Genomic DNA, 72089 nt, shown 5'->3' on the forward strand with positions numbered 1-72089 from the left:
TGAAGATTAATGCACAAGTTTATTATATATTATTGATATTATTAGTAGTATTACCGTCGTTTTTACAATTATCACGTGCATAACAAATATATGATATTTTTTTGTAATATACGATAATTTTAAAGACGAGAAATCGGTAATTTTGTTCTTCGAGGTTGCCAACTCTGGTTCACTTTGATTAATGATTCGCCTCCTTTAGCCTACAGAACATAATCGTGGGACGTAAAACTAAAACATTTCTTATTGGATCAAAAGATCCAATAGTATATATTTCAAAGATTTTTTTTGTACGTCTTATATCTGGAGGACTACATATAGTGTAGCCAAAACAAACTACTGTATCACTTAACTCAATAGGATGTTTATTCCATAAAAAAAAAGAAACTCGATTTACGGGCCGTTCAAAAATGTCGTGGCCCCTGATCCAAAAACTAATTATTGGCCAATAGCGCCATCTTTTGATCCATTTTTTCATCATTCCTAAAATTCTTTGTTTTTCTCATGAATTAATCTTGGTGCATTGATATATATCTATCACAACTGGATACAATCGGAAAATCTCGGGACGTTTCTATTACATACATGTGTAGCTATCCATCCCCGACTTCCTAGTTTGTTCTGACCTTAAGGAATTATTTTTGAGTGTGTAATTTATTGCCCCAAAATTACTTTAATCATAGAATTTATCGAACCCAGGTTCACATAGCTCTATTTCGGAGTTTAAGTAATGCAACAATTAGCTTAAGATAAAAACAGAAAAAAATCCCAACCGAAAACTGAACCCCAGACCACTGACACGAAAGACACACGCGATAATATTTTCTTTAAATGTAAAGGGTGTCCCGAAAATATGGGTTGTTTTGAAATTGAAAACAAAAGAGGAGATAAATAGAACAGAGTATGCAATTAATTGTAAACATGTTAATCACTCAGAAGATGGCCCTTCACTTTTGAAGATGACACCAAAAAGATGGCTACCATTTTACACACCATAAATCACTTTGTTGCTCTGTAAGGACACTTCGTACAGAATAAGTCATGCGTGAATGTCAAATAACGTCTACCTTCATCTCAATGGCTTCATCAAAAAGCAATAAACACAATTGTTGATATTGGGCCCTTAAAAACTCACGTTTTATGCAGGAAGTGGCCTTTCAGAGCAAAAAATTGAATGTATGGTATGCAAAATGGTAGCCATTTTCATGACGTCATCTTGAAAACATGAAGGTCATCTTGTGAATGATTAAATCGTTCACAATTAATTCCATACTTTGTACTATTTATCTCCATGAATACACTTGCTTCGGGGTTCATTACCCTTTATTTTTAATTTCGAAATAGTCTATATTTTGGGGACACCCTTTATTTCCTTACATTATGAATATATTGAAAGTAGCTGTGTTTTTTCTTCGAATAATACTGGGCACTAAAATGTGAAAGTAAGTTCCAGGACTCGAACTCGTGACGACACCGTTCAGCCTAACGTCTTAGACGATATGACTATGTCAACCTACCAGCTAACATTCGCATACACGAAAGAACAGTTTTGTGTTTTAAGTCATATTGTACAAAGTACTCTGATAAAAATAAGATTATTCTCTTATAACCTTTTATTTAGTGTGTTTCAATATCTAATTACAGAAAGAGAAATCTGATTCAAGAAATTCCATTGTAAACGCCTGTCAGATTAAGTAATGGAGATTAATTAAAGTAATGCATTAATACTGCTTATCTTCTTAGGTACTCCAATCGTCTCGTTTAAAATACCACGTCTCTAATTAGCGACGAAGGAAACAGCTATATTCTGTAAAGAGAGGCTTGTTGGAGTATTGGATTTTTATCAGCCTTGCTGATCTCTTTGCAGAGTTACCGGGGCAACAAGGAAATCGTGATTACCATTTTCTGCAGACGAAATGGAATAAAATACAACTGTCTGCTTAGCGTCTCACATCCGAGATAAACCAATAAACCTATTGTAAGAGTTTCAGCTTCAAGGCAGTACACATATATAAATAAACGAAAAGGAAATATAATTCATGCAAAACATTTTAAAATATAAAATAAAATGTCAGTTTGGAAACAAATTTCTCTAATTTGCCCCCATGCCTAAAACTTGGTTGCAAATTTGTGGAAGCATGGGATCTATCACATCGTACGTTTCATTTTTGTATGCTACGTTTCATTTTCTTTTCCGTAAAAAGAATGCGTTCAGTTCATCTTTCCACCATTTAAAAACAAGGTTTGATCTGTTCCAGTTTCTTTTCCGTAGAAAGAATGTGTTCAGTTCCTCTTTTCCATAATTTAAAACCAAGTTTCGTTTTCTTCACGCTTCTTTTCCGTAAAAGGAACACATTTTGTTCCCGTTTCCACCACTTAAAAACAAGTTTTGCTTTGTTATCATTCATTTTTCCATAAAAAAGAACACGTTCAGCTTTTCTTTCCACAATTTGAAAACAAGTTTCGTTTTGTTAACATTTTTTTCCACAAAAATAATGCGTTCACTTCCTCTTTTCCATAATTTAAAAACAAGTTTCGTTTCGGATTGTAAAATTACGGTAGGCTTTCAAACTATAGTGGCACAACGTAATTTAATAATAATAGATTTATCAGTTTCGGTTTTGATAGAAAAATAAGCCCAAAGAATAAAGTTGCTCTTGGGATGTTAAATTCATATGGAAAGCCGTTTCTTGCTCTCTCTCTTACAGTCTCTGCTTTGGAGGAATCAAGATTAAAACCGCAATTCGTAGCGAGTTTCTGCTATTTCTAGTTTTCGCAGAGACATAAGGATGGACACGAAACCTATCCTTGGGATTCTGAATCTACTTCTCCAAATGCTATCTATCTCTGCTTTGCTCTGATATTGGAACCGGAAGAGGTAGTAGATCCCTACCAATACCATTAGAGGTGTAAGGATAGGGATGGAGTCTATTTTTGGAACAATAAATTCATATCAGAAACCGTTAACTTCTACTACTTTTTGCTCAATAATAATGAACATTGGTGGGGACACCGTACCGAGTGGTAAGAGCGCTGGACTCACGTTCGCGTAGTTCCGGGTTCTATTCCCAGCCAATGCTTCCAAATTTTCGGCTTCCACCTAGCGTCATGAGGAAAACTGGGGAGTCGAGTGAATAAAAGTGCTCCTAGAAAGCTTCTTATATGTCTGTTAGAGATAAGGCGGGGCAGCGTGAAGACGATGCATTCTTCGCTACACTAGATGTAGTTCAGCCGGTCGCTAACAGACGGCACTGGAGCAGCTCAGGCCCATAGATAGGGCTGTTACGTAAAATGATTAGTGGAATAAGTAAACCAGAAGTGGCATATTTCTATAGCAGTTGCAACAGAGAAATAAAGGAGATAAAAAGCATATTCTCTGGAGACTTATTCCCTATCAGCTATCCATACCTCGCTTTCTCTTACAATTTTTGCTCTGATACATACGGACGAAAACTGCCGTTCTAAAAATTTTGTCTACTTACCCGAAACGTAGTTTAGTAGTATAAAAAGATATAAGAAAATGTTTAAGACAATGTCTAAAAAATAATGGTATTCTAGGAAACGTGATAGAAGGCTTGGAGAAAGATAAACTAACACAACAAGAGTACGACTTTGTTTGCTAACTCCTAAGTCAGAAAGAGCTACCTCTTGGCTATACGGTAAGCGTACTCACCTTTGGTGCAGGAAATCTGAGTTCGATTTCAGGTGGAGGCTCATGTGAAATGGATCCCACGTTAATATATATGTCTATGTCTCGTGTACCTCGGTGCTAAGAGGAACACGAAAACTCCAATCTAACCATTCACAAATCCTATGACAGAGCAAAATGTTTGACCATTGTACACGAAAATTTTCCATTTTTGTGCAAGTGGGTTGCTAATTAATACAAAATACGTAGTTACGGTAATAAAAGCTAGCTTGGAAACCTCGTTAGAAATAATTTCAATTTAAAACTTTAAATACATGTAAAATAACAAGTAATCTGCTGAAGTCCCTAGCTTTATAGAGCACGGCTTTTAGCTGGGTAATATATTGTTAGCATCTCTGTCCAATACGGTCTATTTGTGGCTTTCAAGCATGAAATTCGTCTTCTTTTAATTCAATTAGTTCGTCAATTTCCTCACGAAGCTGAAACAGCACAAATTTCTTACGCAACTCCCTCGGGAATCGAAATAAGGACGATACACATGAAACAGACACATGTTACCCTTTTGAGTAGCAGCCAATGATAACCATTTAGCAATCGGAGATGACTCGGGCTCACGTTCACTGTCCTCACAGGAGCTCGCGTTCATTAACCTCAATGTGACTTACACTATTGCAGAATTGTAATCGCTTGTGCTCGGGGTCATCATTTTAAAAATAAGGCTTTCTCTAGCTCAATATAGTAGTCAGTTACCTAGTCAGGGTTGCGCCCATTAAGGGCTCGGGCTTGCTATTATCAATGAAGCTCACACTTGTTCCTGCTCGAGCTCGCTTCGACCCAGGCTCTAACTTGTTATCAATTTGAAAGCTTCGTCCTCGCATGTGTTCGTGATCGACTACTGAGCTCGCGGGCAGACTCGCGTGCTCAGACATCTCCACTAGAAGAAATACAAAAAAAAAAAAAAAAAAAAAAAAAACTTTTAAAAAAATTAAAAAAAACTAGTTTATGACCAACACGTACGTTATCATTTAGATCACTTTCGTAGTGTGTATATATATTCACGTACTGTCACAATATTTTTCGATCGTAAACCGTTCAGCGAAGAACAATTTAATGAGACCACAATTGGTCCACTATGATACAAATACCATATTGACATCACACAGTACGGAAAATTGATAACGCTGACTGGATTGATTAGGATGGAATAAAAAGCTATAAATCGAAAACGTTCACCAGATAAACACGTATTACGTGTGAGTACAACAAGTGATTATACAGGCCGGAACCACATATCATTGTTGCATATTGACCCATGACCGTAAGTCATATTGGATTAACCATTCGCGTAAATGAACTTCTGAAAAATAAATATATCGGTTGTGAACTATGGAAACCTAACAAATTACTCATAAAATAGTAGTTTCAGTGTTCTAAGTGTATTACATTACGCAGTAACGGCGCTAGAACAAGAGGGGCAGAAGCCCCCGCTGGTTATATCGCCATCTCTGTGACAATATTTCTCTAAACACATACAATTTTGAAATTAGGCACAAACAAAATATGAACTTAGTGGCACTATATAGTTAATGAAAATGGCGCACTTTCAACTCTAAGTAAGCGAATCTGATTCTGACTCTGTAGCTCTACTGTGAATTAATTGTTGTTTACTACCAATTAATTCAAACTGTCCTTAAACTGACTCACCTGCTGGGTTAACGCCGAAAATTTCCTGTTCTCAACGAAACACGAACCTCGAGCCATGGCACACAAAAGATAAGAGCAGTAAACTCTCAGCTTGAAGGAAGTACAAAACAGCATACGTTGTCTACAACTATGTACTCATAGCATATGCTGTCTACAACTATTGTGCAACACAAGGGTAAAACCTGAATCAATGGATTACATTTTACCATATATTTCAGTCTTCAATAAGAGAGCAAAAAGTCTTCCTTGTGCTCATCCAATTAAGAAACGCCGTTGGAAGCAACCACATAAGAAAATTTGCAGGTGTCCACTCAGCCGTGGACCCAGCACCTCGCGTTATCTTTCGATCAGAGTTTCTCTTCAATGATCACTAAAGATTCTCCAAGAAAGCGATTCTCTGCCACACATTAAAAACAACAGGAAATCACTAACTAGTTCATTTTTAAAATACTGATTCCATTTCATAGGTGGCGACCAAGTTTGTGACTCTAAATCTCCTGAACCGCCCGACCGATCTCAATCAATTTTGTAACATGGATGAAGTTCAAGGCTGGACTGGTTTTAGGCTATTCAATTTGATGGTAGAACTGAGAGGTGGGGAAGGGGAGAGGGTATATAAATATAAATAAAACTTAATAAATCCTGAATCACTTGACCGATTTTGATGAAATTTTCAACATAGATGAAGTTCAGGCCTGGAATCGTTTCTATGATTTAAATTTGACGGAGCAACGTAGGAGAGGCAAAGGAGGGGGAGATGTATTAAAATCAATTTATATAAGACTGAAAGTGACTATTTTTGTAACTTAAGAACTCTTGAATTTTCCGACCGATCTCAATTAAATTTTCAAGATACATGAGGTTCGGATCTGGAAACACTTTTTGTAATTCCACTTTAACGGAAGAACCTATGGGAGGGTACATATAAAAAACAATTAATAAAACCTAATAACTTTTGAGCCACCCAACTAATCTAGATCAAATTTTCAACATATATGAGAGTCGGAATTTGGGTGTTTTTTTTATCGTTTCACTTTGACAAGCTAACGTAGGAGAGGGGGAGGAGGGAGGTATATGTTAAAAAATAAAAATAAAAATGACTGCCTTTATGACCTCATCACTCTTGAACCACCCGACCGATCTCAATCAAATTTTTAACATACATGAATTTGGAGGCAGGGATTACTTTAGGCTATTCACTTTGATAATACAACGTAGGGAAGGTGTAGGGGAGATAAATTTAAAAATGATCAATAATGACCGATATTAGTGTTGAATACATAGTTTTCGGGATCGATGAGAGAAACAGTGACACTTCTGATGCTGTTTCATTCCAAGTTCATCCCTGGTAGTTGGAGAGGGAGAGGGTACAACGTAGGAGAGGGGATAGACATTTAAAATGATCAAAAATGACTAATATTAGTGTCGAATCCATAGTTTTAGGCGTAGCTGAGGTTAACAGTGACAATTCTGATGCCGTGTGTCGCAGCATGGAGGAGGGGGAGGGATATATATATATATATATATATATATATATATATATATATATATATATATATATATATATATATATATATAAAATGATCGAAAATGACCAATATTAGTGCCTAATCCATATTTTTTGGGATCATTCAGATGAACAGTGACATTTCCGATCAGGTTTAAATCCAAAATCAGCCCCTCCATTTGGAGGAGAGGAGAAAGATATATACATATATAAACATGATCAAAAATGGCCACTATCAGTGTCGAATTTACAGTTTTTTGGGTCGCTTAGAAGAACAGTGATACTTTCGATCCCATTTAAATTCAAATTCAAATTCGCAACTTGGGGGAGGGGGAGGAAGAGGTATTCAAAATGATCGAAAACGACCGATATAAGTGCTGAATCCACATTTTTTGGGGTCGCTGAGATGAACGGTGACACTTCCGATGCCATAGCCCGCAACATAAGGACGCAGAAATATATATAAATAGTCGAAAATGACAGATATTAGTGATGAGTCTATAGTTTCTGAGGTCACCGAGATGAACTATGACATTTCTGGTGTTGTTTAAATTCAATATCAGTCCCGCATCTTGGGGGAGAGGGAAAGGAAAATACATAAAACTGATAAAAAAAATAATCCATATTAGTGTCGAATCCATAGTTTCCGGGGTCGCTGAGATGACCGGTGACACTTACGATCCCGTTTAAAACGAAATTCAGCCCGCAGCTTTGGAGAGGAGAAGATAACAAAATGATCGAAAATGACCAATGTTAGTGTCGAAACCATGGTTTTCGGGGTCGCCGAGATGATCAATGATCTTTCCGATGCCATTTAAATCGATGCCATTAAAATCGAAAACAACATATTTCACTGATACTAAACACATGCATTTAAATTTTCATTTCAACCCAGCGAAGCGGGTAATATATGCTAGTTATATATAAATCTAAAAAAATCTGGAATCCATCGAATCAGAGAGAGAAGAGAGAAAGAGTATGGGCTTATTTGCCTTTGCTGGTTAATAGCCCATTGGCTAGGGAATAAAATTGCTGTATTTGTTGGTCTGGATTAGCCAGGAATACGCTCATCTCGTCTTGTTTGTGGTACTTCATTTCTCGATAGTGTATACTTAACATAGTATATGTTCAATACAAATATATTCATCACAAAAATTTGGAATATCAATTGAACAAAAGAATTAAAGCTAGTTGTTCTAATTACTAAAACTAAAGTGAGAAGTATTGAAAGTCAGAAATCAGAATCATTTGAGTAAGTTTACACGAAATATTGTACATTTTATTCTTATTGTTGCTATCTTGTGATGTTGAGTCCTGAACAATGGACAGTCATTGTGGAAGAATTAGTTGAGTGATAGAGATACTTGTACAAGGAAATAGCAAAGCCTAAAGAAAACCCAGGAACCAATGAACTCTCATTTTCTGAGAGCGAATCAACGATCCTTCGTTACAGAAGTAGCTGTACTGCTACTTACATATTTTCATAAAGAAGTAGCAGTGTCAGGCAGGGGTAAAAGTGAGGGGGAACGCGGGGGGACGTCGTTCTCCCACTTCCAGAAAATATATGTGGCGTCCCCCCATTTTCTAAAAGCATTACAATGGTCAAAGATAGGCAGGGGGGACGACCTGACTCCATGCGTTCCCCTACCTTTTCAGGTCCACTTATGCCCCTGGGTCAGGTGTATACCGTATGAAGAAGTTTCATTTGAGTGCTAGGCAACCAAATTGACGTGCGAGTACAGTAATGTTGCATACTAGAAAGGACACATATGAAATCTATTTGATGGTCCATATCTTGGAATTTAGTGGCTGGAACACCCCAAGCACTTCTTGAGATCATTTGCCTCCCGGACACACGGTTTTTGATTTTATTTGATTTTAAGTTTTGCGTCTCGTTCAGCAGCAAGGCTATATGAGACTTGGATTTACAGTTTAAAGTAGAATACGAACAACATGAGCTCCCGCCTGGGAATCGAAATCTTGTTTCCCACGCCAAAAGCGCGTATCGACGAATATATAATGACGTTTAGATAACTTAATGAACTTCATAAAAATTAATAAATTTCATTCATATTACAAAGAAAAACCGAATGAAATACCGATACTTTAATTAGTTACATTAATAACACTTTAAATGTAAAACTGATGTATTAAATTAAGTTCTTAGCAAATTTATGTTTAAAAAACGCAATTTACATGATCTAAAAATAAAATAGTTAATCTTAATTTGTTTTGAAAATGTAACACTTTTGTCTGATGTAAAAAAAAAATACATGGACTTTCCTGCGTTGCACATGTATTGACTTTTCCATAAATTTATTAACACATGCTAAAGCAGAAATTAAAATTTCATTGTCTATGAATATACATATATATAATGTGGGTGACTACATGGACAATATAGAGTGTTGAACACCTTTATAGATTATACAGATTTAATCGCCACCTCATTTATTATGCTCGTCAATTGTTTGCGCAACAATTTTCTATATTAAACACAACCTGTAGACAACAATGAAAGCACAATCAATAATAACATAAAGGGTTTATAGTCGTACGTACACACTTTAATAGAAACTTGTGTATATGTGTGTGTGTGTATGTATATATATTAACTAGCGAGTGTATTGGACTCCTGGCCGTAATGATTTTCCTTTCCAATTACGGTATTCTTTTCATCTTGGTTTAATTATGCAACCCCAAGAGGTTTTTTTTTTCCCTAGCAGAACATACAAATAAAATAAAACTTTGCTTCAGCTTACTTTATTTAAGAAATTACTTTAAAAACACACACACATACATACATACACATATACATACACATATACATATTGCGTAAGCTTACATTTTTTTAACGATTATGATAACAATGAATGATCTGAAAAGGATCACCATACAAATAGATCAAGAGACATTTAAACTAATAGATTTTTTCAATTGAAATCTATAGAAAAAATGCCCCTTATTCAGATATCAGGGGCATAGCGTTCATGAAAGCTGTAGAAGCATCGGTTCCCCCGAGTCAACAGAATAATTCATTAAAACTAACGAATTAATGTAACAATGATTTAAGTACACTGAGAAAAATCCGTTATCCCGACAGCGGTTTATTGTACAAATATACGGAATCGTCATGTTTACCACGGAAATCTGTACGGAGCATACGTTATCCATATGCTACATAGTAACTGCTCTTTATCCGCTTAGATGTTACAAAATGTCTAATACCGTGTATTACATACATCAGTTATATGTTGTATACGCCCATGTGTATGTGAGATCCTTACCGCCTATATCCCTTTTAAGATATGGGTTTCTTAGGTGCTTTTCTTGACTTTCAGTCAAGAAGGTACAGCATCATCCCTAATTATCGTAGGATTATGGTTCATAAGTCGTTTTATTCAGAATAATGTTTTCAGACAGTACCACTCACATGTCCCTATCATGTTCCTGAGGGTATTTTGAAGGAAAATCGGGATTTTTCGACAAAAAAAAACTTCTTCTAAGTTTGGGGCCCCTGGGCCTCCGGGTCTGCGCACAAACCTGAAAAAATTTTGAAAAATACTACGTAGTGTACTAATTACAAATTATAATTTCCTGTCTTCAATAGTAAGGGCGGGAAAAATTTCTACCCATGTTGGGAGACCATCAAAAACGCCCAAAATTTTCCTAAAATGCACCCTACAAAATTTAAAGATCTCCTGACACGTCCTTAATTATCGTAAGATCACGATTCATACGCCGTTCTCTTCAGTATGCAGTACGCTTTTAGACAATATCACTCACATGTCCCTCGAATGTCCCTAAAAAGGGAATAGTTGAGGAAAATAGGGATTTTTGTGAAAACTCCTTTTTCCCCCAATTTGAGGCCCTCTGGCACGGCCCTGGGTAAACATATAGATCTGGAAATCACTTGCAAAAATAGTACTTGTGGTACTAATAACTTGTGAGAAACACAAACCTCCTATCTTCAATACTAAGGGCGGGAAGAATATATTCCCATGCGGGAAAAGCGCGCAAAACGCTCCAAATTACAGTAGTAGCAAAAAGGATATCATGTTAAAAATCCCTGACACTTTCCTAATTATTGTAAAATGATGATTCGTACGTCGTTTTGTTCAGAATCGTGTAGGCTTTCAGAAAGTATCACTCAAAGGTCCCTATCACGTACCCGAGCGGAGTAATAATCGCGAAAGTGGGATTTTTGGTCAAGAAATATAACTTTTACTTTTTAGCCCCTCTGAACCCCCCTTCTGTGTTCACGAAGAGATACGAAAAATTCAGATAAAAACTAATGGGTCCACTAATTGTTTGTGTAAAACTTCAGAAATCTAGGTTTAAATAGAAGCTCACCAAAAAATGTTGAAGTTAGACCTCACTAAAAAAAAGTGAATTTTTAAAGTGATGACATCATACCCCCCTTTGTTCCGACGCTCGGAAGAGTATAGACCATTCCAAGGCTTTATTCAATGCCTTCTCTCTTGTTCAAAAAAAGAACTAAATAGCTCTCTTAGTTCTCTTTTAATCGAATTTTGAAGACACTATCATTTCGTAGTAAAAACTACGATATATCTTGAAAGGGATACACACTTCTTTCTTTCTCACGGAAAGTACGTATAGATTTAACACTTATTCAGAAAATATCATAAAACACACATTTTCAGTTATACGTTTCCTGTAAGATGTTACATACTCAAAAAGTACAGAATTTACGCATGGAACATACATTTTTTACGTACGACACATATTTCTTTGTCTGTGCATAATGAAAAATGAAATCTTTAAATTTTACGCCGCACGGTTCTGCCGGTTAGGTTAAAAGAAACGGTGATGATGTGTGAAATGAAGAAAGTGAGAGGAAACGGGAGAACCCCGAGAAAACCCACAAGCACGGTGTTAGTCCACCACGAAGTCAACACGGCGCGAGCTGGGATCGAACCAGGGACCCCAAGCACCGGAGATGAACGCTCTACCACTCAGCCACCGCGCCCCCACTCTGTCTATAATGCATTTAAAATAATTTCCTCTAAGCAGAAAAGTACACAACACCGCTGTCATATGGTGTTGGTTCAGAAAGTGACAGCACGATCTGAAACCAATAGCATTTATATATCAAGACTGTACCAACGAGAAATTCTTATCCACTTTTGTTGACGACACGGTAAATAAACATAAAGATACTTTATTCTTAAGGAGTCTTGTAATTTCCACAACACATACAAAGAAAATGGTATGGAAAATGAAAGAGATTTATAAGAGAATTTGTTGGTTAGGATTAGGCGCAGAAAAAAACGACATACAGGCATCTTTTCCTTGACTGAGATTTTGCTTTTAATTGTACTGTTTGACAAATAGCGACCACACACAAAGTTATCTATTAAGCTTTATATTATTCCGCAGCACAATTCAACATTTATGGTAAGGAAAAGTGGCTTTCCACACAACAAAGACAGACCGCTATACGAATGAAACTGCTCTATTCACAAAGCCCAACAGCAGCAGATAATCCAAGAGAAGGCCGACTTACAGAATTCCACGGGAAACACAAGTCAACTTCTAGTGGGTATTCAAAACAGTTATTCAAACCAAAGTAGTCGTAAATATCCATCAGCTGATACGGTACGTGAAAGGAGGTACATTGATTTACCTTAAACAACAAAGGAGAAGTCAGTAATGCAGAAAATGCACGAAAGTACAAAAGAGATTCAACATCAAACAATACAAAATTATTTAAAAGTCAAGAAAATTCAAACCGCATATCCTTAAAAGAGAATATAACAAACGTCAGGCACTATTAACATAAAGTACACCTTAAAAATTTAAACTGGAAACTTAGCAAATACGGAAAATGAGCAAAACAGAAAATTATATATAAGGCAGAGTTAAAAACACAGTTTCTCTATGGAGGGAAAACATTTTTCCTAATTGATATTTTTAACAAGTCTTAAATTTACAAGGGAATTTCCAAAAGTTTCTGGGCTGATACTGAAATATGGCGCCACTGGTAATGAGCCCGTCCTAACATATATAGTGCCACCTATGGAAGAAATAATGCAGCAATTTCAACCATCTAGTTGCGACAATTTGCTGGAGAGAATCATTTGAAACAGTCGCTGTGAATTGAGCTCGTATGCTGCATAGAAACGCTCCAGTTTACACGGTTTTTGTTGCCAAGTCTGCAGTGCTAAATATGGACTGTAAGGTGGATGTTAAATCTCCTCGAAGCCACAACATTTCACTGCATCCTTGGCAAGAACAGGCGTGTGGACTGGAGCATTGTAATGCAGCATACGAGCTTAACGCACGACGACTGATTCAGATTATTGTCTCCATCGCAGCGTACAATATATACTATCCTTGTTTCTTGTTCTCTTCTGGGTTATCAAATGAAGAACGAAGACATTTCAAAATTCTATATACTTGGAAACAATGATAATTGTCCAACATGTATTTTCTACAACATATAAATGAGGGCGTTAAACTTAAAAACAAAAAAAAAAAATAAAAATAAATAAATAAAAAATAATAAGAAAAGCACAACATTAAACTTGATAATAACCGGTTTCGATTGCATAGCGCCCGCACAAGTTTCCGTTGTGTGTGTGTGTGTGTGTGTTTTTTTTTTTTTTAATACAAATTTAAACAGACATGCAAACCATATGCTTCATTTCATAGATTTTTGTATAAGAAAGCTTATTTACCTTACCTACAGCAAATGCACAATATTAATCAACTCTTACAATTACAATTTACAGGTTTCGAAGTGACGCAACTCTTATATAAATAAGTGACAGTTTCGAAGTGCCATAACTCATGAAAACTAGTTAGGTGACACGAAGGCACGGTGACACAGGGGATAGACCGCTCATCTCTGGTGCGAGAGGTCTGTGATACATTCCCAGACATGTGAGTTTGTGACTGATAAGATTATGTAAAGTGTTCTAACGTTTTTTCCACATTCTCATTCCGTCCACTTTTATAATCACTCACAGTCTTATATGACATGATCGTGTGATGTAGAAGTGAAGAGTATAATTTGATGTACAGTTATTTCATGGTTTTGACAGCTTTAGTATCTTAATCAAACACAAAACATTTCGAAACCATCACATAACTGTAGTTTTTATAAAAGTTGTGCCACTTCAAAACTGTCACATAACTGTAGTAAGAATTTTGTCAATTTGAAACCGTCACATAACTGTAGGTTTTATAAGAGTTGTGTCACTTTGAGATCAACATACAATTAATGTAGTTTTTATAAGAGTTGTGTCACTTCGAAACAGTCACATAACTGCAGTACGAGTTCTGCAGTCACATAACTACCGTCACACAACTGTAGTTTTCATGAATTGTGTCACTTCAAAACCGTCCCTTAGCTGTAGTACGAGTTTTCTCAATTTCAAACCGTCACATTCCCCCGCCAAGTGAACTTTGTGGTGGACAAACACCGTGTGCGTGGGCTTCCTCGGGGTTATCCCATTTCCTCCCACTTTCTTCATTCTACCATTTCATTCATTACTCATCATCACCGTCTCCTTTAGCTTAACCGGCATAATCGTGGGACGTAAAACTCTAATATTTCATTTCATTTTTTTCAAACCGTCACATAACCGTAGGTTTTATAAGAGTTGTGTCACTTCGAAAAAGTCACACAAAAGTAGTAAGAGTTTTGTGAATTTGAAACCTTCACATAACTATAGATTTTATAAGAAACGAAATAAAATATTTAACTTTTACGTCCCACGGTTGTGCCGGCTATGCTCAAGAAGACGGTGAATCTACCACAAAGCTAACTTGGCGCGAGCTGGAATCGAACCAAAGACCCATGCACCAGAAGTGAACCCTCTGCCACTGAACTACCGCAGCCCCAGTTTTCATTTGAAACCGTCACAAAACTGTAGTTTTTATAAGAGTTGTGTCAATTCGAAACAGTCACATAACTGTAGTAAGAGTGTTCTCAAGTTGAAACTGTCATGCCGCGATGGCTCAGCAGCAAGGCTTTCACCTCTGGTGTGTGGGGTCTCTGGTCCGATCCCACCTCACGCCAAGTGAACTCTGTGGACAAACGGACAAACGCCGTGTGTGTGGGTTCTCCCGTTTCCTCCCATTTTCTTCATTCCACCATTTCATTCATTTCTTATCATCACCGCCTTCTTTAGTCTATTCGGCATTACTGTGGGATGTAAAAATGAAAGATTTCATTTCATTTTGAAACTGTCACATAACTGTAGTTTTATACGAGTTGTGTCACTTCGAAACTGTCACATACTGTAGTTTCTTTTTTTTTTTTTTTTTTTTTTTTGAGTTGTGTATTGCCTTGTTACCATACTTTCATTTATATTTATATAACATTAATGATTATTTGCTACACTGTCGTGTCTCACGGTGTACGAATTGAAAGCCCGTATCACAAGTCACATATTTCCGTATTCTTTATTTACTAACTATAGCTGGGTTGTCACTTTACAAGAATCTTGCAGCTGTCATAAAAAAATCTTGCAACCCTACAATATTTATCCATGTAAACATAGTCTTGAAAGGGACATACAATATTTTTTTCATCTTGCAAGGAGTCAAACCATGTGCAACTTTCTGGGTCTTCTTGCTTGCTACCTGCTATCGCCCTCCCGCTGACATAAATAAAAAAAAAATCACCGCTTCCGAAACAACAGATTCTTTTGGACACGGAGGAAAAGAACGCCAAAATACATCTTTTTAATGAGGAGTTCACTATTTTTGTCCACTAGAGTGGAGTGCTGCATGGGTGGAGATATCTTTATTGCTTTCAGAAAGTTGTAATGTGTAAACAGTAAATAGAAAGATCGGGTTTCAAAATTTTTAAATGACAGCTACAAGATTATTTTAAAGTGACAACCCAGCTTTAGTTTCAGCTAAAGAGTTATTATAAAATAAAAGACGCTTTCAAAGGATAAAAGACAAACGAAGGAAGGGAGACAGAGACAGAGAGAGAGAGAGAGAGGAAAAAGCTGTGAATTCAATCGATCAAACGAACCGTTAAATAAGCGTCGTTGATACAGGTACTGAGTTTCCTCCCCTTTTCACAGACCGCTGAGACAAAACTTGCAGTAAAGCAACCCAAAAAGTTACGGGGGAAATGAAGGAAGGAAGGGCGTTTATAGAACAGGTGCCATTCGTTCTAAGGGTTAAGTGCATCCTGTGTGCAGTAACAGTGCTCGAGAACCAGAACACGCCAGGAAGTCATCCGAAACCCTTTTACAGAAGAGAAACTAAATGACGGTAACTGAAGATATATTACAAACTCACTGAATTGTCCCAAACCGACAAAACAAAAGCATATTTTACAGCAGACAAGCAAACTCCTAAAGTTCACCATACAAGCTAATCAAAAAAGAACGCTTTATGTAGTTTTCATGAAACTACGTAGCCCCTAACTGTTAAGAAGAAAACAAAAAAAAAAATCGCTTGCTCTCTTCACCGTCCTTGTTAACTGGAGTGGCGTACTGAGTTACCTGAACCCCAAATTCTTGAAAGTGTGATTTTGGTATGTAAATAATCTATGGACCGACGTCGATATGCAACTAGAAGAGGTACGTACTCATTCCTACTATACTCTGATCAAAATTTGAAACGAATTGATAACTCAAAAGCACGTGGAAATTTGTGTTGAGAGGAGAAGTTACGGGGTTAGGGGCCAATCATAAATGTAGTGATTGTAGTTACAAGTGGAAGGTTTATGTAGAAAAGGACAACAACATTACAATGTTACCATGGCCCCGCGTAACGTAGTCGCTAGCGCTCTCGTCTTTTGGTGGAGATACTCGGTCGAAAAAGTGTAAAAGACTAGTCATCCTGAGTGAGGTTTTCCTCACTTACACCAGGAAAATGCCGAGATGGTACCTAACATATAGATCCCAGGCCGCTTCCTTCCTTCCTCAATCGTTTCTTCCTTCCCTTTCCTCGGATAGTCTGATCACCGAGGAACGTCATCTCGCCTAACGTAACGGGCTAACATAGTTATAGATGCCGGAAGCCCAAAAATGTAATTTCTAATCCCAATCTTAAATACAATGTTCTTGCCTCACATCATATGTTCAGAAGTGCTTGTTAACCGCTGTCGAGGCAACAAAGCGAACACCTTAAGGTTAGTGTCAAGGGACAAGTTTTGCCGATAGATGTCACTACAGTCTTCGTATATCTCCCATGTATTTTTTACCTTTCACGAAAATTTACAATTTCTTTTACAAATTTCAACCTAGAGACTTCAAATTTTTAGAGAAGGAACTTCATAACCTTTTAAAGGGAATAATCCGTGCCGATTTTTATTTAGAATTTTCTTCATTGTTGAAACAGTTCGATTGTTGAAGGTTTGGATATCCATTTCAACAATCAAGTCATTTCAACAATGAAGAAAATTCTAAATAAAATATCGGCCTTCGATAGATTATGAAGTTTCTTTTCTAAATATTTGAAGTCTGTAGGTTGAAATTTGTAAGATAAATTGTGAATTTTTGTGAAAGATAAAAAAAAAAAAATACATGGGAGAGATACGAAGATTGTAGTGCCATCTATCGGCAAACTTGTCCCTTTAAACCAACCTTAAAGGAATATACATGCCATGAAATGAAATCTTTCAGTTTAACGTTCCACGATTATGTCTTTTAGGCTAAGGGAGACGGATGATTATGACAAGTGAATGATGATGGAAATATCGGTAGAATGATAATGTGGGAGGAAACAAAAACGCCTTTGCTGCTGCTAAGGAAAGATGGTTCATTGTAATTCTACTAAATACATAACCGTCTAACTCAAATTTTAACTACACTGTCCGGGATGGAACTAGCAATTCTCAACTTTATAACTGAAAGAAACTTGAGGTTTCTAAATAAACATATTAGAAAATTATAATGAACCAGTTGAGAATGCTCGAAGAGCATTGCCAGAACGAACTTAAAAAGATTTTTTTTTTTTTTTGAAATTTATATGAAATTGTATATTAAATTTATTTGATTCAATTCAATAGATAATACAATATAGATAATTATATTAATATAAATTATATAATTATTGAATCAATAACTCGTGTTAGTATTGAATCAATATTGGTATTGAAAAACACCAATATGATCTCTGTGTGACTTACGATTCCCGATATATGGCTCCTTAAATCTTCCGAAATCGGAACTTCTTTGGCCAATATCTCGGGAACGGTAAGAGTGACGCGAAAAATTCCATCACTTCTTTGAGATAGTTTTTGATGCTCCGTCGAGTGGAGGGCTCAAAATTGAAAAATTCGCAAATAACAGACACAGACAAAGATAATTCAGTAACGAAATTTTTAAGTTCATTGAAAATCTCTGTCTTGTATAAGTAAAATGTGTACATCATAATAAATCTCTTCGCGTTTAAACTAAACAATATGTAATATAATAAACCGCGTCGTTTATTTGGTGGAAGCGAGAAACTCCAAAGAGCTCAGCCAAAAGAACCACCTTCAGCTTAAAAGGGTAAGTTGAATAACATTTTGTTCTGTGAACTCTTATCAGACTAGGCTTAGATGCGCTAATTTATTCTATAAAACAGGGAACCGGGAAAAGGCATTTACATAGTAACACCAAACACCCACAAAGAAGTTTCTCGAATCGACCTCTAAGTTTTTATGCTTCGTTACAGGAGTCCAACGAAACAAGTTTATTTCCTCTTATTTTTATTAACTTTTTTTTGTTTCATATTCTGACGATTGTGTTTGTCCAAAAAGGAGAAGATGCTAAGCAAATGCAAAATGCACATGACGCATACAACAACAACAACAACAAAAGTAAAAAGGAGTGGAGCATCTATATTCTAAGCAGCAAGCTTGGACCCAACTGCGGAAGTTTCTGTCCGTAATGAATATATGTGCAAAATTAATGACTACCTCGCCTACAGCAATGGTCGTGTCTCCCCATGAGACTCCAGAATGTAGGGGCTCTTGCCAAATAAATGTTTCATGGGGGAATTCAAAATGAAGACTTTTCAGACTTTCTTTCTTCCTGTGTCTTGCGTATGCTAGCTCTATCCTGGTATGGAAGTGCACATGGGATGCTGGATGGTGGAATGTTCCCTTTTGTGTCGTAGACCCTTATGTCTATTTACCGTGCGTCTGAGACAATTACGCATTTAAGTTTTGCATTTCAAACAACGATAGACATACCTCAGACAAGTGGACAATTTTAGCAATTAACTATCCGACAATTAGTATCTTTTTCTTTGGTAGCAAAAGAATTGCTTTCCAGCAGTACATGAATGACCAGTGTCTTACTAAACAATTAAGCAAAGCTAGCGTCTGACAGATAGCTGCATATACTATTGTAAAGTACTCATTATGCAGGTGTTGGTAGAACATAGGTAGAGCGAATTATAGTTTGGATTTTTTTGTTTACTATTAGATTTAATTAAAAACATAATATACAGGGTGGACCAAGTAGATATATAGTACCGTACTGATCAGCTCATTGCATTTTATATATTTTCTTATTGTTATCCAACAAGTAGAATTAGTTTCTTTATTATTTGTTCTTAATGCCTTTTTACTTACACTTTAAGCTCGGAACAGCCGAAGCAAATAAACCCATATACTACAATGTTACACTTGATCAATGTAGGGGTGTATACCTACTTTTGGGCCACTCTGTGTTATAAAATAGATATATATTTTTTAATACTTGGGTAAAAGTACGTTTTTTTTTTTTTTTTTTTACCTGACGGTTTAGGGGAAAAATTCATTAAGCAAGCTACGTAAGGAGGAGTAGGACACTTAATGCTTTACTGCAAGTAGATACAGGTTAGACTATTGACAAATCTCCATTGCAAGCCAGGTTGGGTTGTGATAAGATTTTTTTTAATGTTTTAATGCAAGCAGAGAGAGAGAGAGAGAGAGAGGTAAGGTTTTTGCAAAGCTTTATTGCAAGCTAGGAAGGAAAGGAATCCAGAAGCTCTACTGCAAGCTAGAGGCTTGGAGTTTAAGTGAGGTACTTTTAAGACTTTACTGTAAGCTAAAGTCAGGTTGCCACTTTACAAGAATCTTGTAGCTGTCATTAAAAATCTTAACCCGATCTTTTTGTTTACTGATTACTTTCTGAAAGCAAGAAAGATATCTTCACCCACGCAGCACTGCACTCTAATGGACAAATAGTTAACCTCCTTATTAAAAACGTGTATTTTGGCGCGCTTCCCCTCCCCGTCCAAAAGAATCCGTCGTTTCGGAAGCGGCGAAACTTTTTTTTTTTTTTTTTACGTCAGCGGGAAGGCGATAGCAGGTAGCAAGTAAGACGACCCAGAAAGTTGCACATGGTTTGACTCGGAAAAAAAAATGTTGTATGTCCCTTTCAAGACTATGTTTACATGAAGAGATATTGTAGGGCTGCAAGATTTTTTTATGGCAGTTACAATATTCTTATAAAGTGACAACCCAGCTTAAGAAAGAGGATTTTATCAGTTGAAACTGATGTTTGTTGTGGAAATTTTCGTGGTTATGTAGGTGCTTCAGGTGAGATGGTAGCGCTGTTGTTCCTTTGTGGTAGTTGCTGCTGTCTCCGTGATCTGTAGTTATAGTAAGTACTGTGTTGTAAGACGCACATGGTTGTTTGTAAATAGAAGCACATGTTCGGTGTTTGTAAACAACCATGCGGAATATTACACTCTAAAACAAAGGAAGGTTGTTCGTCAATCACTACACTATTTTTTTTCACGCTGTACCTAGACATTCAAGGTAACTTACCATGGTGATGTTGGTATTTGGTTGTTGAACTATTTTTTCAAATATTCCAAGAATTTTTTTATGTTAAATAATTCTGGATATATGAAAAAAAAATGATAAAATTTGATATATTACTAAAAATGGTGTATTTGTGGGAACTTTTTAAACAATTGTTGATTTACTTTTCTTCTATAATACTACAATAATAGTTTTTGTGAGGTGTAATTACAATAAATTCTCGGAATTCATAATTTTAAGCAGTGTTGCAAACTTTATTTTTTTACCATATTTCCAGAACGTTTTGAGATATTAAATTGATGTAAACGGTACTGTGAGTTTCATATTCATTGAAAACCATCTGCGCAGTTGGATGAGGTACTTATAAAACTAGTTCTTCGAAATAAAAAGGTTTGAAAACAAAATCCAAATGTTCAGTCCCTTGTAAATGTGTTCCTGTCCATTGAAAACCCGTCTTATCGTGATCATAGTATGAGCTACCTCTTGGCTAAACGGTTAAGGTACGCACCTTTGACGTGAGAGACCCGGATTCGATTCTCTGCGAAAGCTTATGTGGTTCAGTATAGGCCCACGTCTCATATAGCATCGCTGCTGAAAGGGACGCTAAAATCAAATCAAATGATTATAGTATTGGGCACTACAGTGCTGTGGATGTGCATTCACTCGTCTGTCTCCTTTGCGTTATTACCGCTGGAAGGCCATCAATATTTAGATATTTGTGATGCTGTAACATCCTTAGTATGGAACACTGCATGACAAGTGTGGTATTGTGTGTTTTCCTTTTCATATAAATTTCAAATATCTTATAACCGGACGTAGTTCCATTTGAAAAACTGAAACTTTATGTTGAGTTGGCACCACTGTTAATCTTGTGGTATCACAGAGTGGGACAAACAATGATTACCTGCCGTTATTTGCATTGTACAAAATTTCGCCGTTTTTTAGCCATTAGTTTAAAACTTACAAGGGCGTATCAAAATAAATGGTCCACTGCATATATATTCGGTTGAAGAGGAACGGGAATGGGGAATGGTGGAAACTTCCTAACGAGGAACTTCTTAATTTATACTGTTTACCAAACATTGTTAGAGTCATCAAGTCTAGGAGGCTCAGGTAGGCAGGTCATGTAGCCAGAATGGAAGGTTTTTACTGGAACTCCAATCGGAAATGGATCTCGCAGAAAAAGGAGTACAAAGTAGAAACTGGATCCAGTTGACTAAGGACAGAAGTCAATGATTTTTTTTTTTTTTTTTTTTTTTTTGTGAACGCGGCGTTGAACCTCCGCGTTCCAGGGGCTAAAAAATAATATATATAGAATTGAAAATGCTACCAAGTTTAACTAAAAACAGCTCAAATTATGCAAATATTTTACAAACAAAATTAAGTACGCCTAGAGCAGCTTGTTCCTACTTCAATACTATTAGTTATAAAACCTACTGCAAGATGACTCTAGTAGTATCCACTAAATTGAAGTTACTTTTCATTCCCCCAGAAGAAAGATTTATTGGTACAAAATATAACTTAACTTTTCCAGACTCCAATTATATACAAATACTTGATCTAAAAAATCTAATATCTCAAAATTATAGTATAGTAGCCTATGATCATTTCCGTAGGTCTCTTCAGTTTTATGAAATCAGAAATAATCTGATTTTACTTCTATGTGCTTGGAATAATGATGGAAGTTGTAATATTTAATAATGATACAACGAAACCCTATACGAAATGTTACCCTAGCCTGTCGTACTTAGTTAGGCAGAATAGTATTTATTGTTTCCGCTGGCTAGTGTGTATCCCATAGTGGCTCCCTTATTCACATATCCTGTTTTTTCTCCTGCGTTCAAAAAGAGCAAACAATGAAACTGTGTTTGCTGCAGTGTTCCGTAGATAATTCATAGTGCAGCACGTGAATTATGACGATGGGAGTAATTGCATTGGATCCCTCGTGATTTTCTTATCGTCGACTAGAAAACGCAACCCCTTTAATGTAATTAGGCTAGAACATTGCTTTTAAATGTTATTCAAAAGTAACCATCCATATTTGAGGGTAGTTTGAACAGAATGTTTCAGATCTTTACAACAAACAATTTGACAATGATGTTTTGTAATAATTCCCATCAGGCACGCAACAGTTTTTTTTTTTTTTTTTTTTTTTTTTTTGAAAAGGTCCAATACTACGAGCCACTACGTATTGAACGGGTATTATTCTGCACCCGAAAGGACTATATGTAATTGTAAAATACATTCACCTATATTTTCAAAAAAAAGAAAAGAAAACAAAAAAAAGAAAGAAAAAAGAAAAATGAAAAAGAAAAAGAAATCATAGAACTACATTGCTTTTATAAGAGAAAGGTAGCCTAAAATGTAAGGCCTTCATGCTATATCAATCATTTCCCTGTTAAACAAGTATTGAGAAATTGTACAAATGCGTACTGAGTTACGAGGTTTTGGGAGCAGGAGTCCGAACGCGGTGAACCCGCGTGGGTGCGTTCCTCGATGTCCGTCTCGTCTCGATTTCGGAAGAATTCTTTCTCGTCTCGATTTCCAAGGAAATCTTTCTCCTCTCGATTTCCGAAGAGTTCTTTCTCCTCTCACCTCGATTCTCCGAAAACTATTCTCGTCTCATTGAATGAATTCATGTACAAATGTTACGCCCTAATTTTCTCTCAATTTTATCTGGAAGTTTCCAGAATCCTTCAGCGTTACAAGGCATACACGAAAGCGTGATATAACAATCTTTGAACCAAATTTATTATGGAAGTATAATGTGTAGTGACTAGCGTATCTTTAAATGTTGATAAATTTTTCTTCATTCTGTTCGTACAAACCACTTTATCTATTTATAGCTTTATACTAACATTCATGTAACCCTAAAATAGTCTTTGAAACTTAAGACTTAAGTAAATTAGTGTTGCGTACAAGAACAGAGATTTTTTGTCTAGTCTCAAATTGAAAAACGTAGGAGCTGCGGAGGCTTGTTGCAACACCTTGTAATACTTTCAAGTTTATTTTTTGTTTGTTTCTTTTCAGCATACGTCAACGAAACTTTTTGTAATTGCAAGGCGAGATACATTCCGCTTGTACAGAAAATTTGAAAACTTCGACATTCATGTACTTCTCCGGAAAATTTAAAATTTCCGTACGCTTTACTTTTGTTGCATCACATGAAAGCACATTGAGTGTAAGAATGTAAATTTTAATTTATTTAAAAAAAATGATATTTAAATAATATGAACATTATGTTAAACACTGTTCAACATATGTTGACACTGTACGTACTGCCCAAACCACATTTTTTTTTTAACAAAAGAAAAAATATGTATGTCCCTCTTATCGGACCGTATATCTTTGAAAATGCCACAAGAAGAGCGATGAGTTGAGTTTGAGTTTAACGTCCCTTTTCAGCAGCGAGGCTATGTGGTAGTGGAGCTACTGATTAACTTGGAATCCGAACTACATGAGCTCCCGCCGAGAATCGAACGCGGGTATCCCACGCTGAAAGCGCATATGCTAACCACTTAACCACGAAGGAGCTCCACAGGATAAGCGTGTACTATTACTGCTGAACACGACACTAACATGATTGCAACATGCATTACACTTACAACTACGTCACGTTGTTATCCATAACTGCAGCAAGATAGTAGTACAGAAATATTCCATACATTGCAGTCATCAGCATGCCATAAATTAGTTCCAGGTCGCATCATTCCACGCTTTGGAAACGTCCCACAGCCAGCGTGTTCTCCAGATCTTAATTTCCCTTATTTATTCCTTGGATATATGAACCAGGAATTTAAAACTATGCCAAGAACACAGACATTTGCAAAGCAAATAAGGACATACAACAGGAGCTATCCCAATACGTAATGACAAACTTCTACCAGCGCACACAACAATGTATTCGAAGTGATGGATGTGACCTTTAAGAAATGTACTGTATGTTTAAAGCCATGTCAAAGGTAGATGTACAATCTCCAAACTGGATACTTTACACTCCTATCAACACGGTATATGAATATTGTAGAGCTTAAAAATATATTCTATATTAAAGTATGTTTGCTATTTCTGCCGCACTCTGTATCTAATAATAAACCTACCAAACAATTTCAAAGTTGCTCACTTACGTACTGCAGAAACAATCGCCAGATATATCAGAGTCAACGGACATTACCTGAAAATAAGTAAAAGACGAAGTTAATATCTCACATTCACATCGAAATTCACATATTACATGAAATTACAGAAGTAAAAGAAATACAAAATATCAAATAAGAGAACGCATTCGAGTATGTTAGATTTTGTCATAAATGGGCAAATTTCAATATTGTCTTTCGGCTACCAGTATGTCAAAAGATATAAAACAGAGAGAATTTTGCGTTGAATATGTTTCCAACGCCAGTAGATAGTATGGTCGCACATTAAAATTTGTTTCAGACTACAAAGAGTCCTTGAAAAACTGTTCCTATAACATCGTTGCTATTCTTAGGGAAGCTGAATACAGCTGTACCATTTTCCATCTAGTACATTCACATTAGAGAGATATTTTGGTATTTTTTAAAAGTAATTCTTATATTTATGACGGGGCAAATATTCTCACTGTTGACGTCATCTGGTAATCAAGCTGTAATTGTTATTTTCGTGACGGCGACAAATAGCTTCACTGCTGACGTGTCCATTAAACATCTGGTAATCAAGCAGTGATTGTTATATTCGTGACGGCGACAAATAGTCTCATCGCTGACGTCTTCATTAAACATTCAGTACTCAAGCAGCAATTGTTATATTCACGATGGCAAATAGTCTCACTGTTGGCGTGTCCATTAAATACCCAGAAATAAAGCAGTAATCGTTATAATCGTGACGGCAACAATTATGTCGCTGCTGACGTGTCTATTAAATTCCCGAAAATCATGCAGTAATTTTTGTATTCGTAACAGCGACCAATAGCCTCACTGCTGACGTCCCCATTAAACACCTGGTAATCAAACAGTAATTGTTATATTCGTGACGGCGACAAATAGTTTTATTGCTGGCGTGTCTACTGAACCCCAGAAATCAATCAGTAATTGTTAACTCACTAAAACTATCAACAAGGCAAGAGTTGAAGCTGTCTTCTCCCAAAAAGGTGCCGTAAAAGTGACTGTCTCATCTCGAGAAGTATTTACATTAGGAAAGCTCTGTCTAGACTCATATCTTACCGTGAAAATTATGCCTTCTTTTGTGGATATCCATATAAATTACAATAAAACAAACAATGAGAATGTTGTTGATATTTTTCTTTAAAACAAAATTTTCTTATTATCAGTTGTTATTTATGTATATATTCAGTTGTTTATTTAATAACAACTGGTGTTCATATCAAGTGTGTTTATTAACCAATATACTCTGATAACTGCTATGCAGACGCCAGTAATTCTCAATAATAGACGTTTGAATGTATATTCATAAAACTAGAACTGTAAAACGTGAAGTATCCTACACTTTGGTCAAAAGATAGCAGTGTAACAGTTGAGAAACCTTTAACACACACAAAGTAAACAAAGGTGAAACTATGTCCCTGCAAACATCCTACAACAAGCCATCTGACTCTTGAAAGAAAGGAAATGATAAAGCAATATTTGAGCCCCAACATAAAAGCCTTTGAGAACGAGTCCTTCCTATTTCTAAAGGTTTGTTACGGTCTACCAACAAGTAAGAAAATCTAGTTGAAAATCACAAAATTCATGCTTGGTTCAGGGATACTTTTACATTATAGAAATGTCTGGGTGTAAATTTCTTGTTGTACTGACAAGGGAACATGTTATATTGCTAGCAGCATTGCCCAATCAAACAATGCGCAACCGATAAAGGGGTGAAGAAAAGTGAGAAATCCAAAGTTTTACGAGCCGAGACCCAGAAACATAAGAGATACAGAGGAAAAAAGAATGTAGTATCATGTGAAGATACAATGCAAAAGATACACTGACACAGAAAGAAGTTCAAAATAATTAAAGTAATCGAAATGACATTTACACAACAGTATAGTAAGCAAACATTTACCCACAGACATGCTCAATAACATCATATGTAATGCAATGTCGCCAACTGAGCGCAAAATGAAATTTTGTTAAATGGCACGAAACACAAATTATAACACCTAGAAAATCTAATTTTGATTAGAACCATACCTGTGAAGTCATGATGTAGAGTGTTGCCAACGTTTGAGGATATGGCTACATGAATCTTGGATGTAAAAGAGTACATGTAATATACGATTCGAACTAGTTGAAACCAAAATATGAGACCACAAACAAGAATATAATCACTTAAGTACCAAAACGGACGAAGCACAGTGTCGAATCATTTTTGCCAAAGAAAAATGTCAGAATAGTCTAAAACACAGCATATAAGCAGGTTTTTCACTTGGTCAAAACTGCTTCGACACTGTGCTTCGTACCTTATTTTCATACTTCAGTGATTGTAGTCTTGTTTGTGGTCTCATGTTTTGGTTTCTACTAGTTCGAACCGTGTACTATATGTACTTTTCTACATCCATTTTGCGCTCAGTTGGCAACTGTATTACATATGATGTTATTGAGCATGTCTGTGGGTACAATTTTTGCTTACTATACTGTTGTGTAAATGTCATTTTTAATAATTTAATCATTTTGAAGTTCTTTCTGTGTCAGTGTATCTTTTGCATTTTTACCTTCACATGATTCTCGATTCTTCTTTCCTCTGTATCTCCTGTGTTTCTGGGTGACGGCCCGTAAAACTTTGGATTTCTTATTTTTCTTCACTCCTCTATAGATTGCGCATTGTTTGATTGGGCAATGCTACTATCAATATAAAATGTTCCCTTGTGAGACACAAAATATCATACAATGTGTCAAGTCTACTGAAGAGTATCTCATAAGGGTATGGTGTCAGGAAAGAAAGGAAGGGAGCGAATGAGACTACAATTAATGGACAGTATCAAAACAGAAAAATCGTACGTGAAAACGAAAAGGTAGCGGAAGATCTTGAAACATGGAAGCTTCTCAGTTGCGGCAAATAACCTGCCAATAATGACAGAATACCTATGATGATGATCAATTATTCAGACATCATTTACTTTCTTTAAGAGGCTCTATCACGGCGAAATTAAAATACCGCTAATTTTACAGTAATTACGTGATATCTTCAAATAGATAAAAATAATTGAAAAGTGGAACAAGATCTCCCTAGACAATATTATTTTGCATGAGTTACCGTTATCACGAGTCACCTAGTAGCTTTCCGTTTGCAGTTATTTAGAAACGCGAAAATAAATGCCGATTTTCTAAATGGTTGGAAATCGAAAGCAGATAAGTGAGTCGTGATAACTGTATTTCACGTAAAATAATATTGTCTAGAAAGGTCTTGTTCCACTTTTCGATTATCTTTAATCTACTGGAAGATATCACACAATTACTGTAAAATTAGCGGTATTTTAATTTCGCAGTGATAGGGCCTCTTAATCATCTGCCTCCTTTAGCCTAAAAGTATAATCGTGGAACGCTCAACTTAAAGATTTTATTTCATTTACTAGCACACATAATAAAATTAGAAATAATTAAGTAAAGGGATACTTGGGTTATATGTTACGAGTCAAAATGGCGTTAACGTGATACGACAAGAAAATAGATGTATGATATTCAAATTAAATTTCTATGTTTAAAAGCTGTTTGTTAAATTCAAATGGAGAGCTTATATATAGAAGCATATTACTGTCTCAAATAGAAGATCAGTCCCAAGAAATTCTACCACTTCGAAGCAGTCTTTTCTTGTCGTTAAAACGTAAGAACTCATAAAAGTCAGAACCCAGACAAAATACCGGCTGCCACTTCTCACTTTCAAATCTTAAGCATTCTTTATTCTTGGAACTGCAATAAAAATCGCGAAAAAAAAAAGACGATTAAAATATACAAATGACCACATATAACAGCTTATAATTTTGAAACAAAACAGATTATAGTCGCAAGAAAGTAGATGAATTGGTCCAACGGCTTATTTATTTTTGAATAACCATAATAAACCAACGATGACTTTAAAAGAATCACTTCCGTTCCTTAAAGTTACCAGAATAATGTTAGTTTTGAGCACTCAGCTTGTCTCACCCTGAATACTCTAGTGTTGTAATATTAAAATTACTGACTAAAAATGATATTCTTCATATGTTTAAAGACTTTGGTTTACTAATAGTCTTTTAAATATCTGCCTTGTTTGTCCGTCCGGGAGATAAATCTGGGCTACTTGACGGATAACCATCAATTTTGGTCAGAATTCAGGTCAAGAGCTAGGAATTAAATTCGTTGATAGAGATGATGTTAAAAACGGAAATGGTACAAATCTACCATTTCCGGTTTCGGCGTTGATCAGTGTACAGGGTGTAGCAAAAGTTTGTCGCAATACTTTGGGAAGATTCCTCACATGAAAATAAGAGAAAAAAAAAAGTTCATGTGGATGTGTGGTCGGAAGTGCATATTTTCTTTGTTATAGGGTGACGGAAACATGAAAAAATATGAACTTTAAAGGTTCATAGTTTCACTAATATAGGATCGATCGTAGTCGGGTCAAGACATCACTGAGGGACTAGTATGCGAACTTTCAAATATCCAGTTTTCAGAACCTCCGGTACTTGCACAATCACTTTTAGAGAGGCTGTTTGGGAGTACTTAATCACTCTCCACCTACCTCTATAAAAATTGGTGTGCATCCGGAGTACTGAAGCATTCTTAAACATGGGTATTTGGATAGTTCACATATCAGATCCTGAGTGATGTCTTGACCCGACTAGGATAGGTCCCATAGCAGTAGAGCTATGAAATTTTAAAGTTCACTTATTTAACGTTTTCGGCATCCTGTAAGTCCGAAACTATCCACTTTTGAGCACAGATCCATATGATCCCCCCCTTATTTTGATGCGAGGAATCTGTTCCCAAAATACTGTGGCACACCTTTGTAACACCCTGTAGAAAAAAAGAGTAGATAGCAAGAAGTGGATTCTTGCAATGGATTAACCGTCCCAAGGATGTAAGTCATTTCCACTCTTAAAAGTCTTCATCCCGGTGAAATTAAAATACCGCTAATTTTACATTAATTATGTGATATTTTCAAATAGATAAAAGATAATCGAAATGTGGAACAAGAGCGCCCTAGACAATATCATTTTACACGAGATGCCGTTATCACGACTCACTTATCTGCTTTCGATTTCAAGCTATTTTAAAAATCGGCATTTATTTTCGCGTTTCTAAACAGCTGAAAACATAAAGCCACTAGGTGACTTGTGATAGCGGTACCTCACGCAAAATAATATTGTCTAGGGCGCTCTTGTTCCATATTTCAATTATCTTTTATCTATTTGAAGATATCACATAATTACTGTAAAATTAGCGGTATTTTAATTTCGCCGGGATGAAGACTCTTAGCTCTGTACTAAAACCGGAAGTGAAAAAGGAAGTGGTCAATAAAGAATAAAAGGCAACACTTACTATAAACTTTCAGAAACATATAAATAACAGTTTCAATTATTTTTGTCACTCAAAAAATTGGGTGGCTAGGCCCCCAGGCTAGAACCGCCACTGCTCTCCAATTGGGTCAATATCTAAAACTGTGTCATTACCGAAAAACCTCAGCCCAAAATTATCGTAAGCCCTGATTACCTGGCTTCACTGGAGCATACGTCATACGATCACAGTTCTTAAATGTGTCGTTAAAAAAGAATAAGAAGAAGACATAAAGAAAAGTGTAGATTCTTTCGAGACATTAGGTTGGCAACACTGTCACAATTCTGATGACTCAAAGTGAAAAAAAAAACACAATGTGATACAATGATATACAACAAACTAGCAATAATGTTGCGAGAAGATCAACAAATTACGTATAACAATGGCCTTATTTATCTCGGTTTTGTTGGGCTTCTACCAACTGCACAACGTATCGACCACAGGGGTTAAAGCGACTTGACACACAGGAGACATGGTATGTAAACACCTTTGAAGAAAAAGCTTCTTGTCTTGGGAGTCAAAAATGTCACTAGGAAGGTCAAAGGGAAGACATAAATGATAGCTGTCTTGCAAATTCAGTATAGAAGAAGTTGTGAAGATGTTTACAAAACTTTCAAGTAAATATTTTGAATCATCATGAAAAGTGTGATACAGAATGCTCCTGTCGGAGTAGACAATATCCAGTGATTGACAGAGAAATAGGCCACTGACAACAAACGAGAAGGTAACGACCCCACCCACCGTCGTGAAATGCACCAATCGATTTACAAATCATCCAAACCAGAGCTATTCATTAGTATTAGTAAGCACGCGACCAACACACAATCCAATTGTTTAATCTGCCGATGTATATAAAAAAAATAAATAAAAAAATAGACACTCGAGCCACCGCAGATGAAATTAAAAGTGGGTGCACAGAAAAAGACGGTACGGTGTCAGCAGGTCACCAGTGATTCACATGGAAAGTAGCCAGTCTGGCAACATCGAGAGCACGCTGACCGTGTGTAAGCAGGTTATTTCCCGCGCCTTAGTCACGCAAAAAGAACACTGTAACAGTGTTGCTAGTCTCGGAAGAGTTAGCGTTCAATATATTGTATTTGGACTTTCATTTTCTTAAATTGAAACTAAAATGTTTCTACCGACCACGACATGTAAAGACACACGCATGTACTGAAATATATTAGAAACTTTATTTGTTAAAAATAAATAAATAAATAAATAAAAGGGAGAGCGAACCCCAGGTCAATTTCACCTGAAATCGTTGTAAACAAACACAACAAAAACAAGGAAAAGAAATTAAACAGCAACAGCATTCTGACGAGGGGTACACCAATAACAAGTTAATTAGCTATCATTGATTTGTGTAGAACTAAGGAGTGTGTCGCTTTAGATCTTAATATTTATTTATTTGATTTACTTTTATACCTACATACGACCAATATTGGGTTATGTTTTTATCTGGAATCATTAGGAACTATTCAAACTAGTACTGATGTCACTTAACTTTTTTGTTTCAAAATATATGTACAAAAAATCCCACTAAAATTAGAGAAATGACGTATGTCATAAGACCTACCATAAAATCAAGTAGAAATATTCTCGGATATTATATTTTCAGCTAAGAAATGCAACACGATAACTTTCTGATCATGAAATTATCATGCAACTAGAGGGATGTATGGATATAAAATATCACATCCGAAACTTCTCTATCCAGGGTCAGATCCAGAATTTTCTGACAAGGTGTACACCAATAACTACCAGTACATTTTTAAAAGTCTTTAGGCATCTGCGATGTGAATGAGGAATTGCCTGGAAATGCTCAGTGTCTGGTCTCGGGAATCGAACCCACGATTTTCCGAAAACAAAGTCAACGCTTTGCCAACTAAGCCACGGTCGCTTTGTATCAGTATAATGTTCAGTTAAACCCGGAATTTCTTAAACCGGTTAAACCAGGTACTGCAGTTATTAATGAAACATTTTCTTGTGAAATACAAATTATAAGGCGTTTTCGGAAAACTTTACCCAAAGGAAACTCACCTCTAAAATAAACTACCTCTTGTAGATTTTCCATAAGAAATGACTTACTCCATATGTTAGAGTTATTAATGAAATAACAATAACATAGCATGAAAAGTATTTTACAACGATATAAAACAAATGATCTAAAAGTAAACTGCCTCTTGTGGATGTGTTCATGGAATTAGCTTATATAAGTAGTTTTTGAAAAAAAAATGAAATGAAATCTTTGAGTTTTACGTCCCACGATTATGCCGGTTAGGCTAAAGGAGACGGTGATTATGAGAAATGAATGAAAGCGTGGAATGAAGAAAGTGGGAGGAAACGAGAGAACCTCGAGAAAACCCACAAGCACGGTGTTTGTCCATCACAAAGTCCACACGGTGCGAGCTGGGATCGAACCAGGAACCCCAAGCACCGGAGGTGAACGCTTTACCGCTGAACCATCGCGCCCTTGATAAGTAGTTTTTGACGAAGTAGTCTGAAAAGAAACTCACCCCAAAAGTAAATATTTTCGTACATGCCTTTATAAAGTTATTAATGAAATATTTATTTATTTATTAGATATAAACAAAATGACCTTACTCGTTCAGAGAGAATCGTCCGAAGAAGAACACACCCTTAGAAATAAACTACCCCTTGTAGATTTTTAGAACAAATGAATTATACCATATTTTCAGGTTATTAATGAAATGTTTATTTTTGAAATATGAACAAAATCGTTTGAATCGTTTTTGATAAAATCTTCCGAAAAACACACATCCCAATGAATAAAAGACCCCTTCTCGATTTTCCCCAAAGAAATTGCTTATGTCACAGCATGGAGTTGGTTTTGAAAAATTGGTTTACGCGAATATAAACACAATCCTTAGAGCCATTTCTTTTAAAAAAAATGTATCTTTTTAGACTTTCACTCTACAGTAAACTCCTTTTTATTTTAGGAATATGATGAAAATTCGAAAAAAAAACCCTAAGAAAATCAAATTAAGACTTAAGTTTAAAATTTGGTTGAGATACGTTGAACGCTATGGCGTCTAGCCATGTGTACACTAGGACGAACAGATGTTGAAAAAATCACTTTTACTGTATCTATGAGTCATGAAATTTCTAGTATGTTCTTGAGATAGCGAAAAGCAGTTTCAACATTATAAATAATCCAATTAATTCATCTTTTAAGCAAAACCCATTACATTTAATTTCATCGTTTCAATTATTAACAACAGCCAGAATCGTCAGCCAAAGTTAAAATTATACAGACGCATTTTAATTTTGCCATTGCCATGCAAATATTACTGCAGTTGCTGGTAAATAGTATCTAATTGTTGGTTAATAAACTAGATTGATTATTTCACGTGTTTTGGAATATGAACTTGAGTTTTCTGAAAGAAATACTCTGTATATGAAAAACAAAATTCATTTTTCTAGCATATCTGTGAAGAACAAATTTCAAAAGTTTTCTTAATTATTTTTTATTGATGAAAAATTTCCACAAATGTCTCCACTGCAAAGCTGGAAAAAGATTGACTTTTTCCTTACCTAAAAGGCTTAGGGAAAATATATAAAATCATGTCAATTCTTTTATAGCAAAAGTAAAAAACTTTTTTTTTTTTCGCCTCATGAAACGACGTTTCGAAGGAAATGGGTGTCCACCATGAAGATGCTTTTTCCATTTCCGTTGCAATTAGTTGTCAGTAGATATGAAGCTCCAGGGTTTTCCTTATTTTTACTTCCTATCAATATATTTAGTTGATTATAAAATGGATGGAATCTCATATGTCTACTAAATGGCCAATTAAATAAAGAAAGCTTTTTAGATTTCTTATCCATAAAATAAAGTAGGAAGGTTATGTGCTGTACTAAATTAAATGAAACTACTGAAAACATTGTCTTAATGTTTTCAATAATAATAATAATAATAATAATAATAATAATAATAATAATAATAATAATAATAATAATAATAATAATAATAATAAAGTACCATTATTGAAGCATCGCTCTGGATGATGAAGTGGGGTTACATGTATAGGACTGAAACGGCATACAGACAAAACTTAAGTTCAGAAACCTCTTTCAGCCCTATGCCGTTTCGATCATACGCAGTCTATGCAAATAACCCACACCGGCATAGGATCGACAAGACTTCACAATTGGAGGACGCGGTGGCTCACTGGTAGAGCGTTCACCTCCGGTCCTTGGGGTCCCTGGTTTGATCCCAACTCGCGCCGTGTGGACTTTGTGGTGCACAAATACCGTATTCGTGTGTTTTCGCGGGTTTCTCCTGTATCCTCCGACATTCTTCATTTCTCATCATCACCGTCTTTTTTAGCCTAACCGGTATAACCGTGGGATGTAAAACTTAGAGGTTTCATTTCATTTTCAAGATTTTACAGTTCATAGTAGCAGAGAGTACATGGACAAATTTAATAAAAATATTGCTTTTAGGCGCATGATTAAAAGAAATTATTTTACAGGGCAGTGGCGTAGGAACGAGATGGCACAGAACTGAAACGGCGTACGATAAAAACGGCGTAGCGCCGATAGAGGTTTATGAGATGAAGCTTCGCCCGTATGCCGTTTTGATCCTACATCGCATTCTCGATGAAGTCCAGATGAATAGCGGCGACAATCCCGATGCTGCTTAAATACAAGTTCAGCCCCTGGTAGTATCCCTAGGAGACGGGTAGGCATGAAAAAATAATCAAAAGTGATTGATATTAGTATCGAATCCATAGTTTCCGCGGTCCTTAATGCTATCAGGAGTGTAAGTATTAATCTCACAGTCAGTGACATCGAAAACTATGGATTCAACATTAATATCGGTTGATTTTGATTATTGTTACATGCCAACACCTTTCCATCACCCTACGGGTACTAATGGGGATTAAACTTGGACTTAAATGCTATAGGAATTTTAGGGATTTTCACCAATCAAGTTAAGTCCTAGTTCAGCCCTATCAGCATGGGAAGTGAGAAGAGGTGAAACATAAAATGTCTCAAATGACTGAGATTAGTGACGAAAGCATAGTTTTGTTTCACCCAACTTTTAGTTACAATTATGATGACATTTAATCCCCTCAAGTTTAGGCATGAACAAGCATTTCAACTGGATTGGAAATATATAGGGGCAACACTACAGGTGTTACTAGCACATCTACATACATTTGAATGTATTTGTATGAATGTATATTCCAGCGTAACTTCGAAACATCTGGAGTAATTTTAACCAAACATGGTAGAAAAATGATGTTCAATCTAAAAAAAAAAAAAAAAAAAAAAGTGGGAAATAGATACCCTAACGGGTGGGAATTGGAAGGAGTCACTTGTAAAAATAGTGCAAAACGACTGTTGTTAGTGTGCAATCGATAAGTTTCGGGGTCGCTGAAATGAACAATGGCGCTCCCAAGATCGTTTACGTCGAAGTTCATCTTTATCAGCAGAGGGGAAGGTGAAAAACAAAATGTCAAAATGACTTAGATTTGTTTCGAATTCATATTTTGCGAGGCGGGAAAACGTCTGAACCACAAGAAATGACTTTTGGAAGGTAGCTAGTACCCATTTCGTGCTGTCTTTTTATTCATATCAATTTGATTAAAGGCGTATTCTGTAGGGGTAGGGTATTTCAATATTTATAGCCTACCCAAGATTAGAGTAGAGTAGAGTATCTTCTGTATTTTTGTCCTTGCACTTTTATTGAAATAAAATAGACCCCGGCTGTAGAAGGTGATAACACAGACATCTCAAAAAATTTAGTTATGTGAACGAACAATGCATCAAGGTGACAGATTTATGATTTTTATATATAGACGGCAGGGAAGGGCACGGTGACATGCCATTCTGTCGGATTTTACGCACGTATAAGGTGGCAACCTGTAGTTCGTTCACAGAGCTAAAATTTTCTTGATATGTGAGTTATCACCTTCTACACTCGAGGTCTAAGAGGAAAAGGATTCAAGTATTTTCCATAAACGTATTCCCTCCATGCAAAGAACGTGCATTTCAGCTAATAACCTATAAAGATAAATAATAATGAAGAACATATACCATATTCAAAATTCGTCACGAAGAATTATATAGTATAAGTGCTGAAAATAAATCTTAAAACTCGTTAAAAGTGAAGAGATGTTTTCGAAGTCAACGAGCTGTTACCAAGCGGCGTGATGTTAGTGCATGTGGTCACTGAACGCAAGACAGAACAGGTGGATTCGAGTGGTCTCCATACGGCGAAACCTCAGTGTAGATTTTTTTTTTTTTATTAATGCCAATGACCAAACTATGACGTGATGCTCTAAATGAAGGATTCGTTAACTCCAAGTTCGTATTTCTGTTCTCTCGGTAAAGACGCTTATCTTTTGATACACAGTCTTGGGTTCGATTTCCGGCAGAGGAAAGAATTTGCTATGTTGATCCGGTATCTTGAGGCATTGGGAAAATATTCGAATTACGAGGTAGCGAACTACGGTCTTGAAAGTCAAAAATAGTAGCGTGATAACCAATATGCTGACCATACATCACTTAACGGAAAGCTATCTAATTGGCCAGTATTTCAAGAGCTTTTGCTCCACTGAGAAAAACCTGTTATCCGAAGAACGGTATACTGTACAAATATATGGAATGCATATGTTTACTATGGAAATCTGTACGGAGCATATGTTATATATATGCTACATACGTACTGCCTTTTACCCGTTTAGATGTTACATCATACCGCTGTAGGATGTTTGACATCTAATAGTCTTCAGTATATTACACAGATATACGTATGTTACATACGTCAGCTATATATCTTATACTCCTGTATGTGAGATCCTGACCACCTATATACAGTTTTTTTCTTTCATTCGGGAAGTATGTATTACAGATGAAACACTTATACGTAAAGTATTATCAAACATACCTTTTCAGTTATATTTCCACCTAGTTATATTTCATGTTTCCACCTAGTGTTTAAAAGTTGAGGTTTTTGGAATGTGTTCCTTTTTCAACTCACCCATTCAATTGTAATGTTTCACATCTCGTCTTGTGGACAGCATTAGATGTAATGTTACAGATTTAGTTTTTTTTATTATTATTATTATTATTATTATTATTATTATTATTATTATTATTATTATTATTATTATTATTATTATTATTATTATTATTATTATTATTATTTCTTAGTTTTGTTGGGAGTGGAACCCCAACGAAAATCTTAATCACAGTGGATTATGATTTCAAATTAAAAATTAAAATACAGGAAACTACATACGTTGACTCTTCACAAAGCAGATGAGAAGGCTCAAACGTTTTTCTTGGCGAGAAGTCCACACGTTTCAGAAATGCAGCCAAGGGAGATGAAAGAACGGAAGACGTGGAGGTAGAAATGAAACGGGAAATACTAGATAAAATGTGTTTGAAACAGAGAATGAATTCTTAATGTACTTCTACTTGCGTTAACATTGTGCATTTCATATTTCGAACATATGTTCCTGTGTATTTTAGAGTATGAGCAGTGGCGTTTTCACCACAAACTCTCTGTGGACGAAAGGATCTAGGAGGCGCCTAGCTGTCGGTAAAAATTAAAATAAACTTATATTGATAACTGAAAAACTTTTGTCGATTCAATTCACCTTAATGTTTTATTTGGTTTCATTTTTTGTTCACCGTTAATTTATGCGCATGTCAGGTAAACAGATGTCTTTTGTTTCTGTAAGATGTATGTTACTTAAGCATTAAGACTGAGTTTTGAAACGTGATTACTAAGACTTAAAATTGTTAATTAAATGTGTTCTTTACATTTAAAATTGATATTTCTTCTGTCTTTAAGCCACTACATTACAATTATACGCAAGTTAACCATACATTTGGTATTTATGTAATGATAAAACTGTTACATGTTAAACAATTAAAATTTATCCGACTATGAACAAAATCGATATATATTTTTTTTACAGGGGCGTTAAATTTGTGTCTTCCCTAGGGGCACACATTACTTAAAAACGCCCCTGAGTATGATTCCAAGGAAACTAATACCTATGGATGTGTATGTTATAATGGGTGAGAGTGTATATATATATATATATATATATATATATATATATATATATATATATATATATATATATATATATATACAGTGGCGGATCCAAGGGGAGGGCTATAGGGGCTATAGCTTCCCCCCTTGACACTCAGGTATACACTGGATAAAACGGACTTCAATCCTGCTTTACACTGGATAAAACGGCAAAATATGTTTTAGCCCCTCCCTTGATCATATCCTGGATCCGCCCCTATATATATATATATATATATATATATATATATACGTGACACCAAAATGGGATATATTATATTCTCAAGTGTCTTCAGATCCTATGACTTATAACCAAACACTAGTTTTTGCAGTTTATTCTTCACGAGAGGGCACAGTGGCTCAGTGCTAGAGCGTTACCTCTAATGCGCGGGCCACTAGTTCGATCTCGGGCCAAGTAAGTTTGTGGTGGACAATATTGTGTCTGTGTGTTTCCTCTGGGTATCCCCGTTACCTCGCACTTTCACATTCCACCAATTCTTCTATTATCATTCACTTGCTTTAATCATCGACTCCCTTAGCATAAAGGACATCATCGTGGAACGTTAAACTGAAATATTACATTACATTACATTCTCCTTTACGAATGTTGGCATATCTCAATGGCACAATTTGCATTACACTTTCTAAATTATTACTATTACAAAATGATATTATAGGAAACAAATAAATACTGGGTTACCTAGAATAGAACAGTTTGATTAACTTAAAGTACAGTAAGTATAACATCTGATACAATTTCCCTAAACTTGATTAAGAAACAGTATGTAATATAACCGACATAAAATTCAAAGTCAAAGATTTCACATTAGATCTCTTACACTGAAAGGATTTTCTTGAAACATGTGACGCTCTCCAAATGGTAAAATTACAGCTTACAACTTATCAAGTTTGGAGCTCTCAAACAATAATTGTCATTATTTTGTTTGCTGTTATAGTATAGGTGCATTCATTTTAAAAGAGGACGCCCTCTGATTTGTATTTGTTTATATTATTTATTTTGCCAAATGTTGTGGTCAATTTTACATTAGTATAAAACAAACAAAAAAAATTATCTTCTGGCCAGATTTTCCTTTATTTGGTTGCGGCAATTTTGTCCAAGGATAAATGCTAAAATAAATAAATAAATATGATTAGTTGTTCCATTTTTGTTTACCACAAATTGAACGTACTGAACCTAACTCGCGTATCAGTTATTTTCAAGGCTGTACCAACTTCCCTGCAGAAGTGATTAGGCGCAGAAAAGATCAAAGAAACAAGTATTCATAAACGTGCTGGAAGCTTGCAATATACGTTTTTAATTTCCCTAAAATCCAGGGAATGAAAGGAAGTTGTACAATTTCTCTCTAGATAAATACGCCTAGAGCGATCTTGTGGTTATTTTTATAATTAGTGGGAATGATATCTAGCGACACACCTGTGTGTGTGTGTTCATTATTGTGTATTCAGAGATTGTTTGTATGGTAAAAATGTACACTTCGACTACTTTTGGCAGTTACATCTGTAAGGACCTAAACTAATCATTACAATCAAATACAGTATATTAAAAATAGCATGAATGTACACACAATTGCTAATTTATCAAGATATTTCTTTCAGGTGAGACATGTGTAATTGGCATCTTAAAAAAAAAATCAAAAAGTATACTTTGATAGTCCAAGTATCAGTTTGTAAGCACACACGGAATTTGATCTGTAAATAAGATATAGTAGGGATTGTCCTGGTAAAAAGTTCAGAATCCAACTAAAATCAACGATTAACGGTTTATATGGTGTTTATATTAGTTCACTCATAACTCTGCAGAATCCTTACGTAAACTCAGTAACGGATCTAGCCCATGGTTGGGAGCCTGGGCCCACTCGGTTTTTTTTAGCGTCAAAAAGAATTGAAACTATTATTTATATTTTTTTTCAGAGTTTGTATTAAGCGTTGCTTTTTCTTGTATTGGAAAATTTGCAACGTTATATATAGTTTCAGTTACAGTTTATCTGTTATACAATGTGTAAAACAATACTTGAGGTCCACAATGTCAACGTTCAAGCTAGCCATAGCATCAACCGGGAAAGAGTTCTGTAGGACACTTCCGCAGGACCCACGAAAAATTGTAAACTCATGATATACCTATCACAGTCTGAGTTCTGGGTCTGGGTTCTAGATCAGCCTCAGCGTAAACTGCTCATGTTGATAGACAAATTTGAATTTTCGTGTTCCAAGGAGTTGTACATGTATTTCACGGGACCTACAGAGTGGCGCTAATACATACTTTAACTTAAGTATTCAAATTCTTGATAGCTCTAATAGTCAAGTCACATTTACTTAGTTTCGCGAAGAAAGACGTCTTGATCAAGGATATTATAAATAGAAGATCTGCGTATATGTATCGTCATCCTATTAAATCGATGAAGCCACGAAACAACCGAGCATCGGCACGTCTGATTGGCTACTCTCGATTTTACCATAGTCTGATTGGCTACTTTCGTTTCTGCCATAATTGTTGGCTCCAAACATTGCGATACTATTGGGCAGAGCGGGCAGAATAGGGGTGGCGAAACTGTGACTTATGCCTTCAAGATTTTGTTGTAAGGGCAGATTCTCTATTTTATAAGATCCTTGGTCTTGATGCTGTTTTCAGCTTCCGTGTGCACTACACGTATATATTCTTTTTTAGATTAATCGGGGAGCTTTAGTATACAGGATGTTTCAAAAGAACACCAGAAAAGTTTGGAAAAGACTCCTCACAAAGAAATATGAAAAGAACATACAAGACATAAGTGGACAAATGAACCTTTTTGTAGTTACAGCTGCCGAAAATTTGCCCGAGCGATAAAGGGTCATAACATTGAAAAGGAGACTCAAGCTCATGTACGAAAAACATGTTATTTATTTGAAACCTGTGGAATAGAGGGCAGTAATAGTATTAGCCCTGATGTACATTGACCAAAGACAGGACATCCAAATCGCGGGAGGAGAAAATGAGGAGAGTGAATTGATCATGTATTTGTATGACAATGTTGGAAAGGCCTTTGCCTAGCACGTGATTGAGTGAATATGCGACATGAGGATTTGCTGTACTACCCAACGGTAGTGTACACTGGCTCGACTGCCCTATGGTACTCTCAATGTGCGGTCGATCTTAGCTTCGAAGCATAGAGAAGGACTCATGAACTGTTCTAAAGGCGAAAAATAATAGATCGGGAACTGAGAACTGATACACATTCCATATTCATCGGTACATTAATGCAGTCTAACCACAAAATAAATACTTTATTCTTTTACTAGATCCTTAGCTGCACTGAGAAAAATTAATTATCCAGACAGTGGTATATTGTACAGATATACGGAATGCATACGTTTACTACGGAAATCTGTACTGGACATATATTATATATACCCTATATGCTACATACGTACTGCTTTTCCCCCCGTTACATCACACTGCTGCAGAATGTCTGGCATCTAGCAGTCTTCCGTATATTGTATGCACACACACACATATATATATTACATACGGCAGCTACATGTTGTATACGTCCATCTGTATGAGATCCTTACCGCCTATACAAAGTTATTTCTTTCGTACGGAAAGTACGTATAGAGGGAACACTTATACGGAAAGCATTATATAAAAAAAACATGTTTTCAATTCTACGTTTGCAGCAGGCTGTAACATAGGATCGATCTATGTTAAGTCCAAAAACTACAGGATTTACGCATGTAACCTACGTTTTTAAGTACGCCAGATACGATTTCCTCTATGTATAAATTTCTTATCCAGGTATATATTGTTCTTCCTCTATCACTGAAATACTGGATGCTGTTAGGAAACAATTTAAAAAAATACGTGGTTTGAAGAAAAAACACATTATCTTCCTTTTAAAATCAAAAAAAAAAAAAAATATTTGATAATACGCTTTAAAGAATAGAGAAGAATAAGTTATTCCTAAATTCATTAGGTCGATAAAGAAATTGTCACAAATTCGCTACACAATATATTCAAGAACAAATATGGAATAAATGTTGTTATATAACACTCTTTGTGGACCTCTCGTGACGTAGAAGGATTCTAATAACTTCTGGATGAAATGCAGAGAGAAATAATAAATTGCTTACATAAAGCTACAAAACCAGAAGAGAATGATTTGAGACGAGACGAAAAAGAATTCTTAAAGAATCGATTCGAGACGAGACAACCTTAGTTTTCGTCTCGTTCTGTATAGTTATTTCCTAACACCCGGTATAGTATCGCTGTGATAATACCTTGCAAAAAAAATGATGAAAACGCATTAATAAAATCTGCAAGTTGGAAACACTGTTGAGTAGCAGAAACCCCTGATTTTGTCATTTGTTCTTTTATTGTTTACCACGTAATGGTTGAGAGGAGGGGGGAAGACAAAGACAGAAGGAAAGAGAAACGAAAAGCCAGACAGAGAGAGAGAGAGAGGAGAAAAAAATAACTTATCACGCAAAGAATACTCTCAATGGTTTCCACACGCGAATTTCCTATGAAAGAAAGGGAAAAAAATCTGCCACGACATAGAGGCTGCAAACGAAAAATTCCAATGACAAATGATATTCAACAAAGATGATATCGCAGAATCGTTACCACATATTGTATAAAATAACAATCAGAATAATATATTTCCATTTTTCAGCTGTTTCCCTTCACGTGGATATAATGTTCGTAAAAAGAAAAAGAAAATCGGTTTCGCTGCATTAATTAGATGGAAATTAAATGAAATAATATCCTACAATTATCATTATTTTAATGGAAATAGACATGAAAGGTCTACACCTGATTCTAATTAATAGTGCTATATCAACTATATATGTGTAAGGCATATTCTCCAATTATCATGCTTACATAATCTATCATTATTAATTCAATGGAACTAGACATACATGTTTATTTGTTGTTTTGTCAATAACTTCGAAATAAATACATCGATTTTACTTCAGTTTTCTTTGATCGAGAAAGAAGAAAGGAAATGAAATATTTCAGTTGTACGTTTCACAGGTATGTACGGCTAGGCTAAAGGAGACGGTGATGGTGAGAAACGAGAAGAAAGTGGGAAGAAACGGAAAAATCTTGAGAAAACCACCACACGGTGTTTTCCCACCACAAGGTTCACATGATGTGAGCAGGAATCGAACCAGGTACCACACACACCAAAGCTGAACGCTCTACTACTGAGCCACAGCGGTCCCTTTGATATAGAAGGAATGTAATTTCTTTTAGCAGTTCAAAAAGAATGTACGTAATTATGAAATCTGTACAAAGATATTCACGAAACAACGTCTATACGGTGAATGCACAGTTATAGGGTCACTATTTTTGTCCGGGTCATACTACTTAAATCTAGTGTTAACCATGAGACAAGTCGAGACAAGGAATAAGATTTTTCTCGTCTTGTCTCGATACAAGTTAACAAAATCCTTGCACGTTACAAGAGGTCTACGAAGGGTGTGATATAACAACATTTGAACCATATTTATTGTTGAAGTATTTCCTGTAATTGCTTACGTATCTCTAAACGTTGATAAATGCTCTTCATTGTGTTCGTAAAATAACTTTATCAATTTATATATTTTATACCATGTAATAAAGGGTATCTCATAAAGAAAGCAACTTCTGAAACACCCGCCATTTCTGTTCTAGTAAGTTGGCAGCACTGTTTTTCTGTGTGGTTAGTAGTCAGGGAGCGCCGAATAGAACGCGATCATCGTATGTTTTCTGTACGGGTTGTAATGGAGCACATTACGACGTAACAGCGTGTTGTCAGAGTGAAAACTTCTTACAAATGTGGTGAATGTTGTTCGCAGAGAATGTTCGCAAACTCCGTGGAACCCATGCGCTTTTTCGGTGCACACGGACTACTATATGTCAATTTGTTTTGGAGAAACGCAAACAAACCATAGCATTCCCCACTTGATACCTAGAAATATCTTAACGCACTAACTTTGTGTTTGTTCACTTCATAATTCAAGATCCGGAAAATTAATAATGTCCAAATTTTTTATGTGATGGCGGACATTGGTGACGAACATTTCTAAACTAAGATATTTTTAAATAATTATGTTCTTCAGAAATCCCAAAAATTATTCGATTACTTAACATTGAAATTTGCATGATTGCAATACTTGAAAATTCATTAATGACTAATTAATAAAAAAAAACTCTTAAGTGATTACAGTAGGTGACACAAGTCGATATATCAATAATAAGTTTTTCATGCGTTTCGTACACTGCAATTTAGCGATAAAGGCAGAAAACTTCTGAAAGTTCACTAATCAAAAAAAAAAAAAAAAAAAAAAATGATATGAAATGTCTCAGTTTAACGTCCCACGATTATGCCGTTTGTGCTAAAGGAGACGAAGATTAAGGCAAATAAATGAAGATGGACGAATTGGTGGAATGATAAAATGGGAGGAAACGAGAGTACCCTGAAAAAACACAAGGACACGATCTTGTCCATCAAACTTACTTGGCCCGGAATCAATCCAGCGACCCTTCGCACCAGATGTAAGCACTCTACCACTGAGCCACCGTGCCCGCTCATTAAACAAATACACATATTAATAAGTAGTAAAAATTCGTGATCATATTTCTTTGAACCAGGTAATACAGTGACTGACTATGGACTAGCAAACTGTAAGAACACGAAATGAAATTACAAATATTGAAAGATATATTAAAACACTTAAGTATTCACTAATACTTATATAGACTCCAATGCTGGAAATGAAAATACTTGTATAGTGGCAACTACAATTCATTTTATGTCCTTCATTTGAATACGTTAATACAAATTAGATGTTTTATCACTAAATATCGTGGAAAGGAAATTAAAAATTAGAAATGCCATATTTATTTTATTTATCTAACTGATGTTTACAACTTCTGCATTTTTCTACTTGGCTGCTCTCAGCGCGAAAAATATATGAATATTAATACTTATTATTATTATTATTATTATTTAAAAAATGATCGTTCATTATCAAAACTTATGACACTTTCGTGAAATCATAAACCTATTTTAATTAAAACTGCTTTCAATCAGAAAGCGCAAGGACACTGACCCTGAGCTGAAATACCAGACAGAAACCGCTAATTTTGCGGTGGTTCTTAAAAACATGAGCCCAGTGATCTGAGGTAAACCAAATCGAATTTTCGACGGACATTCTAATGAGTCACTCTTAACAGCTGCGGTAAAATTCCACGCTCTGCTCGTAACGAGCAAACTAACTGTATGGCAAACAGTTCTCTTCTACTCGTCGTCAATTCGTTTACTGGATGCAAAGGGTCTTTTAGTACACGTTACCATGAAACTTTTTTTTTTTTTTTTTTTTTTTGGAAGGGACGGTGAAAATTAGAAATTATGATGACACAACGACAGTCAGATTAGCAATTATAACAGTAGCTGAGTAACGAGTTCGTAAAGGGAAAAAATAATATTGTTACTGTTTAGTGAAAAAAGTTCACAAATAAAACACGTACCATAGAATAGTTCTCATTGAGCTAAACAATATGATATTAACATGTGTAAACGCTTATGCGTAGCTTCTGAAAGATACTAAATTCTTCTGCAAACTAGAAAAAAAAATGATGTGGGATTACCCTCCTCCTTATTAAGAGGCTCTATCACGGCGAAATTAAAATACCGCTAAATTTACAATAATTATGTGATATCTTCAAATGGATAAAAGATAATCGAAAAGTGGAACAAGATCGCCCTAGACAATGTTATTTTACACGAGATGGCGTTATCACGACTCACTTATCTGCTTTCGATTTCCAACCATTTAAAAAATCAGCATATATTTTCGCGTTTCTAAATGCCTGCAAACGGAATGCTACTAGGTGACTCTTGATAATGGTATCTCACGTAAAATAATATTGTCTAGGGAGGTCTTGTTCCACTTTTCAATTATCTTTTATCTATTTGAATACATCACATAATTACTGTAAAATTAAAGGTATTTTAATTTCGCAGTGATTAAGATTCTTAAGGCGACTATGAAGACCCAACTATCACACACATAAGGCAGCATGCACTTTTTTATCTTTCCAGTGTATTTTGTAGGCGAGGGCAACACTCAAAATACGTCTATCAAACTCACATAATGAATATTCAAATTTTCTTCAAAGACAAGTTACATGGATAATCAGAGGATAACTTGTATCTAACTATATTATACATACACTATGTTTGTGACTTCATGACTCTTGACCCCCCGTCCGATCTCGTTCATTTTTTTTTTTTTGTTTTTGTTTACATAGATGAGGTTCGGGCCTGGGATGTTCTTTTTTCCTCGTTTCCATTTGACAATGCAACTAAGAGGAGGGGAAGAAGGAGATATTTAAAAATGACCGATATTCGTGCCGAATCGAAAGTTTTCGGGTCACTGAGACAAACAGTGACACTTCCGATGTCGTTTAAATAAAATTCACATATTTATGTCCAAAATGAAACGTATTACTCTCGAGGGAGGTCCGAAACTACTGGGCTTGTGTTTCACGCCTACAATAAGTCATGAATAAGTATTACCCCCGTGCGAAGAACGGGTATTCAGCTAGTATATATACAGGGTGACCCAAAAGTAGGCATACAGTACCGTACTGATCACCTCATTGCATTCTATACCATTTTTTATTGTTGTTCATGTTTCTTTATTATTTATTCTTAATGTGTTTTTACCTACATCTTAATCTCGGAAAAGCCGAAACAAATAAACCCATAAAGTAGAAAGTTATACTTGATCAATGCAGGGGTGTATACCTACCTTTGAGCCATCCTGTATATATATATATATATATATATATATATATATATATATATATATATATATATATAAACGTTATTAAGCAGTTTCCATTATCTAATCTTCTTTGTATCTTTACTTTGAGAGACCGTCCGAACAAAAGAATCTCAAGGACTACTTGATGGGTGAACTAGAGGGTCAAAAGCGAGTTCGTTAATGAGGTGTTCCACTCAATTGACCCCAGTATATTGACACTGAAAAAATCGGTTCCCCATTATTACAAATATATAAATGACCGCCTTGTAGTATGCAACCCAGTTGTATTTAAACGTCAGGTTGCTTGCACACCATTCAAACCAAATTCGTTCACGTGGTGTACACTATGCTACTGGTACTTGATACCCTGCATATACTCCTTTTTGCTCCAAATATGGGCACAACTTATCTTGTATGTGTACAGTAACAAAATGCCTAATGGCTAGTGTTCTTGTTTGAGAGGAAACGAAACCAAAAAAGATGCACTTGTGTGTCCACGTTTATTCTTTCTAACATATTTTGGCAATATATACGTGTATATAGAGTTATATACATAAAACATCTGTTTTTCTATGTATATGTGGGTTGTGCTTCTGTATTTTTCACATTAAAACAAAGTCACTTTGTCAATTTTGCGGCCTGCAAAATGCAGCATCCATGTTTCGTACGAGTCTTTTTTCTTTTTTTAATCTTCTCTCCCTATCCTCTCTGTAAACTCTGATGGATGTCGCTCCATATTACAGCTTCTGTTCCAGACTCAGATGTTTGTGACATGTGCTTGCAAAACGTGTAGCATTCCATTCCGCTTGCAAGAGGACTAACCGTGCACGCAACGCTCAAGGTCATACGCGTACCGTGACCAAGTGCGCATTACATCGACCTTATTCGCATCCCCTCTCCCCCCTCCCCGCTTACAATACTTTGTTTCAAATCACAGTTATAGGCACTACTGGAAAATGTATACAGATAAAAAAAAAAAAAAAAACAATGCTGCTGACTGACTTTAATACACATTCTTTATTACCATGAACCGTTATTTGTAAAAATACTTATACATTTTTTAATGCAGTATTGCTAAAATGTATCCCAAAATTTAATGATCATCAATAAAACATTATACAAATCAGTACTTAATTAAAACGTAATAGTTTAACGTTTTGAATTAACTAAAGAAACAAATCGCTCACTTGTTTTGCTAGTAATGTTAACAATATTGTATCCTTACGGTTAGGCCGCCAATGTGCTACCTTGTCTGTAATGTTGCATATTATACAGGGAATATAATCTATGGGACCTTAGGTTGAATAAATAGGTGTTCTTTTGCATGAATTAAAGAAATGCATTGCTCACTTAGTTTACTAGTAATATTAACAATTGTATTGTATTCTTCCGGTTAGGCCATTAATTCGCTTCCTGAGATGTAAGGTTGCATCTTATAAAGGAAATGTAATCTATGAGCTTTTAGTTTGAAGAAATGTGTGTTCTTTTGAATGAATTAAAGAAACATCGCTAACCTCTTTTACTAGTAATATTAACAATATTGTATCCTAGTGGTTAGACCAGCAATTTGTTTGCTGGGATATAAGGTTGCATATTCTAAAGGAAATCTATGAGAGTTTAAGTTGAAGAAATGTGTGTTCATTTTTGACAAGGTTTAATTATAACTTTGAAGTAAGAAGATAATCTGGAAAATTAATACAAAATATTCTAACAGCTTAGGAAATTTACTTTGGTAATTAAGAGTTATTTCAGGTTCGTTCATTATTGACTCATTTACACTGCAAGCTATCAGCATGATCATCTACCATAACCATACACAATAATTAAATGCCCACAATGATTTAAGTGAGTTATGTAACTGACGTTTGAATGTAATACATAATGCAAATTTGCACAACGATATAATCTGCAATAAGTCGTGCTCTCTCTAAATCAATCCTAAAGAAGCATATACAAGAATCTTATCATGAGATCATAGTTTATGATTTTATCTTGTTAAATTAACTATGATACATCATTAGCTGCAATCAGATTCGATTCGTAACATCTGCGTTGATGATATTTTCTGATAACAGAAATATGACTTGTCAGAGTATTATTCTTGCGTAACTATCGTAGTATTGTGTAACCATATATTAGTATTTACTAACAATATTACAATATACGTGCGTTTGTCGAAAGACATACATTATTGTACTTTTAATTGAGTTGTTTCAAGTAATTCACTCATTTTAGCCGCGCATATGTGAATTATCAATTGACGTAGAAATTCTTTAGGTAAAATTCATTTGCTTCTGCTACTTCTAGTTACTATTCTGAAGTTAAATTTACCTACTAGTATTTGGCGTGCATGCGAGTCTGTCTCTGTGTGTCCGTCGTAAGTTTTTGCATAGAAAGAAGACAAGTAGAAATTTTGTACATAGACAGATTTCAGTAGATCTAATCGGATACTAAGCCGTCTATTATTATTATTATTATTATTATTATTATTATTATTATTATTATTATTATTATTATTATTATTATTATTATTATTATTATTATTATTATTATCGGCCAAGTGGCGAAAAGGAGGGCCACAAGTTACGCCCGTTTTTATTTTCTTTCTGGTGGAAAAATTACGAATTAAATCGGTTCCGGAACGCCTAGCCTATATGCAATTCACATGATATGTTGGTATGCAGGATTACAGGACAGGACAGGATAAACAAGTTAACAATGCTCCAAGAGCATTGCCAGAACGAACTTAAAAAGAATGGAACGGGAAGGATAACTGTGATTGTTGCTTCATGTAAAAGTAAATCTTTTTATCCGCACCTTCTTCTGTTTCTCACAAAAAATTTCCAAAATATCATCTCTCTATGACTTACGGTTCCCGAGATATGGCTTCCTAAATCTCCGGAAATGCGAACTTTCTTGGCCAATATCTGGGGAACGGTAAGAGTGACGCGAAAAAATCCATCTCTTTCTCATATAGTTGTTAATGTCCTATCAAATGGGGGGCTCAAAATTGAAAAAAAAAAAAACCGCAAATAACTGACAGACAGACAGACACACACACACACACACACACACACACACACAGAGAGAGAGAGAGAGAGAGAGAGAGAGAGAATTCAGTAAGGAACTTTTCAAGTTCGTTGAAAATGTTCTTCTTCGTTATTCATATTGACGCGGGCTTACATAACAGCAAATAATAAATACCCATGCAATGGAATGGTTGTGAAGACATTCCGTATCCAGGTTCTGAAGTAAGACCCAGCAACTACGACTTCTTAGAGCTAGTAATTTGTATAGCCGTTTTAGTTATATCTTCGCTGATTCTAAATATATATATAGGTGTGTGTGTGTTGATCATAAGATACGAGAGCAATTTTTTAAAAAAAGCAGTTTGGTTATTAATGTCTTTCACTCTCAGATACAAAACTTTTTAGAAAAGTACATTAAATTACTTTTCAACATATTCACCATTCAAATTGAGGCACTTGTCATAACATTTAACAAGGCTTGAAATTCCTTCTGAAAAAAAGAAAGAAAAAATCTCCCGCCTGTGAATGAAGCAACCCGCTAACCGCATTGTGAAACGCATTGTCATTGTCGAAGCGGTACGACACAAGCCACTGTTTCATATGCCTGAAGAGGTGCATCCGAGTTTATTGTTTGCACGAATTCTAGGAGGGAGCTCATGTGGTTCGGATTCCACGTTAACCAGTAGGTCCACGTCTCATATCGCCTCGCTGCTGAAAGGAACGTTATACTCCAAATCACCTCACCTCACCTCATTGTTGGCACGAGTTCATTGCTGACTACAGATGGGTGCCCACTTCTTGCCACAACGTGCACGTCAGTTCTTCCGTTTTTAAAGATGCAACACCATTCACTCATAGCGTTTGTTTCGTGAACACCGCAAAGTTCACGATGAATCGCAGCTGTCAAAAATCTTATTTTCACACTCAGAAATCGTATTACCGTGCACACTTCACATTTGGCTATTATTATTATTATTATTATTATTATTATTATTATTATTATTATTATTATTATTATTATTATTATTATTATTCAAGCGTTCAATTTTAATTGTTATAGTGGATGAGTAAACTGCAACACAACCTTCTCCTTCCACTGTTCAGTGTACTGTATATAGCGCCATAGGACCTCTTGCTGACCATTACTCTCACGTGTACAAACGGATTTTTTTTCGAATTACCCTCGTAGATGCAAAATTAGCTTAATACCACCTAATGATCTAGTTTAACTTAAGGGAACAAAGCATTTTTCGCTGTGGCTAAGACGATAACACTGTATAACATGAAACTAATCCTTTACTTGAAAACATGTTTTTCTTGTGTAGTTTTGCATGAAAAACTCAAATCTGTAATTACTTTTTATCTATTACATACCTTTTTTTAAAAATATTGACAAGTTTGTAATCCACGTAAGTTCGGCAAGTGGATATATGGTGTTTTCAGAGGTGGGATTAAATGTACTTAAGAATAAAATTATTGCACATAGCTTACAACATATACGCTCATGTTCACAGAGAGGGATATACCGTGTTCCATCATCGCTCACCCGAATTATTTGCTCGCTGCATAAAATACTTTTTTTTTTTTTTTTTGCGTAAATAGGAAACACTACCTTCCCATATTGCTTTTCATTGATTATCTTCATTCCATGCGGTTGCCCAATTGACATATAGTGATGACCCTGTTTACAAATTTGTGCTCCCTAACAGAGTAGGTTTTTTTTTAGCGCTGAATAAACATTTATCTAACATACAGTGCAGTACAATGTCCTGTGCGTGCTAAAGCGAACCTGATCTATTTTGTAATATATGTGCTGAAAGGACAGTAAAGAATAAGATTTTTTAGAAAATACAATCTTACATCTTTAATTAAAAAGGATTTCACTTTTGCTGTGGATTTTTTTTTTTTTTTTTTTTGTCATCGTCCTTTGGAAAATTGCAACATCGAACAGGAAAAAATATCTTTCTATTAATATTCTACGATTATGCCTCTTAGGCTAAGGAAGGAGCGGTGATTAAAGCAAATGAATGATGGAAGAATTGGCGAAATGAGATTTCACGCAATATTATAACATGTTATAGGAGTAACCAAAAAAAATATACACACGATGTTGTCCACCACAAGTTTACTTGGCCGAGATCGAACCGAGGACCTCACGCAGCAGAGGTAAGTGTTCTACTACTGAGCCACCGTGCCCCCACCCAATATTGAACAGAGTTATTTAGCCAAGTAAAAAGTGTAAATGTGTCTAACTAATAAATTAATAATAGTTATTCGTTAATTATCATAATCGAAGTGTTACCCCATGACAAACAGGTCATTTGTTCTACAAATTGAAAAGCTTGTCGGACAATCCGCACAAATATCTCAGATGTCTAACGGCTATTTGAACAGTATTCTGAGGTCTTCCAGTGCTTAATAGAATTTTGGTACAGATGGCGCTATATGAAACTAGCTACTTTTCCCAAATACTATTATTCTGAGAATTTGTTATAATTTTAGATTTTTTAAAACATGCTTTTATAATAAAAAAAATATTGAAAGAACAAAGTTTTAATGAATAAATATTTTTTTTAGTACATAGCCCCAGTTAGTATCCGCTATTACATAGCTCTCACTCTAACGCCATCTGTAAGACAATTCTACAAACACTTGAAACCTGTGCATCAGTGCTGTTTCTCGAACATCTCATAGATCATATACTAACAATTTACTTTAATCTCTCTTACCGCTCAAACGGCGTAACCCCTTAATGGCTACTAGTATGGAACGAAGAAAATATACATTGATGCCCAAAACGGCTACTGAACTAACTCTGCCTTTAATATAAGAACTGTTGATGGATGTATAGAAAATATTAAACACACAGTTGTTGTGGAAAATAAATCACTTTTGAAGCCGACTATACACTATCAAACCTTACATTCTACAATTACACGGTCTCTACTTAGACGCATACACGAGCTTCACGCAATATTATAGCATGTTTTCCAGATAGAAACTCGCTATTATGCCTATATAACATTTTAACTTACTAAACTATATATTTAAGAACAATGCATAACCTAACTGAAAGTGTTGGGTGTAGTTTATATATGAATTATGCTACCATCACTCGTATGGCTTGGAACATATTTGATACGGAACTTTACCTTATGAGGTATTGTTCGATCAATTGTTTCTGGATATTATTTATTGCTCAGAGTCAAGTAAATTCCCATTTTCCCTTGTTTCCAATGATATACCTTTTCCAGCCCACGCAATATATTATCCTCTGACTTTCGAACGTTATTTGAGCTAAGAATGGGGAGTATATCTTCCACATTGACCCCTCATTCATCATTTTCCATAACAATATTATTTTCTTTCTTTGTGGTCTTAAACTTAGCTTTCGAGCTGCGCACAATTTCAGATTCTCTACCTTTTAAGGTTCCTGCGTATTTCGAATATAAAATCACGTCTAGTAAAACCGCACATGCAATCATAAAACCATCGCAAAACAATATATTAGTAAAATAACATTAAACTAGTAACGAATTTCCGGATTGTGGGGGAAGAGATCGTTCTTTATTGATGTTAGCAAACTCGTATTATACGAGGGTATTTTGAAAAGTTTCCAGCGTGACATTTAAATATTGAGGCAATGGTAATAAGCCGTTCATGACATATAGTGCCATCTATGGAAGAAATAATGTATCCGTTCATGACATATAGTGCCATCTATGGAAGAAATAATGTATCCATTCATGATATATAGTGACAGCTATGGAAGAAATCATGTATCAATTTCAACTGTCTAGCTGCATCCGTTCGTTGGAAGCAGTCGTTTGAATTAGTCGCTGTGCATTGAGTTCACTTCCTGCAAAACAATGCTCCAGTCCATACATCTATTATCGTAAAGGCTGCACTGCTAAATCTGCGATGTATGGTGGGGGCTGAATCTCTTCGAAGCTACAGTCTTCCACTGCAGCCATGGCAACAACAACCGTATGCACTGGAGCATCGTCATGCAGTATGCGAGTTAAACGCAAAGTGACTGATTCAAATGACTGCCTGCAACGAACTGAGGCAGCTAGACAATTGAAACTAATACATTATTTCTTCCATAGTTGGCACTACATGCCGTGAATGGCTTATTACTACTGGCATGATATTTCAGTGTTAACCCCACAATGACTGATTCAAATAACTGCCTCCAACAACCTGACACAGCTGGACAATTGAAACTGATACATTATTATTCTTCCATAGCTGGCACTAGATGCCACGAACGGTTTATTAGTAGCGACGCAATATTTCACTCTCACTTCGGAAACTTTTGGAACTACTCTCTTAAGAACATACTTCATTTAATTACTGTTTAGCCTGAAATTAACGTTGGACTGGTTTGTTCCATTTGCAATTCATGTTATTAATAGCGTTTCGTGATTTTTTTTTCTCTGTGAGCATTTAAGGGAGTCTAACCTCACCTTGGATGACAGACAACTCGAAAAGAGAAGGTCTGTACAAGAAAATATTTCACATACGCACTCCATATGTTTGGTAACAGTATATAAACTAAACTGAATCACTTGGCATAACAACAATTTTCGTGGGCCGCTCCAACGCCATCTGTTAGCGACCGATTGAAGTATGACGAGCCTAGCTACAAACATGTGGTCAGCGCACTGCGTCGCCTTGTATCAAACAGACGTATCAGGTGCTTTCTAGACCTAGTGCTGTCAGGTCTTTTATTCACGTAGTTCCCCAGTTTATCTCACGACGCTAGGTAGACGTATCTGGTGCTTTCTAGACCTAGTGCTGTCAGGTCTTTTATTCACGTAGTTCCCCAGTTTATCTCACGACGCTAGGTGGACACTGAAAATTGGGAATCGAACTAGGGAAAATTGGCCTGGAATCAATTCAGGGACCACACTGACGTAAGTCGAACGTTGTCCTCTTGTAACAGTATATAAAAGAACTCGTTAAGGTCACGTTAAGCTAACAGTGATCTTGACTTCATAACAGCAAATCTGGATTTCTTGACAGCATTGCAGATTGTTCTTTTAATGTGGAGAATCAACACAACTTGAACCAAGGATGTTGCATAATACCATTATTTAGTGTATCTTTATCCCAGAACTACATTCGTGATGTGAGAAGGATACTGTAAACACAGTATTTTTTGATATTTAAAGAACATTTTAATTGTATTATTTATTTATTTAACAATAGATAGATACAGCTCAAAGGCCATTTTATACTGGATGTCTAACAACAGCAATAACAATAAAAAAAATTAGGGAAGGTATCGACCAGGGCATGCTTAGCAGGTAACATCCCTGCATTTACCTAGTAGGACTGAGGAAAACCCTGGAAAACTCCAGTCAGGATGATTGACAGCGAGAATCGAACTCACGACCTCCCTAATGCGAACCCAATACTCTATCACTTGAGCTACTACTTGTACACTATACTAAAAATAAAGTCTATGCACAAAGCTACTAATACAACGTAGAGGGGGAGTTAAGATAATTTCCGCAATCTAACAGCTTATTCTTCAATAGTCTCAGGCAATGAAGACGAATGAAAGGTCCTTACCACAAAATATCACGCATGACCCTCGTCTCTTTAGACGATGTCAAGTAAACAAAAACAAGCGGTTCAATCAACTAAAAATAATTACACAACTTGAGACATATTGTTGAGATAAATGAGCTTTGATTTTAAATTATAAAGTAACTACAGTTGTTACTTTTTCTTTTAAAAAACACATCAAGTTTATTACAACAGCTACACACAAACACAGTATTTATACCTTGTGTGAAAATTACGTTGTTTGGCAGAAAAAAAAAAATTCTTCACAAACCGTAAAGACCTCCCAATAACCAAAAAACCTTAGTAAGCTTAAATAAAGTTTATGAGTTTACGTAAAGTTCATGAGTTTAAATAAAGTTGAAGAGAATAGCTTGCTATATTAATATAGAAATAGAAATAGCTAGACATACTTTCAAATTCTATTCGATGTGTTCAGAAGTACACAATGCAGCCACTACCATTCACAATTTCTCTTCTTGTTTACGGTAACTAAAATATCAGAAGAAAAGCTACTATTTATTATGTTTATTTCTTCTTTTTTTTAAAGAAAAGAAGGATATGGCATTTTTAATGAATATTAAGTGTATTAATGAATCATATCCTAAATGGCGTTTTCTTTAAGGACAAATATATATAATTATAAGCGTATTTGGTAGTCTATACTTAAATTAGGAGACCCCTTAGTCCAATGATTATAGTGTTGAACTCACGTCTGCGTGGTCAAGGGTTTGATTCCCCACCGGCCCTTCCCAATTTTCGGTGACCACCTAGCATCCTGATAGTGATGTTCGCAAGACAGTCTTAAAAATTTGCTGTCTTGTCTCTAAATACACACACACACACACATACTTTATATATATGTCTGTGTGTGTGTGCTCGCGTTAGAAGTTTTTTTTTTTCTAATCTCGTCATGTGAGCAACACTCCAAGAAGATCAGCAAAGCCTGAAATATTTGAAGATAGCGTCCCTGGAAAACCTCAACAAGGATGTTTAGCTGCGATATTCGAACCCGAGTACCCCCAATATTATTATTGCTGTGTAGTAATACCCTATTAGTATTATTTAACACACTATTTTCAGCATTTGGTTTTCAAAAAAAAAAAAAAAAAAAAAAGAACTAACATATAGGAACTTAGCCTACATGTTCTACGTTATGGTATTTTTCTTTTTTTTTTAAAAAAAAAAACTAAACTCATGATTCATTCTTTAGTAGCCTATGTTCTAAACAAAAAAGACAATAATACGTAGCAGTTGTAAGACGTAGATTTTTTCTTTTGCTTTTAGATTGTTCTAAGTGGTGAAAGCATAATTAGCATTAATTTGCTTTTAAGAAAGTGTTTTTCATGAATCTTTATTCGAAAACAGTTAGTTATTCCGAGTCATATTGAAGTGATTATTAACTGCCAACGTAGCTACAATCCTTCTTCCTTTTAGCAAGATGCTACCACAACACACAGGTACACATTTGTACTAATTGACTAAGGAACCAAACCAGGTCACGGAAGAAAAAGAGAAACTAAATATAAAATCTCGGAAGTTTATGCTATCAGTTACAAAACACATTTATACATGTCATCAGTTCATCTCCCTAGCATTAATAGCTTGTATAAGTTGATTTTCTTTAAGTTTTTACATGTCAAATATAAATTTCTTTATTAATTGCTAGCTCTATTCATGCTTTGTCAGTAACAAAAATTATCCATTTCATTTCTACACCTATTTTAAACGAAAAAAAATAATGTTTTTTTTTTTAAATATACAACAAATATGCATTATCATTCATATAATTCAATACTCATTTCTATAATATGCACTACGGACATGGTAATTATTATGCATTGGCAAAGGTCGTAATGGCCACTTATCTCTTACTTCCTGGTGTATCAAATATTGATTTGTTTCCCTTTTTATTAACCTGCAAAAAATCACTATATGCAATAGATAGAAGTAACCAAATTTGGCGTGGTGGTAGACTCATACAAGCTTAGTAAGCACACTGAGAAAAATCCGTTATTTGGACAGCGGTATATTGTACAAATATGCGTTGTCCTTATGTTTACTACGGAAATTTGTACGAAGCTTATGTTATCCACATGCCACGTAAATAATGCCTTTGTCCCGCGTAGATGCCGCTGCAGGATATCTGACATCTAACAGTCTTTCGTAAATTCCGGTCGCATTAACTTCCAAATTCACGCCATTCGGTTGCGGGCAGGGAGTCATAGGTGGGGTACCGAGGCATGTAAAAATAATACAAAATGACCGATATTAGTGTCAAATCCATAGCTTTCGCGGTTCGCTGAAATCAATGGTGACACTTCCACTAGAGATGACTTTCAAATTCAGCTACCATTATATGTAGACTAGGGGTCACCTGCAGGGGGAAGGGTTACCGAGAAGGTAAACACAATCCAATGTGACTAATATTAGTGTCAAATCCACAATTTTCGCGGTCGCTGAGATGAATGATGATACCCCCACAGGTGTTGACTTCCAAACACAGCCCCAATCGGCTGGGGTCAATGGCGTTTTTTTTTTTTCAAAATTGAAATCAGGGGGTATCAAGGGGCATTTTCCGGGATATGTAAAAGTAGTAGAAAATGACCGATTTGTTTTCCTTTGGTGTTCAGTTTGTTTACGTAGATATTTTATCTTATCCATTTAGTTAGTCAAGAATGAAATAAACTGTACCTCCAGGTTCATTTCTGTAATTTCACCCGTAAAAAATGATCCTAATTATCTCTTCAATTTTAATAAAAGCAGAAAGCATGGAACTAATTAAAAGAATTATTTTCTAAAAATGAAACACATACAGCGATCTTCCATTTTCTACCATGAATTTTAAGTTTTTTTTTTTTTTTAAGTTATAAAAAATTTGATACTTAACACTTTACATTAACACTCGTGTATGCTTCTTGTTTTTTTTTTTTTTCTTTCAATAAGAATTTCCTCTAATGTAAGCTATAAAAAGTTCTTGTTTGCTATTAGCCTATTTTTTGTAACGGAGTAGGTATTAACGTATTGAACGCATTTTATCGTATTCAGCGCAAAAGTAATTTATTATCTCCTAAGTGTGTTCTGTGGGAAGTATAGATGTGGATATAATTCACTTCGCGTCAATTCTAATTATTCTGATGAATCCCCCCGGCTCTCCCTTGAGGAAAGGAGTTGAATTGTAATCTCGATTGGCAGCCGATTTTTTTTTAATTCGCTCTTAAATGAAAAAAACAAAAACTAGGATTGGTTCTCCATCCTAGCTCATTCCTCATTTGCAAACAACCATCCTCTAGCCGAACGAGATGTAGACTGTTCTGCATCCCATTGTTCGTTACATCTCTAACTCTCCACAGACGCTCTTCACTCTTGCTCGCCATTGTATTTCTCTTATCTGCAGCAGAGTGAATGTCAATTGAACAATTACAGACACTTCACAAACATTTCGCGAATATTTCAACCCCTTTCTCAAGAGAGTCTTCTTCAGTATTGATGTTAAAGGTAGTGCAATAGATACTATGGTGCATCTTTACCCCCATTCGGAGTCACTTCGAAGTAGTCCTCCGAACGTTTACTTCGTAACATTCTGGTAGCATCGTTTACATATACACATGGCTACCAAAACAATGGTAAGAAAAAAAATACTCTTAGGCCGGCCGTACATTTACACTAAGGCAGGACAGGCAAACCGAGGCAGAAGGCAGGAGAGGATGAAGAGAGATAGGCCTGAATACATTGACTGTGTGTATCAGTCACAAGGTTAGAATGGACATGCTGGAGTGAACATGCAGTACGAGCCTTTGTTGCCTCACAGTTGCCAATTTGTACTGTGCCTCAGTTTGACTGTCCTGTCCTCTGTTCAATATGTGGCTAGCCTTAGGCATATTGACCAGAAGAAGATCAGCCAAGCAGAGGTAGTAGAAGGCAGGAGAGGTTCCGGAGAAAAAAGTCTGAGAGCCTTGACTGTGTATATGAGTCACAGTGTTGGGCATACCTTTGTCTAGTAAGTACTCGAGGAGTATGCAGTACGAGCCTTTGTTGCATTGCTCACTATACTGTACCTCGCCTAGCTGTCTTGTCCTCTGGCGAATGTGTGACCTGCCTTAACCTACAGAACAGCTCTGGTTCGACGTAAGACGAAGTCACATAAGTCGCGAATTGTTTCCAGAAAAAAATGTTGCACCATTTCTTATGCAATGCAGCACTAAGTTCCGTCAGAATATCTGTTCCGGGACTTGGGCTTAGTAACTGACAACAGGTATTCAATAACGCTGAGGTCTGGAGGTTTGACAGGCTACGTAAAGTGTTGCTCTTCATTTCGGAGTTCCCATATCCACGCCATAACAGTTCAAGCGCTGTGAATTCGCGCACTGTAACTTCAAAAATACCATCATTAGCCGAAAGCAATATTTAGACCATGAAATGCTCGTGGTCACCTACAATGTACAACAGTGTTGTGTGTTCTGATCGTACTTACAGATCACACAAAATACCAGGAAATTGCTACCCATAGCATATTTTACGGTAGATAGAAAGCTCAGTGCGTAAGATTCTTTACGGGTCCATCAAACATAAGCATAAACTTTATGGGTCCTTCAATAAAGAGTTGAGGAAAAACTTCATAAAATGTTTCGTGTGGATTATTGAACTGTATGGGGCAGAAACATACACATCGAGTAAAAGAGTTGGAAAACATAGGAGGTTTTCTAAATGTGGGTGTGGAGAAGAACAGAGCAGAATATGAATGAGAGGATGTTAGAATGGTGGGGGAGAAAAGAACAACTTTAGATGTAATTGAAAAGAGGAAGAGAAATTGGTTGGTTAGTATGTTGGCTGAGAAGGAACGTGCTAGATGGTATGGAAGCAAGAAAAGAGGGAGGGGCAAGGGAGGCTACAGCTGATGAATGATATCAAACAGAAAGATTGTACGTGAATACGAAGAGGTTAGTTGAAGACAGTCTTGCGTGGCAAGTGTCCTGCCAATAATATCGACTATGATAATGATGATTTTGTTGGAAATAATCTGAAAGAAACTCATCAGACCAAATAACGCATTTCCAATCATTGGCGCGTTCAACTTGGCAAGTCCTCGGCGCCGTTTTCTACGCTCTATACACTGTTCGTGGTAATCAGCGGTTTGGGCATGGGAACCCGACCGCGGATATTTAGTTTACGCAACTCGTATTAGTACATGAATGAGCCAATAGACTGTTCAGGGTGTTGACTGAGTTTGGTGGTCACTTTTGTTGCATTCGGTGAAGATTCTCTTCAAAGGCGATTCCTATTCTTGAGACTTCTTTTATTTTTCACTTATGCTTTTTGCTGTGAAGACCACCATATTGGATAGTTCTTCGCGGCACGCCTAACACACTGGCCACTTTGAATTAATTTGTGACAACTAACAGCGCACCCACAAGTTGGCCTGTTTGAAACTTAGGCTAGTTTTAGACGGAAGCATTTATCGTAGCATTTCTCGTAGCAAAAATCTTATCATCGATATCCTACCGTGTAAAGTAGCAAATGCTATAGCATTTCCCATGCCATAGCATATCCTATGGCATTTCTTGTCGATAGAACCTGCTCTATTTCGTAGCATTTTCCCCAGCATTTCTGCTCCGATTGCAGCGCCGTGGTGTGTTAAAAGGAAACGAAAGATTTTTTGTCAAATATCCATGCTCTTTGTTTTGTGTGGGAAATTGAATTGTAGTAAAGAAAAATGAGTTGGAGTAGGAATACTATTATTATGCTGATTAAAAAATATGAGGAACATCCTTGTTTGTACAAAGTTAAAAGCGTGCAGTTTCACTATACGGATCCATACAGAAATTCATTTTTAAAAAAATTCTCGTTTCATTTATTGTACCTTCAGCAATCATTTCTGAGGTGTGCTCTTGCATTCTCCGGTACAGGTTCACTTTAACAGGTGGCAACGTGTAGTTTTACCATACGGATCCATAGTATAAGCAGTAGTAGTAGTATGAGGAGGAGTAAGTAGTAGTAGTAGGAGGAGGAGGAGTAGAAGTAGTAGTAGTAGTAAGAGTAACAGCAGTAGAAGTAGTAGTAGGAGTAGGAGTAGGAGGAGTAAGTAGTAGTAAGAGTAGAAGTAGAAGTACTTAGTAATAGTAACAGTAGCAGTAGGTGTAGTAATAGTAAGAGTAGTAGTAGTAGTAATAATAGGAATAGGAGTAGGAGTAGGAACGGGTAATAGTAGTAGTACAGTAGTAGTAGCAGTAGGGAACGGGTTAGAAGCCCCGAAGGGGTTGGTTGGGTTCTGTTCTCGATAGAAAATGGGGAAATTACAGACTTGCAAAATTTTATGGCAGCTTATTGAAGATTACGTGCATTTCAGGATCGACTTTAATTTCTATATTTCCACGTAAATACGCATTTCAAATGTAAGTGCACACCTTATTTCCATTACTTATACACTACTCTATTAAAATATTAGAAATTTATTCTGTAAATTTTAAAATCTATGGATCTATATAGTATAACTGCACCGTTAAAAGTCCTTTGTATCATAATACGTATATGCGAAAAAGGGCTTTAGAAGAAATAGTGACTGAAATATCTGTTTTTAGTTTTTGAGCCATAATTGCGCTCTTCTCCAGTAATTTGTTTGCTACGTCACGACAAAATGCTTATCAAAATGCTACCGTGTAAAAGCATAATATACTTTTGATGCCATAGAATATTATATGAGATATTTGGCAGCATATCTGCTACGAGAAATGCTACGATAAATGCTTTCGTCTAAAACTAGCCTTAGGCTGCTTCTCGAGTGGAACTGAACGCGAATGCGAATGCGATTGCGAACTCAACTGCCTCCAATAGGTCCAAAATTTTGCGAATGCGATACACCAACGTATCAATTTACGATTCAATTTAAATTTTATGCATGAAAATTCCTATATTAAACCTTTGAGAGAGAAATAACAACATATTAATATTTATTACTTAACTACAACGAAGTAATTTCCATTTTGTCATACTACTGTATTGTATCTGAATAATATATATATAAAAAAGAATATAAATAAAATATTGGATTAGAACGGAATAGCTGTAATGGGTTTGGTCTTAACGGTAGCCTACCCTCATTAATATAAGTATTGGCTTTACTCAAATATCTTTATAAAATATACGAAATAAAATACAAAATCATTTCTATTATTCTCGTGTTTTCTGAAATATATATTTGCACCTGATTTCCTCCTACTTTCCCCCCAAATACTGCTTCTATAGGCCTTTTTCTCGCCAAAAGCTGCACCGCTTCGACTGCAGACGAAGCTCCATTCGCACAAATTCGGATGAACAATCCCAACATGTTAGGATCATTCGCATTCACACCTCTCTGTCAGTCTTCGCAATACGCAGGTTGGGTCTATTGAAGGTAGTGCAATTCATTTACATGTGTTGGCAAATTTGCATTCGGACCCATTAGGGTCGGACCCTTAGGAAAGTCTCTCATATTACATAATCATTCTTCCAATTCAAGTGTGTTTCAGTGTTCAAATTTACAATGTTGAAATTTATCTTGTACGAGATGTCAGATGTAGTTTCTGAATTTTTTGCATAAAATAAATAGTAAAAGCGGAAACAGCACTGCAAGAAATTAGTCTTTGAATATGATCTGGATATTTTATTAGGAACAACTTTTGAGCATTGTTAAACATGCCTAAAAATGTCTTGAAAATTTTATGTAGTGTATAAAAACTTTAGAATGCATTCTAACAGTGGTTAATAGAAACTGTCCTATTACTTTACCAAATGTACTTGTGAACTGTTTTTGTGTCCGGTGATTGCACGGGCAAAAAACTAACTTTTAAACAGCGGTAGGACGCTTTCCACATTACCTTTTACACATTAATAAGTCGTTTCTGCAAGCATACTCATTAAACACATCAAAAAAGGGGGCGGTGGCTCAGTGGTAGAGCGTTCACCTCCGGTGCTTAGGGTCCCTGGTTCGATCCCAGCTCGCGCTGTGTGGACTTTGTGGTGGACAAACATCGTGCTCGTGGGTTTTCTCGGGGTTCTCCCGTTTCCTCCCACTTCTTTCATTCCACCATTTCATTCATTTCTCATCTTCACCGTCTCCTTTAGCCTAACTGGCATAACCGTGGGACGTAAAACTTAAAGATTTCATTTATTTTAGACACATCAAAAGTTTGGCTACATTTTGAACACTTTTAGCACAGTTCCTATCAACCACTGTTAAGATACATTCTAGATATTTCTTTTTCACGACTGGACACTTCAGAACATTTTTGAACATGTTAGACAATAAGCGTAAGTTGTTTCTAGAAAATGTCCAAACACAGATCTATTTTTGGCAGTGGGGAAAATATATCATAATTAGCTTAGGATTTAGTTTCCATATTCATTCATTTTATCAGTATTTCTATTATTATTATTATTATTATTATTATTATTATTATTATTATTATTATTATTATTATTATTATTATTATTATTATTATTATTATTATTATTATTATTATTATAGTCATGCGTGATGGTACTTAGTAGCGTGACTCATATGATTTCAGTGCTCCGAAAAGGGCAATAAAAATTGCCGTATGAGTGGATTTATTAAAGTTTTAATTACTATATGGCAGTAAGAAAAGCTCATAACATGCTTACTTTTATGGCAAGAGAAAATGAGCACAGACTATACTGTAAAGCTCATAACAAAGAGTTTAAATTCGACGATGAAACTAGGCAACGAGTCTCACAACAAGCATATGTTATCTTGTCACTAGTATGCAAAGAGAGTTCAACATCCTGTGTGTGTATGAAGCTTAGATTTATATTATAACCATAAGTATTATTTTGATACATCAATTGACTTTTCCAAAAATAAAAAAAGAGAGAAAAGAAATCAATCATTTCTGTCTTTCAATTGATTTAAAAAAAAAGGAAAATATGAGAAACGAAATCAATCGTTTTCGTTCTTCGATTAATTTTTGTCAAAAAAAAGAAGAAGAAAGAGAGAAATGAAATCAATTGTTTTCTTCCTTCAATTGATTTTTAAAAAAAAAGAAAAAAAAGAAAATAAAGAGAAATGAAATCAATCGCTGTCGTCCTTCAATTGATTTTTCAAAAACAAGAGAGAGAAAAGAGATCAATCATTTGCGTCCTTCAATTGATTTTTCTAAAAAAAAATAAAATAAATAAAATAAAATAAAAAGAGAAAATTAAAATCAATAGTTTTCGTCTTTCAATTGATTTTTCCTTAAAAAATCACTTCTTTTCGTTTTACGTTTGATTTTTCTAAATAAAAGAAATGAACGTCTACAAAAGGGGAGCCAAGAGATGGCTGTGGCCTCAACCTGGAATTTATAAATTAGTCCAGGAAATCTAGAGCAATTATACCCTTAACCTGGGCAAAATTGCAATAGAAGCTTTTAAAACAGTTTTTGATTCAGGAATCATTACTGAATGACATATTCAAAATCCGACAAAATCGGACCACGGGAACACTCCCCAAAACGGTTTTCAAAATGGCGGAGCATGATTTAAAAACCTTGCGTCTATCTTGCAATTTTTTTCTGTATCTCGGTTTCCTGTAATCCGATTTTGACGATTGTTTTTTTAAATCAAAGATCATTTTACGTACTATATTTTTATTAGGAACATTGATATCCTATCTCGTACAGTTTCTTGTGAAAAACAACATTTAATTTTAAAAATCATAATTTCTTACATATACACCTTAAATAATTGTCTGTACCTCGGGTATCTGCAATCGGATTTACATGAAACAGTTTTAAAATAAAAGCTACATATTAATGCTAAAGTTTTTAATAACAACACTTTTCTCCTATCTTACACCCTTTGGTGTAAAAAACTGTTAATTTACAATCAACGTATTTATTTATTTATTTATTTAATCATTAGATAAAACTCAAATTAAAATACAGCCACTTCACTATTTTATATGTGTGAGAATGCTAACAATGTAATTCATTTAAAAAGTCGTATAACTCGTTTGTGCTTATCCTTTTGTATGCATAAAGTAAAACTTTTAAACTTAATCCAGCTTTCGTTTATACTCAATAGTATTTTAAATAAAACTACATCAACATTATTCTACAGCAACTGTGTTTGAGGTAACACTGATTAACGGAGTTCATATATCAACTTTTAAATTAAATAAAATTACTTCAAATTATGTATGTTTGCGTTAAAAAATTGAAGTTCGCAAAATACAAACACTTTAATGTGAATCATCCTCATCACTGTAATATTCATTATCAGCACGAGTTTGAATATTATCACAACCAGTGACTTCGCAGTCTCCACAAGCAGCTGAACATGGCAATCCTTTACGCCTGTATCCACATCGAAGACTTGTCAGCTTTCCTCATCAGACTACTCTGAGATTCAAATAACGCAGGAGGATAAGAACAAAGTTCATAACACATCACATCTTCAAGATTCATATCCCTACCAGTAGCAACAGTCATCATTCTCTGAAAGAGAAATGTTGCATCTATTTGTATATTATCATTAATTCGACTCACAACAGCAGCATCAGATTCTAGAGTTTTCGCTTTGTCGGATCTTTTCCCAGAATATTTTAATACATCATTGCCCATATTTTTTGAACGATGTCTGTACCAATGAAATGCAGTTCATCAACATTTACTCCAGGATCAGCTATTACACCTGTGACAATGTTAGAAAGATCTGGACCAGAATTGAATGGGATAGTGATTCTAGTCGGTCAACAACTTTTTTAATATCATTACTGTCCCTAGTTTGTCTACTTTCCCTCATTTCTTTGTGTTGTTCACTGCTTTCCAACAAACTTTTAGTGTATTCTTGCATTGCTAAGTTATGAGTAGAAGACACGGGAATCGAAAGTAGCCATGTTGCTCTTTGAATCTCTGTAAATCCACTTCCTCGTGCAAGACCTCCTCTACTTTTCAGAGAACGCATTAATACTTGCTCTATCACCAGATTTGAACCTAATCCGGCCCATTCTCTATCACTTCTTCTTATCACAAACTTGCCTTCCTGGGACATTTTGTGAAAAACTGGATTTTCAGATTCCAAACTGAACATTTTCTGCAAATATAAATATAATGACTTGAGGTAATTCTGATGTCCAGCTGCTGCAACTATTGGGAGAATATCCATCACAGATTGCAAATGTAAATCCCATGAGCCAGTCCTATCTGCTGTTACTAAGTTACGTGCAACGTTGATCATTTGCATATACTTTAGCCAAAGTTTATTTGTTCTTGAAAAACATTGAAGGTGAGTTTTCTTCTCCTTCAAAGCAGTACTGATTTGAGATAATGTCCCAGATAGCTCCACGTCCTCAACATGTTGTTTGCCATTTATGACGTTATCTAGTAAGTTACAAGCTTCTTTAACTAGATGATGAGGAGATCCATCTTCATTTCGAGGGAAAACATCTGAAACCAATAAGGTACAAAGAACTACATCTACTATCATATGCCCTAGCATTGCTCTAGAAACAGCTTTTCCAGACATCATATGCAGCACAGCGTTTGATCCATAGATTTCTTGAAGTACTTCAGATAATCCTGAACCATTCATCAAAGTGCCAATTGAACCCAAAAGGTTGATCAGAGTATGAAATGTTCCCATCATTAAAACAATATCTTGGAGATTTTGTTGCTCATGGATAATTTGGGAAGCTTTCCAAAATAAAGGCTGATCAAAAGTAATGATACAAGGGATACGTTGATCATGTGCTAAATTGTTCAGGTATTGCAATGTTGAGAGTATACATGTCATGTCACTAGCTGCCATATCAATGATAGGAAGAAATGTGATTTATGTCACACCAGGATGTGAAACTTTTGTTCCAGAATGAATTGTTTGCATAGCTCCTGACCAACTTGGATCTGATCTTTCGGCTGCACATATTTGCCACAGAAGATTTAACCTACTTATAGAGGCAGTGGACAATATTGGAAGTTTGCTGAATGAAATCTCCCTGAGCATGCTTCTTGAATGTCTGTATTCCACAATATCAACTGCTGCAACATTCTTAATGTCACTTTCAGCAATCTTACAGCGTTGAATAATTTGATGGATCTTGTTCTTTGGGGTTGTAGCTGCAATCATACCCATCCCATGAAAGGCGTTCTTTCCATCCAAAGTACAAACATTGTGGTCAACATTATCAGCTGCTAGAAGAACTGCAGTGTTGTTGGCAGTATTTAACGAGATATGGCTACCTGATACTGCAGCATTTCTTTCAACCCTAATTACTTCGGAATATGATGAACAATAACGAAGACTGTGAAGCAAATCAACAAGGTACCTTGATCTAAAGTTGTGGTGCAGCTGAATAGCTAAACCAATCTGCAATGGACATAGTAATACTCTAGGACGTATACGTTGCATAATGCTCTGACCAATTGAACCAATTTTTATAGAGGGATCCTTTTCCACAAATAGTCTTGACAACAGTAATTTCAAACTCTTAAGTACGTATTACAAAGTACTTTCTTCAGTAAGATCACTTGGAGATGGGTACACATTCACATTAGAAACGTTGAGGGATTTCACCTCACTTCTGATTATTTTGGCTGCTGCTTCTATTAAGTATATCTTCTGTAGTTCAATATCACATTCTTTTGACTTTTGGTGATAACTTTGAAGAATTTCAGTGGCTGTATCAAGTAAAGTGACTACATCTGCCTTTCCACTTCCACCAGAAATAATAATTTTCTCTCCATAATATTTCAAAAGTGTCCTCTTCATATGTCTCCGATCATAGGCACAACTTCGACTCCCTTTAAAATATTCTTCCATTTTTGAAATCTGGTCTCCCATCAGCAGTTGTTCTTCATTATTATTTTCCAAGTACGAACAGGTCTGAAGGAATGCAAGGTACTGTTCTTCATTACTTGGCCGACCTTTCTTTATGTACTTATTGGGAGAAGAGTATTCACGGGGAATGTTCTTACTAGTTCGAAAATTGACACATAAGTGTTATGGTAGACGCAGTCCGCTGCATAAAGGTCACTAAGATAGTACTCTAAACGTCCTCGTACCTTAAATGACCATTCATCACAACGATTTTCACAGCATTTTTTTTAACACTTTCATCAAATTCTGACGTACGTACTTTTACATGCTCTGATGATGGTTTATGCTTCGAAGAAAAGTCCACAAATGTATCGCAAAACAAGTAATGAGTGGCACTACAAAATGGGTCTTCATTTAAACGTGCACTTTTTCTTGGTTTTGTTTCATCACTAGTCTGCCGTTTCTTGACACCAATATCCTTTGAATCTGTAAATTCGTTTCCGACATGAAACAGGACACTAATACCAGGAACAGCAACAACATCACTTCCGCGCCTGTGACTTGCTTCATTTATGCCATCTGCTCCTTTCTGTTTAATTTTAACTACCTCTTGCCTACTGTCCAATTTTCCTTATATATCACACAATATTCAGACATCTCCATTTTTAAATGTGTAATTTAATCAGAAAACAAAACAGAAAAAATGCAAATCAAAAATAGTTGATTTTTAAAATATTAAAACCGTAAAATCAAAAATCAATAATAAAAACAAATTAAGAAAAAGGCAACTAACATACAAATTAAACATTATTTAGAAATACAGGGTGGCCCAAACGTAGGTATACACCCCTGCATTAATCAAGTATAACATTCTAGCTTATGGGTTTATTTGTTTCGGCTGTTCCGGGCTTAAGGTATAAGTAAAAATACATTAAAAACAAATAATAAAGAAGCTAGGTGATAACAATAAGAAATGATATGAAATACAGGAGATCAGTAGGGAACTGTATACCTACTTTTGGGTCACCCTGTATATTAGAACATTTGGAATTAATTTATACTATTTTTGGGAGTGTTATAATTTAGGAAACCTTATGTAGCTATATAATGTTCCCGATGGATGGCTCGTCGCCTTGTGGTGAAGAGGTCCCGGGTTCGATTCCCGGTGGGGTCATGTGGTTCAGATCCCACGTTAAACTATAGGACCATCTTTAGAAGTCACCATCAACAAAACCATGAAAATCGGATGAGACGAACCCGAGATACAGAAGAAAATTGCAAGATAGACGCAAGATTCTTGTCCGCCATTTTGAAAACCGTTTTTGGGGGTGTTCCCATGGTCCGATTTTGTCGGATTTTGAATATGTTATTCAGTAATGATTCCTGAATAAAAAACTGTTTAAAAAGCTTCTATTGCAATTTTGCCCAGGTCCAACTGTAAATTGCCTGGACTAAATCAGTAATATGAAATTAGCTTCCGGGCACGAGCAATATAGTCTTTATTTCTTATCGTTTCCAATTTATGTTGTAAAATACCTATTAAATGACACTAGGTGATCGACAAAGTACAGAGTCATTTGTCTTTTTGCTGGAAACTGTCGTAAGTACCAGGATGGTACCACACAAATCACCTTCTGAGCAATTTCTTTTGATGTCCTTTCCCTTTCTCTACCTGAAGTTCAGCCTTAAGTGCTAAAATGGTATAGATATCTACTGTACTTTTAAAAAAAGGAAAAGGACTACAAACTATGCTCCCTCTTGCAAAAAAAAAAAAAAAAAAAAAAAAAATCCTGCGGACACCTATGAAAATAATACATATATTGTATGTGATCTACAGAGTTCATTGGATCTGGACCAAACCTAGCATGGAAGTGAACCATGTATTTTCTCTTGCTCAGTACGTTTGTAAAATGTTTTTCTTAGCAGACCTTTGGTCTCACAAGTCATAAGCCATGAAATTTGACGTATACACTTTAGAATGAGACTCAGGGGCAAAAGATATATATTATCTTTTCAACAACCAGGAAAATTATTGTATCTTATATGAATTACATGAAGCTTCTTATACCTTAGTCTACATGATAAGGTGCATTGTTTACAAGAAACGCTATCAGTTGAACAGCTGGTAGAAAAAAGCCACTTGAAAAGACCGAGAAGATAGGACAATAAATGACAAGATCTAAGGATATTGTCATAATAATTCTAACTGGAACAGATTAGCATGGAGCAGTATCTGATGGCAGACTTGAGTTTCTGCGATGTTGAACCTGTCGCAGTCATAAAGGTAAGTGGATACTCCGATGCATTAAGAAAACAATAACGTTATATGACCCTTGCATACAGTGGAAATGTAGTGAGATATGGCAAACGGAGAACGGGTAGCCAAAAAGATGTAACAACATGCTTTGCGTAATGTATTACGTCTAATGGTATACCAAATACAACATTCTTCTCTACCGCATTGTTGCTAAAGTTGCAGTCACTCTGATAATAACCTGATGAAATATGTAATTCCAAACACTAAGTAATTCTCTGCTGTATTATTGTTAGAGTCGATGATTACTCTAATACCATCATGGTAAACCATACATATCACAAATTGTAGAATAATGAATCAACATTATACGCACTATTCTAGTACTGTAATGGTGACATCCTGCTACTGTAATTATATTAAATGGAATGGTAATTCCACTAACCAGAACGTTGGTTGTGGATGTGCTTCCTACACTGATGGAATTATAACAAGCGCTGGTAGTTCCTGTGAACATCAAATTAAGTATCTTTCTTATCTACAGTCAATAATATTTAGTAGGGAAAGAAGTTTTAGAATACAATTTTGTGACATTCTCTTGATGAGATTGACGAAAAGCATTAAAAATCAAACATAAAATACAGAACATCGAATACATTTAATGAAAATTTTACGTTATGCGTAAGTTTCACATGACATGAATGTCTTTCAAATACTGGTTACTCTAGCTTTTAAATTACGTATAATTTAAATTTGTATATATGTAAATGAAAATGACTAAGTTTATTATTTCATACCTTTTGAACCACACGACTGATCTCAATCGAATTTTCAACATAGATGAGGTTCAAACCTGGAACAGTTTTTATTATCTCACTTTGACGATAGAACTTAGGGGAGGGGGAGGAGGGGAATAATTAAAAATGATCGAAAATAACCAATATTAGTGTAGAATCCATAGTTTTCGGGGTCGCTGAGACAAACAGTGTCACTTTTGATGCCGTTTAAATCCATATTCACCTCTTTATGTCCAAAATGAAACGTATTCTTCCCTTGCTAAGAACGGGTATCCTGCAGTGGCGGCCGGTGGATTGTGGATTCGGGTGTTGCAGTGCGAGCGATAAGAGACAGAAGATATAAAGTTGACTCATTGACTAATCAGCATAACTTTAGATGCAAATGCTATGTGACATGTTAAATTAAATTAAATTCTGTTTTTAAAAAATAAAAAATGCAGAACATTTTATCCTATTAATCACCTTAATTAATTAGTAAGTTCATTTTCCTCTCTTTGATTGGAGCAAATCTGTCTAATACATGCTGGTTGAACTCTGGTATTCTTATTGTAAGGTCTTTTTCGATGGAAAGCATAACCAATGGTGATAATCTTTCTTGGGACATTCAATTCCTTGAAAGTGTCAATTCTTTCTCATGTGGAAAAAAACTTT

Source organism: Thermobia domestica, chromosome 17 (assembly GCF_964235325.1).
Source record: "Thermobia domestica chromosome 17, izTheDome1.hap1.1, whole genome shotgun sequence".
Lineage (NCBI taxonomy): Eukaryota > Metazoa > Arthropoda > Insecta > Zygentoma > Lepismatidae > Thermobia > Thermobia domestica.